The 72,089-nt window shown below is 42.7% G+C and overlaps 1 protein-coding gene across 1 annotated transcript; it reads right to left on the bottom strand.

Annotated features, from left to right (window-relative positions):
• Nucleotides 1–19,829: 19,829 nt before the first annotated feature.
• LOC104540333 (neurexin-3-like) lies at nt 19,830–70,308 on the bottom strand (the record flags this gene model as incomplete). The annotated part of the gene is made up of 4 exons (XM_010184118.1): nt 19,830–20,290; nt 25,313–25,751; nt 63,089–63,250; nt 70,007–70,308. Coding segments are annotated over 4 exons (1,364 nt in total), but the record flags the coding sequence as incomplete, so codon positions are not given.
• Between the last annotated feature and the right edge of the window lie 1,781 nt (nt 70,309–72,089).

Here is a 72,089-nt window from a genome sequence, read left to right as displayed (position 1 = left end):
ACCAGCATTGGAGGGGTGTAGAAATGCTACTGAGTTAAACCAGCTAAACAACTCCACTGATTTAATGGACATCTCAGTCATTCCAGAACCACAGTGCTTTCCTTTCAGTTACCTGTCATTTGCCTCATGATCTGGTGGCAAAGCTCCCCAAACACTTTGCTCAGTGACTCATACACACGCACGATTTATGGCCTTGCTATGTGCCAAAACAAGAGCAATCTAGCCCAAATGGGTCAGGATTCCCTTCTCCACTTCACTGAAACAATATCTAATAGAATCTATATTATTACTATTACTATTACTATTACTATTACTATTACTATTACTATTACTATTACTATTACTATTATTATTATTATTATTATTATTGACACGAATCAGGACTCTTAAGTTCTATTCAACAAGTCACTTTGGGATTTTCCTTTATTTGATCTGAAAGTAGGGAAGATGCGATTTACCTCTCTTTAACAGCACATTTTTAGATCCTTGCTTAAGAAAACATTACAAAACTAAAACCAATATATTAAAAGGAGGTTGCAAAACAAAAAAAATAAAATATAATCAACTCTTGTATTGAGGATATGATGCATCAGGCACAAACAATTTTGGAATCCACTTCTGACAGGTCATTGGAGTCTAACTCTAATATTAAAAGGAGGTTGCAAAACAAAAAAAAATAAAATATAATCAACTCTTGTATTGAGGATATGATGCATCAGGCACAAACAATTTTGGAATCCACTTCTGACAGGTCATTGGAGTCTAACTCTACACTATCAGCAAAGACAGCTCAATTTATTCCCCCTCTTAATATGAAAGCAAAGGCTAGTGAAAGCTGTCAGACTGACATGATGGAAGACAAATACCTAGGATACATACAGAAAGAATGCTTCCTTCATACATCTCTCTCTCCTTGCTATTATCTTAAACTAAGAGTCACTGAAGAATTTCAAAACTCACAGCTTACTACACGAGCCATCAATCCCCAGATCTCTGGAGAAGAGGGGTGTTAAGCTCTTCACTCACAGAAGCAGACACGCAGCCTCCCTTGCACAAAGAGCCAGGCACTTCTCTCTCTTTTCAATATAAAGTGATTCACAGGCTCTTAGGCTGGGCTCAGTCACGCTCCTGAGAGTTGCAAAACGACATCTGTATGGCACGCCATGCCCTGCTTTCTCCTAAGTGTTCCTGGAGGAGCTCCGAGGGTACAGGGGAAGCCCCAGGCGGTGGAAAAGCTGTGTGTATTCAGGTGTATCAAGGAAACTATACATTTCAGTTTATATTTCAAGTCTAATTGAAGAGAAAAAGAGTGTAAAGCGTTTCCCCGAAGGGGTGCCTGTAGGAATTTAGCAAGCCAAGCGAGCCGGCAGCTGCCGGGTGAGCGGAGCAGGCATTGGGATGCAGAGGCCATGGGCCACAGGGGCTGGCAGACTCCCTCAGGTACTTGGGGGGCACAGCCAGGAGCTGGAGGCAGCACTGCCCGAGGCCGTCAGATGGCGAAGGAGGCTGCAACCAACTTCTCCTAGCGCTAGAGCTGAGAAGTACTTGGTATGTGTGTTTTCAAGGGACAGCAGTGTGGCTCCTCCTGGAGCGGAAAAGAAAGCAGAGACACACAGCAAATCCCAGTCGTTTTCCTGCACAGCTTCACTGTTTTCAGTTCTCTCCGCTGCTCGCTGGGTAAAGTCCCATGTTTCTACCCCTGTCTACATGAGTGCTGGATCAACAAGTGCTGATTCAAGAGAAGCTGGTCCTAATTTACACCTGGAAAGGATTAAACACAGCCCTACACCACACCACAAAGAACATCCTGTTTTTTAAACTAGGCAGCTGACATACTCTCTGTCTGACCAACCAGGGAAAACAGTAAGTCTCCTAATAAGATGGCTTTCCTGTCCTCGATTCCTGTTATTTGATAGATTGCCCTCAGGTAATGCCTTTTGAACTGGTGTACTTTCACAGCAGACACAGGAGCCAGTTCATCCAGTGTCACCCTGCAAAGGCACAGCAGGGACACAACCCAATGCTCTGAACTACTGTTCCACCACCACCGGGCTGCTGTCCTCCCCTTTTCACATGATCCACCTGCTACCTCCTTGTTCTACTCTTCATCAGACAGGCCCTAAAAAAACTGTCAGAATATCAAACTGAAACCAAAATAACAAAGAGGCTGAAAGTTCCTTTGGAACATAATCCACAAGCCTAAAAATAACCTAAATCTGGAATAGAAAGGGGTCAGTTCTTGACACCACTGGAAACATAGATGGTAAGACTCTATAGATATAACACCTGTTTCTCTTTCAAATTCTGCAGATAAAGAAAGAATCAAAAGGGGAAGAATTGAGGCACAAGACAGTTTTTTAAGATTTCAATTAGCCTTTTATTTGGACTAGGATTTATTTACTGCAGAGTTAAGCATCTCTCACAGTTACAGATTCTCTATTTATATCCGCTAACTGTGCAAATTTCCTGGTTCCCTGATTCCAGACCAGCTGCTGGGCACAGCTGTGCTCCAACAAAGGCACCAAAACCAGCAGGGATTGCTGCAGGACTGTCATACTTCCCTGATTTCATCCGCATCTGGAAGTGGAAATCACAGTGCTTTTCTCACTCGATCCTGACACAGCTTAACAGAACACAACCAGTATAATTTAAAAACCCCACAATGATAGATGGCCAGTCTGAGAAGCTCCCAAAGCTTTTAAACATGGCACTAGCACTTCCTCCACCAGCTACAAGGTTGCCAACACAAAGAATACGGGAATATAGGTGCACAGTCACTTGCAAAACTCTCTGACAGAGCAGAGGACATCCTGTGAGCAATTAGACATGTGGAGAGATCAAGGCACAGAATTGCAAGCAATTTAGATTCTGGCAACGAAGGAGTTTGTGTTTAATGGAAAGAAGGGGATGCAAAAGCAGAACAACTACTGAAGTGCCTCATCAACACACTGCAGCTGTATGACCATCTACGATGCTATTTGGCATCTAAATCTTGAAGCAGGATTTAGAATGTGAATTCCATATTCATGGAGGCATCCAGCTCAAGGTTGCAGCAAGATCAGGGGTGCACCTAGGAGAGGTGACCCTGGCACACCCTCTACCTGGTGTGCACTACTGAACCCTGTCCCTGCTTCCCCCCAGGCACTGGCTGCTGGGAACAGCCCTTACCCAATGGCCTCTTCATATCATAGGCACATAACTTACGATTTGGGATTTTACTCTAAGAGCTGGTGAGCCCCTAAGCACTACAGGGCAGGTATTTACTGCTTTTATGCATCAGAATCTAATAGATTTGCCTAAGAACAACTAAAGTCTATGACAAAGCAGGATTGAATGCAAGTGAGCTAAATTGGCTGACTACCTTTTTGTTGCTGCTGTTGGATTGGGGTTTTATGCTGATGAGCAACACTTGGGATGACAGCTTGGCAGTCAGAAATGCTTCTGTCCTGTGCCACAGAGGTGAACAGTTAGCACTGACCTTATTTGCTTCTGCCCATACACTGCTGGAAAGCATGAGCCTTACACTGGGCTCTCCTTTACCAGCAACTCAGACAGATCTTGGACATGTGCTACACTTCCCCATGCTTCTCTTTCTCACACGGCTCTGTGTACACCTCTTCTAATTAAGATTTGAGTTTGGGATTTGAGATTTTCTGGCAACAGCTTTTTTCTACTGCATATTTGACAATACCTTCCTTAATGACATTCTTTCCTCATCTGGTACTGTAACATATGCTACATAATACTGTTTCAAATTTGCCTAAACATTGAGTTTGTTCCATAATTCTTTATTAAGATTCAGCAAAGAAGCTGAGGTATCAAAATGCTGTTATTTTTACACAATAAACTATTCTACCCTTCTTAATCCAGTAAGAGTTATTATAATAAGTAATTACATTAAGAATCAAACAAAATATACTTTGGGAATCAGTGTCTTGCATATTTTATAAATTTATTCACGTTGCCACTAATTGAGAAAACATAGTCAGTCATTAGCAGATTTAAAAAGAAAAATAGGTCCTTTGAAGTTGGAAGGCATTTCCAGGTTTTCATTATTCTGAGCCACAGATCCATACACACCAGAACCAGAAGAGCCAGCTCGATCAAGCAGCTCCTTTCCCTTCCTTCCCCCTTACAAAGCACATTTCATTAAAGCCCATCACAGCCTGGCCTCACTCTGCTGTTCTAGCTACCCTAATTTCCACTCTCTAACTGATGGGATTTCCATCCCTTCCCTGGTGTTCCTGTTACAGCAAAATAAAGCAAAAAAATACAGCTCATTACCAGAATGCTGTCTATGATATTCACCTTTTTTTTTTCCCTAATTTCGCCCAGTATTTCACAGTCAGTGTCCTGTGAACTTCCTTAAATAATTCCCCTTCCTTGAGAAGGCAGTCCTCCCATCAGCACGGATTCATCATCCTCCCCTCAGGTTACCATTTAACCGAGCAATGCATACTGAACTCTTCTAATCTTTCTCCGTAAGTCCTCCCTTCAGCCTCCTGATTATATTTCAACTCTTCTTTTTTTGGCCAATTTCCTTCCTATTGCTGGATTTCAGTCTAAGCTGTTTGACAGCAGCCTCTTTAATAAATAAACAATATTTATTTATCTATTTATTTTTTTAATAATAAATAGCCATGGAAGCTTGTCAAGGGAATACACTTTTTATACTCACATTTCTTAAATATACATTTCTACCCATGTGACTAGGAACACTTCTCACTAGCCTGCCTGTATCCAATGTCACTCCATTAGTACACAATTTAACCAGTGAGGAGTTGATATTCAGGCTTATTATCTTGGCAAAGGTCAATGGGTAAAACTATTTAAGGCTCCCTTCTTGTGTGCTCTGTAAATCTCACATCACTATTGAGTTAAACACATTCAGCCAATCACTGATACACCATACAGAATCTCATCATTTGTTTAGTGCTTCATAAAGGGCAATGAATAATTTTACCTTTTCAATGCCAAAGAAACTACAAAGTTTTTTTCCCCTTGAGTGGCTCAAGTACTACGGCATTTGATCTACAAAAGGTTGCTTGTATACCTCCAAAAAACCCCAGCACTGTGTCTCAACAACCACACAAGGATTGCATTAGCATTGCAAGTACAGAAAAGTAGCACAAGGCAGAAAGTCACTGCTATTTGAAAAGAAAATCTCTGACCTTTAAGGATTTTTAATAAACATTGCGGGTCTGGGCAATGCTGTCCTTTTGAGGATATAAACTCCAATTATTAATACACAAACCCAAAAGCTGCCCACATTTCTATACCAACGAAAAATAAAACACTATGTGTCAACCAGCAATAATAGGAAAATGAGTTAGATAACACAAAAATAAATACCAATCACTACAGTGGTCAGGTTTTCTACCTGTTCTTATGGCACGATGTCCATTAAGCTGAAAAAAAACTATGAAATGGAAGGTCAAAGATTAACAAAAATTAACATTTTGCTGGTCGTCAACATTTCCCATCCTAATATCTGAAGCTTGGAACGATTCATTATTTTTTTTCACCTTGCAGTCCATCTATGACTTAGGAAAGTCTCAAGTATCTGCGTTTTTTTGTAGCTGGGGAAGATGACTCGCAGAAAAATGACCCTGTCTGTAGTGATATAAGCCAGAAAGAGATTCCCAAGGCATCTCTATGTTGGATACTTTCATGAAGCACTGAATTAGTGATGGCCCATATATGTCAAGGCTTGTTTTTTGAGCAGCCCTCATAATATTTACTTATTAGCCCAGCAATGATGCTGACCGTACACGACACAACTGCCCGTGCTCCCGCAGTTCACCTGCAGGTGCTCGCACAGCTCATTCACCAGAGCAGCCAGGGGCCGGCCACTCTTGAGGAGCACACAGGACTTTGCACATGGTAACACAGGGTGCTCTGTGCCCAATGTATTGCAGCACACTTCCTGAACAGCACCTGTGATTTCCAAGCAATAGCATTTGTTGTGCTTTTACCCTGGTCCAGGGGAAATCACTGCGTCTTTCAGCTCTCCCTGTCAGATCACATTTCCTTAATGTTCATTTGTTCCTTAAGTTCTAGCTTCTACAACTTCAGTTTTTTCTTATAAGCACATCTTTACTAACCTCCCCCATACATCAGTTAGTTGGGGTCCCCTGGATTCTATCCAAGCACAGAGGGAATGAGAGTTGAGTGAGTGCATGCTGGATAAGAGAGGCTGACCCATGGGGAGCTGTAGGGTAATCAGCTTTTCATTACTGCATGGCTGAAAGGCCAAAGTGATTCATCAGCGCTCTTCTCAGTGGGAAAACTGGAGAGGAGGAGAAGATGAAGGAACTCAGGTTCTGATATGAATTATCTCTATCCTATCACAGTACATAAGCATTTATCTCTTGGAACTGCTAATCAAATATCCCAGGACTGCATCACCATGTCTGCAGAGATCCACAAGTATTATTTTAGAGACATCAGATAGCTTTCTCAAGGTGGAAAAAGTAGCTTAGTGACCTAAGAGTCTAATGACTAAATTATCTGATATCTTAGATTCAGATATTTAAATCCCAGTAAAGTAAATGCAACCCCCTCAGCCCAGGTCTGTGGCTAATTACTTTTGTAATCTTGAATCTTAATGTAGGTACCTTAATTGCTCTGTATCTCAGTTTCCCAAAGTGTAAAATGATAATGATAGCTATCTTTTTCTGAAAATACTCTGCATATATGCAAAAATTGCATTTATTTGCATAGGATTATCACTTTGCATCCTTACAAACAGTTTATTGGGGATTTATATAGCTTATTATGATAGCCCAAAGATAGGTATAGAAGTCTGCAACTTATTGGCTTTCTCCCAGCTATGACCTTGCCTGTTGATCCCTGTAAGTTTGAAGGCTTCCCCATGTGTTGTCCGTATGCATGGGCACAAAATTTCACACAATTCCCCACAGAAACATAAAATCACAGAATGGTTTAGGTTGGAAGGGACCTTAAAGCTCCCCCAGTCCACCCCCTGCCATGGGCAGGGACACCTCCATGAGCCCAGGTTGCCCAAAGCCCCATCCAGCCTGGCCTTGAACACTTCCAGAGACAGGACATCCACAACTTCCCTGGCTTCTACAGAGAGAGGGGTAATATTGTGAGATTTGGCAGGCCCCATATCACTATGGCAGAGAACAGCATAAAATTCATTGCTAATGTGCAAAGATGGTCACAACAGCAACGTCAGATGGGTTACAGCCTGAACACACGTGTCTCACCTCAGCACTGAGCATATTTCAAAACTGTAATGCCAGGACGCCCATATCTGCCCTCCCAGTTGAATCAGACTGGTCTTTACTGCCCTGAAACCCTCATAGGCAGCCTTCACCAAGGAGATGCTCAAGTGTGCAACCCAGGAGCAATGCTAAAGCAGGGAAAAACAATACCACCAAAACCAGCCACCCAGGCAGATGCTGAGTTACAGCTCTTGGCATGCACGATCTCCTCTGCGCCTAACAGAATATCTCTTTTCAAGGGATCCACATAGGTAAAGAAAACTATGGGTGACACAGTTTTAACAGGATTTAGTTGATCAGAATATTGATGGAGCACAGTGATGTAAGGGGTACAGGCCGGTGTCCCTCCCTAATCTAAGTGATGGGGTGCCTGGGAAGAACCAGCTTCCAGCAGGAAGGACATGACAGCTGATTCAAAGCTGCTTCTCCCACAAGACTTACAGAGCTGAGGGTATGAACTGTAGGCAACACACACGTATACACACACACAAAAGGGTAAACGACCAGCATTTTAACTTTCATGGCTTCTCTCAGGAAGAAAAAACAGTGTGAAAGAGAATAGATGGGCTTAGCAAATAGTCACCAGCCAGCAGGAAAAGACAAAAGACAAGAGAAATCACAGCAGTGTAAATCAACCTGGAGAGAAATGGCTAAATGAGGATGCTGATTGCTAATCTACATCCTGTCACTCTGACTTTATAAGCAGGTTAGCTCAAGAGGCCACGTCTGCAAAAGCAGCCCCATAAAAGCACTGTCTTCCCCACTCTCATCTGTATTCACAGCAGACCAGGTTTTCACTTTATAGCTGCAATGTTCTTGTTTCTTCTGCAGGCCCATTAGCACTGTGCACGTTGCACAGTCAATACCAATTCCAGTCTACACTTTTCTGCTTTTTTTATTTGGACACAAGTCCTTCTGTCTGCTGGATTCATTACTCTTCGACATGGCTATTTTCAGTATTCCTTTATGTTTTGATTTTTTTTTAAAACAGCCCAAATGCCTGACTTTAAATAAAAAATTAAAAGATAAAGCAAAACCAGTGAAGCATTTTTAAAAAGGCACGATAAATCATTTCTGTTTCTCTTCACTCTAATCCTTTTTGTTTTGCCTAATTGCTTTACCCGAAAAGGTTGCAGGCTATGAAATGACACAACAAAAAGATACCAGCCTTTTGTTTGACAAAGCTCTGTTCATTCCTTCCCTTGTCCTCCTTTCCCACATCCCAAGAAACCTTCCAGGATATTCCTTGCTCTTCTGCACCAGGCAGAAAAGCAAAATTTGACTGGACTGGAAGGGGAGGTGGCAGAGGAACCTGGCAGCCTTGGGGGAAGGGCAGACAAGCATGTGAACAAGATACAGAACTGTGATGTGGCCTCAGGAAAAAGAAGGGTGATAAACTGGGACAGGAGCAAATCTCCATCCGGCTGAACTCTGGATCATCATCTGTCATGGTTTAAGGCTGGGCTGGCCACTAAATCCTGGACAGATGCTCTCTATTAACCCCTCTACCCTCCCCAGAAGGGAAAAGAAAAGAGAAAAAGAAGACAGACAGACAGAAGGGTCCAAGATGGAAGGGTCGAGACCCTTGTGATCCCTGGGCTTTACACTGAGTGTGCTGCGTGTGGGATGCAATACCTGGTTGGGCAGGTTTGGGTCCGCTCTCTCCCCCCATAGGCGCAGACACAGCGGCCTTCAACATTATCACTCATAGCAGCATTGTCTGGAAAACCATGCTGCTGGTTTCAGCAAGTTCAGCACCTTCGAGGAGACTGAGCTGAAAAGTCAAATCAATAAACAGAAAATTAGTTCTGTTTAGCTCAAACCAGGACACCATCCCCTTCTCCAAGCTGCCTAATGGCAGCTCCTTTACATCCCAGCAGTGGTCCCAGCATCAGACTGGGACTGGTGAAAAGTGAACTGTCAGCTATCACCTGTGCCTTACTTCACCCACATCCTCAGCTGACCTGCCCTGTGCTCAACAAGAAGAAAAGCTGGAATTATTAAAAACGCAGCTTTGAGTTAAGCACTTCGGCTGCAGCGCTAAATCATCCTCTATAACACTTGACAGGGAGGGAAAGGTTAAAATTGAGTGCTGGTCAGTCCTCCAAGAGGACAGAACACACAAATGCAAATGCAGAATAAAGGGATCTGCACAAATCAGACATGAGGGCTGACCAGTGGAAATGGAGTAGCAGTACATTTGGGGATTTACATCAGAAAGCCAGACTGCAACAGAAGTGAACTTCAATGGGGAGGTGGTAACAAAATGGTGAAAACTTGGATGGTTCCATGACTGGGCACTGAAGCATTAGGCTTCCACATCCAGGAACCAGATCCTGTACACAGAGATAGGTGTAAGGACTCTACATCTTTTGAAATTTCTTCATTTGTCAGCAGTCGTTCCTTTGACCTCATTTTTCTCTTCAGTCACAAACATTCATGACAGAGAGATTTTCTTTAAAAAAACAACAAAACTGTAAAATATTTGAGAGGTTTCCTGTATTCTTGCTTCCTTCTCACTGTTTCACAAGCACACGCCTTTTGCCAACCACATGTTCAGGGGCAAATCTTGTCCTAACGTGGCCCATGACACACGCAGCACAAACTCCAGTTTGTTTTGCTCAGCTCAAAATCCCTCCCTCTGTTCCCTAAGCTGCCTCATGGCCCCTTCTGTCTTCAGCAATCCCACAAGCAATGGAGAAGAACTCAGAGCTATGGAGGAAGAGTTCCTCCTTTCCCCACTCCACCAAAGACCAGGCAGGTCAGGAAGACTGACCCACCTTCTAATCTCTAACAGAAATGCTCCTCCAAGAAATAAATAAGGCATACAAAGGACAGCTACTTTGTATATATTCCTCATTCTGAGCACAAGCCTAGGAGTCCCAGAGCTGTCAATCTAACGTGTTTTTCAGCTGAGGGCTGAATAGTCATTTTCCATTTTTACTCATTTAATGGAAGGTAGTGGATAAAGATTCACTATTTTAAATACCGTATTTTTCTCTTTTCTGCAGCTTGAAATGGTGCCTGTGGCTACTGAGGTAGTCAGGCTTAAAAAGTCTGATTCCACATGACTCCATTTGAATCCTAGACTCTGGTGCTTTGATACAACTTCCAAAAGTAATCCCCTCCAACCATCCCTGTCCCTTTGCTCCCTTTAGCAGTATCACAACATGAAGGATTACAATTTCTCCTTGTTTGGAAATAGAAAAATGCTAAGTTGCTCAGAAAAACACAAGATTCGGATGGTAGGAAACCCCCTATGCAAAGGGCCTGAGCTGACCACAAGAAGACTTTGCCTTACAAGCAGAATTTTGGAGGTCAGCAGCTGCAGGTCATAAAAAAAGGAAGAGTTATGAGACCAACAGCACTTACCATGAGGCTGCTTTTCTTGTACGCCCTCCCTGCTTCTGTATCTCTTCAGTGGGATGACTTTTGCATTAATTGGATGGATATCTCCTGAGTTTTAAGCTCTGCCTATCCACCTACTCACAATCTATAATCATCACAAAGCAAGAAGTCACCCTGAAAACTCATATTAAGATTTATCAGAATGTAGTTTCCCTCTTCTGCACCTTATCTCCCAATTTTAACCTCCTCATCCTCAATTACTCCAAAACCAATGAGGAAAGAAATAAAGATGATGAAAATTATCTTTCCTTTCTTAGGGGCTTTATCAGATTGACTGAGAGTGGTTTCCCTCTGGGGAGCCATACCTTGGAGTCTGGTACCTATTGGCAGGGGTATTCACCAGGACCACCCTGGGAGCTGTTCTGTGGATTAACTGCATATGAGAGAAGGCAGATAAACCAAGCAGATCTGAGTGAGCCAATATACACCACCAAGTAAGACCTTTGCATGCTTGTGGTGATGGCTGTGCTTTTGCCTATCTCTTCCATATCACATATTAGCCTCCTCCAATCAATCAAAGTGTCCAAGGGGTGACTGCCTATCTCCACATGGAAAGAGAGTCAATTAAGAGTCAATTAAGGGAGCATCATGAATGCCAAGGGTTTCCTCTCCCTCTGAGATGAATAGTGAAGAAGAAATGAGACAGAAAATGGACTGTGCCAGTGCCTGCCTTTCAGCCTGATGGCTTTGACTGGGCACAGCAGAGAGATAGAGAAAGTTAATTTCACAGATAACATCACCAAGGTCTGTATAGTAATTTTAAATATTGGAAATAATTTTTCATGACAAATGAAGCTATTTCATTCCGGCCACTTCCATCAAGATATTCCCATTAATTGTAGGGACAATTGCTAGTCTCAGCAGAAACACAAACCGGTCTGATTTGAGCGTGTGGAAAGGAAGAGGGTCATGAAGCCACAGGGAATGAGATCAGCCACTGAGCAATAAAAGGCTAAAAGATGTATTCACGTAGTCTGAAGTGACTCCTGCACCCAGTGTCACCAGCTCATCTCCAACCACCTGACAGATCACAACAGACGCGGTGCATACTCAAAGCAAGCAAGTCCATTCTGCACCATGTATGTGACATTGCCACAGTATGTCTTGCTGGGAGTTACCTGGGAAAGCCAGAACGAGAGGGTGAAAAAGTATTTCCTTTCTGCATGGTGACTTACCACTTCAGATGATCCAAACTCTGCCTTCTCCTGACACAGTGTGACTCAGGCAAAACTGCCCTGCTATGACAAGCTGTCCTTTAATCTCAGGGTTACTTGAACGACATTGTGCCTTGACTTACAGATGAGGTGTATTTTGTGGCTTGCATTAAGGAGAAGCCGTTGTTCTGAGCTGCCACGTATAAACCAGCAGATAAACAAATACGCCAGTCCAGTATTAGTCCTGTAGAATAGGCTTACACTAACAGAAGTATAAGATGCTAAAATGCATTAACCAAATGTTCTTACTCATCTCCCCACCAACATCTTTTTTTGTTGTTCAAGTGCTCTCTACAGGAGCTGACAGTAGCACAAAATCTAATACAGTTTTGGATAAACACATTTCTTGAACTGGGAGGACCTTGTGAAAGCTACGCTCAGCAATAAACAGCCAGAAACACAGACGTCTACAGAAAAACAGCAGAAATTATCTTCTTCTGTGGCATCATTTACCATATTCAGATGAGATAAATAGCACCTGGAGTACTAACATGCAGCAAGGCAGGCAGGAGTGGCCTTAAATATCAAGAGCATATGATGATGGAGACAGGATGAAGAAACAGGAAAGAACACGCGCATAAAAAGTCATACCCATGTCATTATAGGAGAGAGAATCGGTTGATTTTTATGCAGCCTCAGATTTTCCAGCTGCTCAGCAGATGCTGTTGGAGATTGTCACATCAATAAGACTCTTGGAAGTTAAAGTTCAACAGCATAAAGACCATGAAATGATCTTTTCCCAAAAAAGATGTAATCACCCTGACTGCAGAATTAACTGCACGCTCTTCTGTGCTGAGGATATCACAAAGGCACTACAAGGCAACAAATGCCATCACTTGTCCTGGAAACAACATACATTCAGAGTGGCTTTTGACTGAATATATACATCTATGGACAATAAAGTTATGAAGAGTGGAAATGTTCACAATATAAATCCACAGAAATAAGAGACTTTGAAACAGTTCATATTGTTTCTCTTCCCTTAGAAGTCCCACCTTGTCCTTGCTGGAGCCAGCACAACATCTCATGAGCATCTTGGGAATTGTTTGGAGCTAGGGAAGAAGTTACCTCATGGAAGGGAAGGAAAGGATGCAGAGATAAATACATAAAAAGCCTCATACAGTAGAATAATATAGCACTTAGGCAACCAAATAATAGCCTTCTACCCTGACACCCAGTCACTAGGGAGAGATAGGAGGGGGTAAGCACAGAAAGCCCAGGACAGCAGTTTGGGCCAGCTACACAAGGAACAGCCACAGTTGTTACAAATGGGTTGATGGTAAGTGAGAAAATGAACTTCTCCCACAAAGGCTCTCGGCAAAAGCTACCGCGCCTCAGACAACGTTCAATGGAGACTTCATTATAAAATTAGTGAGGAATACATTAAAATATGTGTGAAGGGAATGCATGAACTCTTCTTCCACATTCAGAAGGAATATTTTTTTCTGCAATTTGGAGGCATTTGAGGAGATTTTACAATAGGGACCTATCTGATACTAGTAAGTCAATGAACAAATGAGCTCTAGAACAGACCTTCTGATTTCTAATAACTTTCAATTTATCTCATGAAGTAACAAAAATTATTCTGACATTCTGACTTTCCTAAAGACTCTGAATATTCAAGATCCAGCAGAGATTAAAACATTAAAACACCGCAGCAAAGGCTTTTCTCCTAATATGTCCAGCACCCCTGGGAAATATCAGTTCTTTAAGAAAACCAATTCTCAGCAGTTATCTGGCATTACACTGCAGATACAGGAGGTCTGGACAGTCCAAAAAGCATCAACACATTGGAGGTTTCCTTTTTAAACAAACCTTCAAATATGTAACCATCAAACATCTTCAATAAAATAAAAAAGAAATCTATGCTCCTACCTTTGCTTGAGACAGCAAAGCATGCAGCACTTAAACCACGTACTAAATGATTCCATCGCATTTCTTATTGCCCGTAATTTTACAACATCTCCGTTTATGGCATGCATAATGGGCAGATGTGTGTTGTCATTACACCGTTCTTAGCAAACACTGCCATAAAGGTACTTGGCAGATAATAAAACGTTTAGCCCTGTGCTCAACACCAACATTGCCAACAGCAGGTACACTGCTGTTCACTAACTGCCGCAAAACAGAAAAATCCCCGTTTGCTCAGGGTGTTAATTGCCCATCTGTGAGCAAACCCAAACAGGAAGAGACCCTGGTTCCAGCCCCTCAGAGAAGAGCTGGAGTGGGATCACAGAATCACAGAAGCACAGAACGTTAGGGATTGGAAGGGACCTCAAAAGCTCATCCAGTCCAATCCCCCTGCCGGAGCAGGAACACCCAGATGAGGTTGCACAGGAAGGCGTCCAGGCGGGTTTTGAATGTCTCCAGAGAAGAAGACTCCACAACCTCTCTGGGCAGCCTGGTCCAGTGCTCTGTCACCCTCACTGAGAAGAAGTTTCTTCTCCAATTGAAGTAGAACCTCCGGTGTTCCAGTTTGTGTCCGTTACCCCTTGTCCTATCATTGTTTGTCACCGAGAAGAGCCTGGCTCCATCCTCGTGACACTCATCCTTTAAATATTTATAAACATGAATGAGGTCTCTCCTCAGTCTCCTCTTCTGCAAACTAAAGAGACCCAGCTCCCTCAGCCTTTCTGCATAAGGCAGATGCTCCACTCCCTTGATCATCTTTGTAGCCCTACGCTGGACTCTCTCCAGCAGTTCCCTCTCCTTCTTGAGGACATATCTCTGTCTCACTGCAATGAACACCGGGTGCAGGTCAGCACAAGGAAAGGACTGGAACAAGACTCCTTTCTTTCTTACCTGGAAAGGACTCAGGCTATGTCCAGTTCTGAGCAATTAACTTCAAAGGTTTGAAATCTAAACCTCGGTGTCTTTTATTTCAGTCTTAAATGGCCAGCAGTCTCACACCGACCTGCATTTCCTAATCCTATCAGTATATACCTCTTACTAAAAAACCTTCAGCCAAGGGAATTAAGTAGGAGAAAGCATTAAAAAGTGAGTGATCAAGCATATTTAATTTTCATTGGCTTAAAACAATCTGATTTATAGTTCTCTTTTGCTTTCCTTGCTGGACTTTTGCCCTCTGCAGTCCCTCCCACAGCATTGTGGTAGAAGGAAAGCAGAAGACCAGACCTCATGCCTTTTGAGCCCATGGCATTTTCACTGCAGCTACAGAAAATAGCTAATGTGATACAACACACATTCCCCCTCCTCCTGCTTGTTTAATGCCAGGGCTTTGGGGTTGTTTTCAGAGAACTCCACGGGTTGTGAGGAGGTACTTTGTTATCACAGAAAAACAATGCATCACCCTCCACCAGCCAGATCCCACCTCTTCAAGTGCAATGAACAGGGGGCTGCAGTGACCTGATGCTGCAACTGCTGTCAAATAGTAACAAATTAGAAACCAAAGGGTGCAGAAGACATTAAGTACCTAAAAAATGCTAAAGATCCTTCACAGTAGCTGTACGAACTCAGGCTTCCCACCCTCCTGTATGTACGTTTGCAACTCACCCTAATTTGTACTGGGTTCAGTGTGAGAATTCAGTTCATATGCAACAGGAGGAAATGTGCTACCCATTGCACTGGAGGATCCTTTTTGGCAGTTCTCCCAAAGCCTACCTAATGTCTGAGAGGACAGCATTTGGGAAGTACTCCTTGGCCTTTCTATTTGAAAACAACCAGCAAAAAGGCAGACCTGTTAAATCAAGTGCTCTAGAACACAAAGACTGCACTGAAGCTACTGTCCTCTGATGTTCCTATTCTTTCTAAAACCCAAGGATGCAAGAACGACTAAATATTACCAAGTTTTTTGCTTTTCTTTCTAATGCCTGACACACCACAACCCAAACCCATAACTGCCATCACAAATCCAACTTCACTGTGTCTGTCACTCATTTCAGAGAGACCAACAAAAATGCCTTTCAATTCAGGAGTCTTTCTGGCATGATTAAATCTATCTCTCCACCGTACATACTCTGATCAGATTTAATAGGAGTGCTGGAAAACTCGGGGAGCAGCGGAGGTGAGAAGATCATCACCTCATTACAAGGCACTCAGAGCTTCACTTGCTGGAAGATTTGTGTCCTATCTATTAGTTTCTTTTCTGTTTTATTCACTTTATGCCCCCACCCTAAACAAGACATCCTCTTCTTTGTCATTCTGGGAGCCTTGGCAGTTTGGCACTATCAATTCCTCTGCAGCACAGACAGTTACCTTCTGGAGTGCAGCAATACTGAATTATCAGACCACAGAATCAATATAAGGAGACAGTCAAATCAACAACTGGAGGCAAGTAGATCGCATTATTGCTTTGGATTTCTCCTGAGAAGCAACAGCCTCTCTTCACTGCCTGCACAGGGAACTCAGACAATTAGCACAGGTCCTCATGCCGCTTCCAAAGCCATCAGAGTCTTATTTCCTAGCTTGGTGGACAGCCACACCACTGTTTCCTTCCAACAGCTACAGTGGAATCTCCAAAGTTTCACAAACTCATCCAAATGCCGTTGTGTTTATAGCAGCTCCTTAATTTTAGCAGTGGATCGAAACAGTTCTTCTCACTTATGATTTCCAAGCTTGCCACACTGAGATAAACTGGGTTGTAGAGAAGCATTATGAAAAGATGACAGAGAATGGGAAGCTCCAGGATTTAAGAAAATAAATAACCAATGGGTGCATTACAAGGTCAGCATAGGCTCTTGTGTGAGGTATGAAATGGTGACCACATCCAGTTAATTGCCAGCCCTTGCTGCTGCCTTTGCTTAGCCTCACAGCCCGGCGTTGAGCACTTCTGGCCCATGGATCCCACTGCAATTTCATCTCCCCTCCCTTCTGTGTCACCTGCCATGGGCTAGAGAGCTGGAAAGAAACACAATCTCACTAGCAGATCAAATGAAATTAATGAAGACTGAAGAAAGTCTGGTTTAGGTGAAGCGCTTTGTCTTGGCCTTTCTGAGGATCAAATAGTGATGTCCCTTCACTCTAGTTTCTACCGTGAGGACCTGAATGCAAGTATTCCTGCCAGAAGTCTTCAGGATTTGTTCCCCAAGAATATTCTTTCCTAGCTCAATCAGGAAGAGCTGAGTACAGGAAAAAACCAGCTACCAAAAGAACCAGGGCAATCTACCAGCACTTCCAACTCCTTGCCATAATCCTCCTTGGGTGGGGACATCTTAGATATGAACAGGTCTTTGCCATGTCTCACCTCATCTCTTCTGTGCAATTTCAGTTATCCCAAGGAAGGACTACATTACTCTTAGATGCAATGATACTTCAAGAAAATACCTTTGCTTACATTGCTGCCAGTTCTGAATGACCTATTAGATACTGGAATTGTACAAATGAATTTGAGGCCTTGGCAGCAGTTCTCCTTTCTGTGCCCTATCGGACTACAGCCACAGCAAGCTTTCTCCATCTGCACAGAAGTACTGCGTGAGGAGATCATTGCAACCAAAGTCTATGTTGCATCCAGTGCAGCTTGCTGAACATACAAAGGTGTTAGTTCACTGACAGGACAAACTCCCACAGGCTTTAGATACAGGTGACGTACTGAATATCACATATCTGTATTGTTTCACCATGAATAAAAAGAATCCAAACCTCTATGACACAATCAATTTCCTTTTCAAGTCCCTCTTAGATATGCAACGGTCCTTCATATGGCAAAGTATAAAATGTATGCAAAATACAGCATTATAAATGTAGAAATGCTATACCTGGAAAGTGGGAGACAGACTTTACCATCAGTAACAAATGAATCATCCTCTTCTCTCCCTGGAGTTTGTCTTCTGTGACTTTAGTACCTTAACTAAATGTTAAGTATGTGCTTTGCTTTGTGATTTTCTCAAAGAAAAAGAGAAGAAAGAATGATTTTCTCAATAGCTAAAACAGACATAGAAGATTCTTTATTCTAGACTCCCCTGCCTCTTAACCTTAAATCTTGGGCTGCAAACCCCTTCCAGGAGTTACACTCCTCCCTTTTGACAGGGCAGAAGTCTAAGGACTGAATAGAGAGAGCCAGGCCATCTCAGGTAACAGATGACAGACTGTGAAAGTGGGTCAGTAGCTGTCTCTTATTAATAGAGTTCACTCACTCCTTCTTCATTCCTCCCCTTATGCACCAGCCTGGCAGCCCCCAGCCCTGTGGCAGCTCCCTAACCCCTGTGCACAAGTGCCACTGTGGCAAGGCAGCATCCCTCGCTTTGATTCCCTTCCCAGTCTCCAGCTCAACCTTTCTCCTTCCAGCAGCATTTGGAACAGGAGCCAGCTGAAGTCAGGACTGGCAATAACCCTTGGGTGTCAGACCATGAGAGTGAAAAATATCATTGCTAGCCTGCAATACTTTTGTTCACAGAGGGCATATATATCGTTGGGCACTAATGCAGACACCTGATATCAAGTAGTTGTATCAAAGCAGTATAAGCCTGCTATGCAACACCACAATAAGGGTTGTGGAGTCAAATACACTTCAATCGGCACAACTTTTTTCATGTATGCAGTCCCCAAATATTTATTCCCTGTGAGCTGCTTCTTGTCTGGCCTGAGATCCATAACTTGGTGATGCTCTGGTCAGTATTAATATGCATAGGAGAGATACATGTATGAATGCATGTCTACCAGCATGGAAACCTGAGGTGCTAATAAATATCAGAGTGTATTTAAGGTTAACAAAAACAATGACGTTGTCATTCAGGACAACATACAAGGTGCATGCAGAAACTTATTTTGCCTACAACTGGAAACCACAGACCCTTAACCGGTTTAGGCCCAGTGTCTGACAAAACGTGGCTTTCATGCCTGAGGTTCTGTGGCAACACAAGAAGTGGCTCACGTGGAATAAATTTTCGTGGACTGGATACATGAAAAAAGCCTGCCTAATATTGTATGCACAGTATCTAACTTTCTTGTTCTTTCTCATAAGCGGCATGGCACTATGATCAATATTTTAAAAAGCGTAGAGGGGACACTTAGTGGGAAAGGAGCTTTTCAAATATTCATGGCAGAAGCTCAAAAATATCCAAATTTCCAATTCTAAGACACACGCTATAACCATTAGGCTATGGTGCCAAGTAAGGTACTAGAAAGAAGGAGCAGAAAGCCCTAAGACTCTGCTGATGGGTTACAGTTAATTCTTGGGTGTACTGTGAGTGAAGTTCAGCCAGAATGCAGTGCTAATGGCCAAATATTAACAGAAGACTGGTTTCAACATAAGAAAATACCCTTTAGGGAGTATTTTCTTTTCTAAGCGATCTTAGCCCCATCTTTTAGAAACAAAATAAACCAAAACTCACCTACCTCATTCTGAAGGTGGCACCAGTACAATAAAGACAACAGCAATTAATGGAACCACCTCACATTTGAGAAATGTATAGCTCAGCTATTTCACATTAGTAAATTCCTTTCCATGGGGCCTAGAACATGTTGCCTGCCTGTACCAGCATTACTTGTGCCTCATATCTCCAATCAAATGTCTTTAAATCACCGGTCAGAATGAGTAAGAATAAGATGCAGAGAATCTCCCACCATCTCCTACAGATTTGCCTTATCAGAGGTGAATTTAGAGACATGTTGCTGTTAACACCATCGCATCAGCTGGCTTTACCCATAAACAGCCATCAGGGATATCCTACCATGCAAAAAAGAGGAAGGCAGAACTGGGATACATCATCTATCCCATGCAAGAAAAATCCCAATAACTCAAGTCCACACTTGGTACTGTTTCCAGTGATCTGAGACTCCTCACATGGAGCAGTATTTTCTGCCTTAGGAGACAAACCATACTCAAACAAACCTGAAAACAAGGACTTCAGAAGGCTTAGGGAGTGAAGTGGCAGAGGAAGAAGGTAAGCTCATGAAATGAAGGTGGAAAAGACTAAAAGGAAACCATCAGAGAAGAAAGCTTTCCCAGTGTGGAGACTGGAACTCAGCACTGGGAAGACCAGCAAGAGTGAGGAAAGTCTCATAGAAACACTGGATGTTGTTCTAGTTCTGCACACCTTGAGCTCTGTGTAACTGAGGTCAGGAAACTCCGCTTACCTCGCTCACAGGTCCTGCCCCAGTAGCCGGTGCCGGTGCAGTCACAGATGAAGCGGTTCCAGCCGTCCTTGCAGACCGCGTTGTTCTTGCACGGGTAGCTGTCGCACTGCTTGGTGCTGAGGCGGGAGCAGGAGGACTTCACCCCCGCTGCGTTCTGTGCCTCCGCCAGCTGCCGGATGTTCTTGCTTCGTCCATCGATGAACAAGTCTCGGATACAGCCGACGTAGCCGTAGTTCAGCATTGCTGTCCAGAGCTCTGTGGGAAGGATGAGTCCTGCCCGGTTCTCAGGCAGCCCACCCAGGTACATGTCGCCTTCAAGATCTAGGATCTCGCTCTCCCCGCTAGCGGTGAATGGGGTGCGTCTGCTGTTCACCGATATAGTACCTAAATAAGGAGGGTAAGGAGATATCAGTCAATACTTTCACTTACAGCCTCAGCCTAGTTCATTTCTTTTCCAATAATTGATTGAGGTTTAAGGTTCAGTGCAGGAGAATGAAGCACCCCTCCCAACTGCACTCCCAACAGAGTCAGTATCCCCCACACAGCTTCTCTCCTCTTGAATCACAGGCCATAAGTGCTTTCATGCAGTGACTAGATCATCATGTGTCTGTACCCAAACTTGCATTGTGAGGTCACGAGTATAACAATATGATGGCTAATAATAACAAGTGAAAACTTAGCATTATTCAGTGGTATTCATCCAGCAAAGCAAAGACTTACTGAGAACATACAGGAGTTTGATGATATCAGGGCTGGAGAGGAAAAAGATAAGTTAGAGAGAATTAATTCACACTACGTAGCTCTATAGAAAACACTTTATCATTACCTCCAAAGCTGGACCTGGATGATGGGACTAAATAGACCCTCATCAAGTTCGCAGATGACATCAAACTGGGGAGAATGGTTGATGCACTGGAGGAAGGACAGAGCTACCATTCAGAGAAACCTTTACAAGGTGGAGCAAAGGACTGATAGAAATGTTTGATGTTAAAAACGAACAATAAAGACAAAGTCCTACACCTGAGGCAGAATAACCTCATGTATAAGTACAGGCTGGATACCAACTGGGCTAAGGAGTGACTACAGAAAAGAATCTGGGGATATTGTGGACCACAACTTCAATATGAGTCAGCAGCGTGCACTTGCAGTGACAAGAGACAGTGATCGTGGTTGCAGCAACTCCATAGAAAGGACCATATTGCACCACGAGGGTGGACAAACATGGGAACGGGAACCTCAGAGAGGTTGTGGAATCATCATCCTTGAAGGTATTCACAACAAAACTGGACACCGTCCTGAAGAAAACCTGGATTTCAGCAGAGTTTGGTCTAGAAATCTCTAGAGGCCTGTTCCAAAACAAATTATTTTACGGTTTTACAAATAAAGTTAAGCATTCTAATTTCCACTTTACAAACAGGAAAACTGAGGTAGAGAAAGATACAGGTTACCTCTGAAGAACAGTTTTAATAATAACTGGAGTAATTTCCGTATGCTCCAAGCAAGATACAGGATTACTGCACTGAGGCCATTCCTATACATTTCAAGACATTATCTGAATACATAAAATAATCAGAAGATATAACACAGAAATATAATCAGAACTCATGAAACAGGTGCAGAGAAGGAAAGTGACTTGTTTAAGGTCAGAAAGTGCACCCAAAGAAGAACAGGGAACATCAAGCAGGTCCCACATCCCAAAGCAGCATCCTCTTCAGAAGAGCACTCAGCAGCTTTTGTGATAGGGACATCTGTCCACTGGGCACTCAGCTAAATCAGTAACTCACTGTCCCTAGCTATAAATCATTGCATCCAGTTGCCTTGTCATTAAGATAGTTTGTCTTCAGAGACCACTATCCAAGCTTTAAGATTAATTCCAAGTCATTGCATTATTATCAGACACGCCTATGATAAGGTGGGAGAGTTTAGATAACAGAGCTAGCTCTGTTTTGTGTCTCTGGGAAAGTACAGTCGTGTACGCGTGCTCTATCTTCAGCTGTAATAGGTGTTGTCTTAGAGAACAGCACGCATGACACGGAGACAAGGTATTTCATGTGTGCGATGTTCAGTAGTAATTTAGGAATAATGTCAGAGGCAGCAGAGTGGCAGAAGCAACAAAGGCGTTACAAATTAAAGGCTCAAAGAGAAGCGTGGTTATTTGATGAATCATTTTGTAAAAACAAGCTGCAGCAGCACAGACATTTCCCCTTTTACAAAGTAAGAAAAGAGGAGACGTGACAATACACCTACAGTCGTACAGGCAGCCTGTCACGGAGCCACAGGATCGCAGTCCCACAGCCAGCATCTCTGCTGCTACTCCTCAAATGCAGCATGTGGAGTGCACATTACTGAAAAGACTAGAAAAATCCAAAATACTGGAGGGCTGAGCTCCAGACAGCTGCTACTACGGAGAAAACAGCCACCACTGCAAAGGCCACAAAGGTAAAGAAACTCCCCAAAAGAGAAGAAATACTAGATACCAAGGAGCAAAACCTGGAGAAAGAGCATGAGATGATGAAAGAAAATAGGCTAGAGAGCAGCCTACTCTTTCTGCCAGCGTTTTGTACCCTGCAACTATTCCTGTAGGGAAATGGCACTGGCTTGGATGCATAGCACTTCTAAGATCAAGCTGCTGAGATGGGAAATTCTGAGTTGCTCAATGAAGAAACAGTTACATGAGCTGACATGTCATCATTGGTTTGGATTTTTTTCTCTTATCTCTTTTTTTAGGTAGACTCAATCCCATCTTGAAAAATGAGAAGTATCTAAGTGTCTCCTTTCCAATCCCTTAGGCACTTTGTGCAGGACTAAAGAACACACAGACCAAAAACCCCCAGTTACTGAGGGCAAAGCTGGTGCACTGATGAAGACGTAGACCAAATCCTTCAGTAAGATTTTTAGTGTCTGAGTGGGTGGGAGAACATGTGCGTTTTGTAGCCAATAACCAGCCAAAAACATTGCCTTGTGTAATGTTCCCCAGCTAGAAAGTGTGGCAGGTTTTGTGGACCCTTTGTAGGAGCTTTCCCTGAGGACAGAGAGGTTACAAGACACAAGGTGTCCATGCCCACACTGTCAGCTTCTGGCAGAGTACAGAGAAAAACAGCTTTTGTTGCTCTGGCAGCCAAAACAGACCAAAGCATACACAAAACCTAAGGGAACAGAGGTGCCAGAGGTTATTTGAGCTCCACTGCCATGCTTCCCCAGCATTTACACTCCTGCCTTTGTGGGTATTTGGAAATTTAGGCTATTTTAGTAAGCTCAGCAGACCCTGAAGTTTTAGACTGTTTCAGAAATGGGAAGAAGGGAAGAGATGACACCTAATAAAGGCCTGGCTGCTTTAGTAATGAAAATCAGAACCTCTAGGTCACTAGCTCATTAAACCCAAATGGTTATTTTGTGGCCTACATTAAGTAAGTTCATTATTTCAGTTTAGTTTCTAGATGACAGGCATCCACATTTTAAAAAAAAAAATATATATATTCAAGGTGTAAGCATTCTCCGGTTTACATGTGAAAAAAAGCCAAGGACTAAACAAGAAGGAATCCTGAACTTGCTTCTCACACTGACCAAAAGTACAACTAGGTAAGACTGGTTAATGCTTTAGTGCTTCACAGTAAAGGTACAGTGTGAAGAAATCAATGCCCGTATCCTGGTTATCTGGGGAGACATCAGTCACTAGGAACCATTAACACAGCACTTGTCAGCAGAAAATGAAATATTTTTTTTAAAAAAGGAAAAAAAGAAAGGAAAGGAAAAAAAAGAGAGAAGACAAGAACATACAAATCTCTTCACTCTTTTTTAGCAAAGTGCTTTTAATTCAATATCTGCTATCTCTGATCAGTGTTCAGGCCATTCCAAACCTCCCTGCTGAGCGACAAACAAGTGAGTCCTGCAGTCTCATCCACCACACAGCAATGCTGCCTGACACAGCCTCCGAGGAGGCTCTCAGGAGTCCCTCTTCTTGGGTTTTCTCAAACTTTCTTAGCAGAGAGCTTCGTGTCATTTCTGCTTCACCTCCTCCTGCAGCTGCCTCTTCAGGGACCAGGCAGTCCTCAAGTGAGCAAGCAAAACTGAAGGCAGTACTGAATACGACTAATTGAGTTTATCCTTGGAAGTTAATTAAATTTGAGCGATTCTAAAGAAATCAAAGCTCCATTTATTTATTAATGGCTTCCTTTATAAAATGTTATAAAATCGATGTCTTTAGGAGATAGCAATATATAACCACACATATTAAGTCCTAGCAGAGCACCATACAAAGAAACTCCTCACTCAAAGAAAAACTTGCTTCAGGCAAAGACCTATTCAATCAGCAAGGCTTTGCATGGTATCTAAATGTCAGCTCTTTTCAAAACTCGAGGGAAGTAAATTCTAGTGCTACATTCTCTCTACCGAGGGCATTCTGCACTTGGAAACAGTACTGGGGATCTAACGCTATCATCTGGAGATCACCAGACAAACCCCAAATCCATTTGCAAATGCAAGCAAAATTCTCTTTGAAGGCACATACAGCCAGGCTTTGAGCTCCCACCAGTTCAGGAGAAATTCAAGTATAATCGTTCCCATATTCTGAAGATGAAGTTACAGTGTTTGATTATTTTGTTTCCTTACACAACTTCAGAGTAGATCGTGAGTATGTTACCTCCAGCACTAGAAATAAACAAAATACATCCTGGTAATTGCGTGGTAGGTATATTTAAACTAAAACATGTTTTTGAAAATGAGAAGCTGCAAGGAAAAAAGGAATATCCACTGAATGCTGACTCAGTTATTTAGACCAGAATTTGGCATCCAAGCTGAGAGTACAGAAATCTAACTGAAAACTGAAAGATGCTAACAGAAATAGATGATGAAAATGTTGATTTGTCACCATAATATTGTCACTGGTTGTACCCATTCATTATATTTTCCTCACCACAAAATCAGAAATCCCTGTTCTTTATAAAGACACAAGATCCAGGAGAAAATTATATTACATCAAAACAAGAAGGGCTCATTTGGTGTCTACTAAGTTTCTTTTTGAACAGAAACCCAAAGCAGATCAGTGAGAGTTTCTCAAACCAAGAATGAAATAATAATGGTTCTGAAGAACCTTAAACCTTACCGTGGCCTACTAAGAAGTTAGCACTACAGTTAAGTACGCAATTGCAAAGGTAGGTCCAGAATATCTGACAATTGTGAATAAAATGTTAATAGACTGCCTCTGCAATGTGCTATTTGGAGTTCACACTAAACATTTAATGAAAACCTGGCCATTCACATCTTTACTTTGCTGGATAAATGTCACTGGAGTAACACTAAGTTTTGTAAGATGACTTGTGTCTAGCATTTGAAGGTTCTGAAAGCCAATACACACCCTAGATCTAGATACGAATGATATATCCACTTAAGAATAAGCCCTCACTCTACCTGATCTTCCATCTCGTTGAATATCCACATGATACCACTCTCCATCATTGGCCTTCTTCTGGGTAGCCTTGACTTTAATGGTCCCAGAGCCCATGTCCAGCAGCAAGTAGAGGTTCCCATCTAGAAGCTCAACTGCAAAGAAGTCTACCTTTGTATTTTTCTGGCTCCTGACATCTTTCCTCTCTTGAGGCTTGCCGTGGGTGAAAAGGATCAGTCCATTGGGTTCAGTGGTTCGGAAATCAAACGAGATGGAGCCCATCCTTTTGGTATTCCATTTAGGCAGACTAATATAGGCCTCAGGTGTCTCAAAGCTGATGGGATCCAGCGTAGCCACATTCTCACATACGAATTTAACTTCCCCGTAGATCTTCATCTTAGTATCACCAATTCGTGCCAAGCGAGACAGCTCCAGACGAATGTCGTTATTCTTATAAACAACCTGCCAGACATGAGAAAAAATATCATACATCATTCCTGCATACAATACAAATACCCCAATTACTTTCAGCCATGGGAGATAAACTTCTCCCAAAAGGCAGTGAGGAGCAGAAAAGGAGACTATGAAAGAGTCTGACGTGATGACAGAGGGAGAGAGCAGAACCAGGAGTGTGTATAGAAATGACAGCAACGGGTACTCTGCGATGACTGTAGATCAGATAAGCAGGCAGAAGAGAACATTCAACTTAAGGACAGCGAGAACAATTAACTCTACCACAGGCCTGCTCTGCTGTAAAAGCCTTTGTACATAAAATACAGTGTGTGTTTGGTAGCATGCTGTTATATTTGCATAAATCCCATGCAAAATACATCACAAAATGTAACCTCCACGTCCGTCTCTGCTAGCCACAGCAGGGAACTCTGTACCACCACTGTCATTTCTCTATTATTCCTATAAGCCCACTTAACTAGTAGGAGAGAGAGGCAAACAAATGCTAAGCAAGTTGCTGTGAACTGCTGGTGATTGCCCTGCAGCTCCCGAAAATCTACAAGAAAAAAAATAACCAAGACTTAAACTTTCTTTGACCAACAAATCTTAAAGCACTACAGGCACAAACTTGTTATGGAGATAATTGCATAGCTTAATCTCCCTTCAAAATACCTAAGTTCTCTGTGTTAACATACAAAAGCCTGCATCTGTTCAGTGCCTGGACTCTGACACTCTCTGGATTATAAGGACCAGGACTCTGGAGTCTGTGTGGTGCTACATGGATGGAAATCAGCCAAGAGAAGGTCCCAACCAGGCAAGCACTCCTGAGCAAGGAGTCTGGACTTGCTGCCCTTCTCTTTCTCACAGATACACAATTAATTCCTTGCAAAGAGGACTCCTCTCTGCCCCGTGCCATTCACACAGAGGCAGCGACTGCAGAAGGCAGAGAGCAGCAATGTTCACAAACTGTATGTTCTTTCAACTCCCTTCCACACCTCCTAAACCCAGAATTGGCACAGAGAGCCAGCAAAAGCATTTCTGCTCCTAGCACAATTTTGATTGAATTCATGCTTTGTGACACTACCGAAGACTCTGATTTCTTCTAAGGAGTTATTATTTTAAAATACTTTGTGTCTATTACATATGGCATCTACACGCGCACACAGACATTTGATTCCTGCTTTGAAAATGCTAGTAGGATGAACTGTCAGCAATTTGCTATGAAAAGAGAAGGGAAAGGAGATATGCATTGTTATTTCTACAAATAGGACAGGAAAGTCAGAGAAATTAATCTGCAGTAAATATTAAATGGCAAAAGATGAAGAGAATGAAGGATAAGCTTCTAAAGTAGGTGACCTCAGGATGAAAAATAAATTAAATCACAATTTAACATATTTGTAGCAAGCAAAGAATTTCCAGCTTTTGCTAAGCATTAAAGGAGAATTTCCCCAGTGAAGCCAGCACAGCATCAGATCTTCCTCTTACAAATGCATCATCAGAGTGAAAGGAGAATCCAAACGTTAATTCCCATTTAGAGCCATGGCACAAAGCTGCAGTTCCTCCCAGCAGAGGACAGCATTGACCCACAATAGCTCATTTTGCTCCAGTTCCCAATAAAGCGCTCTGCCCTCGCACAGACTTCAAAAACATCAATGCTATTAATAACTGCAACAGGAATAAAATATATTTTCAATTTGTGGGACTGTAGTAGTTTCATTCTACGGATTAACCATGTCAAATGCTCTCACTAGACAGACCATACACCTCCGCCCAGTGACTCAGCAGGGCCATGCATGGCAGCCTCCCTCCCTTGCCAGACAACGAGGTGCACCTCAGTCAAAGGCAGAGAGGAGCCGCAGCCACATCCCTGTCCAGGAAAGGTAAGAAGCATGAGATGTACTCAATGTGCATGTACTCTGTACATCTGGACTGCCTAGGACTTCTGCACGTACTCTGTGTGTGCAGCAAGTCCAATGCTTTCCATAAGCACTACTGAGCAGTCCCAACTCTGCACCCAAAGGAAACAGAGGAGCCAAAGGTACAAAGGAAAATAAATAAAGCAATTAAGAGTATTGAGCAGGATGCTGTATGAGTATAACCTGAAAAGGCCAGGGCTCTTCTATTTGGAGAAGACAGAGAAAGAATATGATTGAAGTTCACAGAAGATGGAGGAAAAGGTGAATGTAGAACTGCTCTTTGTCAAATCCATTAATAATAGAACTAGAAACACTCATTGAAACTTGTAGGATATCAGTTTAAAATGGATTTCCAGAAGAACTTATTTACACAGAGGTCAGTGAACTTCTGGAACTTGCTGCCACAGGAGGCTGTGGAGGCAGAGAGCAGGCTCCAAAAGAACCAGAAAGATAAATGGTTAACAGGTTAACAAACTTATATTAAAGGGAAAAGGAAGGGATGGACCTTCTAACAATCCTAATCCAATAGCAGTGGATGCTGTGGGACTACAAGGCAAATGTGCCACCGATAGTAGCCATACTCACCTGCTTTCCCTGAGTAACACTTGCAACTGCCACTAATGGAGGCAGAATACTGGGTAAATGGACTAACGGCTTTTCAGGCCTACTAGGGCTTTTCTTCCTTTTTTTTTAAGGAATCTATGTGTATAGTAGATTGGGCACAGCATACTCCTTGTCCTGCTGCAGGGGCAGCCTAGGAAAGAGGTTGTAGCAAGATGGGTATCAGTCTCTTTTCCGAAGTAACAAGCAATAGGACGAGAGGAAACAGCCTGAAGTTGCACCAGAGGAGGGAGGTTTAGATTGGATATTAGGAAATATTTCTTCACTGAAAGGGTTATCAAGCATTGAAACAGGCTGCTCAGTTTGAGTCACCATCCCTGGAGGTACTTAAAAGACATGTAGATGTGGCACATAGGGACACAGCTTAGAGGCGGATTTGGCAGTGTTAGGTTTATGGTTGGACTCGATGATTTTAAGGGTCTTTTCCAACCTAAACAACTCTAAGATTCTATAATTGGTAACAGGTTCCCATGGACAGCGTTCTTCTGACAGCACTTACACATGGGACTCCCCAGCTGGTGTAACTTCAGTGCAACGCTGCCTTTTTGGTTTTACCCCAGTACGGAGCTGCTTTGGTGGGCACAAGAATGTCAGGTCTGCGTGAACTGTGACTTTAATGATCCTAACATTGAACTGCCCTTATAAGACACTACTAACAGCTGCTCAAACCAACTCTCAGCTAAATTGCCTCATGAAAATCTTGACCCAGTCTCTGCAGAGGAGCAGAAAGGTAGCAGAATACCCCACATCTGATTGATGGCTAATGCTGGGTTGTGTCTAGCTATGACTCAACGATTTGCTGTCAGCAGCCTCTGCAGGTTGTTGGTGGAAGGAATATGTTCACATACACATAAGCAGCTTCCAACTCTCAGCTGAGCCGCACACGTTACACCTCCCCTTCTCATGTATTTCATACTTGAGTAACAATTCCCATTTCTTCTGGGGAAACACAGATGGTCTGCTTCTGGGTTTATTTGGGGTTTGCTGTAGATTGCCTTGTATTTCATTAGTCATACCAGTAGCACACCTGGAGACATAGAAGACTTTCAAAGGATCTAGAGAAAATTATATGGAGTTAGTTCCAACCCAGAAAGTCACTGACAACGGTGGATCTGGGAGCAAGTTTGGAAGAAGGGACAACAAAGCAAGCACAAAGGAAGAACTGGGCAAGAGAGGAGAAGGGGTGTTGAATAGATACAAGAGTTATGAGAGCTCTGACTTCAATCTTTTCATAGAAACAGATCCACCCTGATCTGAATCTCTCTTACTGAAATGTTTGCTGTTCTACACTATTTTCTTTAAAGACCAATCAACAAAAAAACCCCCAACACAACAATGTAGCTTGGGAAATTTTAAAAACACCTGTGTTGAAGGAAAAAGGGAAGCCTGTTTGCACGACTGACTTGAGGTATCGTTGACAGCCACATTTGGACCTCAAGATCTTGATATATAATTAGGTACAACCAGAACTCTCAGAACTGTAAACAGAAGAATATAAACAATCTTTGTACATAAAACAAGGTGAATCCTCAGCAGGACTAGAGAGACAACAGCATCTCTGGCTTGGGTATGAAACACTGCCTTACAGCTTCCCGTATCTGCAGCTCAACTGTTAAATCAAAGGTTCGAGAATGAGAAAAGGGAATGTAATTAAAGGACTGAAATGCATGTACCGTAGTGAAAAACATTCAAATTCAATCTGTTTAACAGGTAGGGGTTAAAGGGTGATTCGATTACAATCTATGAGTACCTGTGCAGAAAATGGAATATGGCAATAGAGGGCTCTTCAATCCATGTGACAAAGGAATAATGGGATCCGGGGGCTAGAAATTGAAGTTAGAGAAATTCACATTTTAAAATATTATGACTTATTTTTACATGAGGGTAATTTGCTATTGAAATAATTTACTACAGGTTACGGTGTGTTCTCTGCTACTGGCAAACTTTAAATTAAAATAGTATCTTGTTTTCTCTGAAAGACATAGCGAGACAGGAATTAATTATATAGCAAATCAGTCTAGATTATCATAATGGCTCTTTCTGGCCTTATAACCTACAAATCTTTGTGTTTTCATGAAATAAACAGATGCTTCAGTGCAGTTTTTGAGGACAGATAAAACACATTCTTCCCCAAATTTAAAACTGCCTGGTAAAGGATAAGGCAGTTGTGTCAGTTCTGGTCTGACTTGCCACCAGTGCTTTCACTGAAGCTTTTTTATATGTTTGCAGCCTACCATTAAAAAGGAAGGCAAGTAAAAAGCCTAGGACAAGCGACTTGATCCTGTAGTTCTAAATATATGAGCTTCAAGAAACATTTTCTTAGGAAGTCACCTGCTGCAAGCCAGAGGAGGAATATTTCACTGAGAAAGCTGTCTGCCACTGTGTAACTTATCATCTACTTGATACTTCCTACCTCTTATTCTCACTTCACCAGCAATCTCTGGTCTTCAGGGCTTTTCAGGATATAGCAAAATACTGATTGAAACCCACAGCTCTGCCTCCAAATGAGGCCACGATTGACTCAGAGAGCTGACCCTCACTAGGACACAGCCTTCTAGTGCCACTCTGGGACATGGCCTCTGCAACAACGTACAAACACAGCAATGAAAGTAGTGCCCATGATTCTGTTCATTTTTATCAGATGGCTTTCTGAATAAAGCAAATCTTGCCTGTTTAAACAGAGACCAGCTTTATTTCACCCAATTTCTGGTATCTGTACCAGAGAGGGTCACGATGCCTGAGAGAGCCAAGATGATTCCTGGTAGGGACACACACACACCCCCCTACTTTAGTTATCTCTGAAAGGAAGGTAGAAAAGAGAAAGAGGAAGAAAATGACTAGCAAAAGCTACACACAGAGAATCTGAAAAGTAACCTTTATATTTCCAATCTTAATATCCAAAAATGAAAGTAGAAGAATGACAGAAGTGTTCTTTCCTTTTCCATGAGGACTGCTTCTGAATACGCTTTAACAGAGGAATATTTTGACTGCTCAATCTGTCTGTCTTTAATGAACTGGACCAGTATAGATGGATGGTCAGGGATGGGGTAGTCCAGATACACACAGCCTCTGAGAATCAGCAGTAGAATTCCATAACATCTGAGACATTTGGGGGGATAACAAGATATACAGTAAATTAGGTTTCCTTTAAATCTGCTGAGAAGGAAGAGTTTGTTTTAAGCTGAGCTAAAGCAAATTTGCAATCGAGTTTTGAGCTTTCTCAAAAACGGCAACTTTGCAATTCTGAAGCATTCAAGGAATTTCTCAAGCTAAACTTATAAGCAGCTTCACTCATGGGTTAATAAGAGCTCTAATCAGATGCTTCTCACAATGATGAAAAGCGCGTCTCTGCAATCAAGTGAAGATGCAGATAGAGAGGCAGCAACAAAAGTGAAGAAAAATGATGTGCTAGACCTGGCCAGTAGCCAATATAAAAATTCCTCTCCAAGCTGGTGCTATTAAGCAGGAAACGTGGGTTTTGGTGCAGGCTGGTCATAGGCAAGGTCCAAATGGGGAATGGCCATTGATAGCCTAGAGAGTTAGAACATGACCATCACGAAATGGGGCAACAACCCAAAGGCTGCCTAAGTTCAGCTAACGAGGAAGAGCACCTCTGCAGCTCAGCCAAGTCGTTCACCTACTGCACCCTGTGCATCACCAATTGCTTCTTTCTATCACAGGCTGCCCCCCTTCACCACCCCCCTATATCACTTCTCAGGATGGTTAACTGTGAGATGCTCAGTCTAGAGCCTTTCTAACACTTCCTTAAAAGCACCTGCAACACACAAGATAAGTTTCTGCAGCTTAATAAATTACAGCTTATCAGCTGGTTTACCAGAACTGTGTGTTTCTGGCCTCCCCCGACCAGCAAGTAGAAACAAACACATCAGCTAACACTTTACTTCGTGTCTGGGACAGACTGTGTATGCACCAATGCAGGTAACTAAAGCTGCTATACTTATTTAAAGAGCTGCATGTGGACTGTGCATACCTGATCTAAACATATTTGATGGTTCACTGGGATAACAACTGTATTCAGGTAATAAACATAAACAGAACATATTCCTCATTCATAATAACATAAACATTTAACCCCCATTCACCACGCTGAAGGAGTTAATTTACCTGTCATGAAAAACAGTGCATTGAACATTGATGATAAGTAACTGAAACCAAACAAATAAGACTCAAGTGTGATTTGCGCTATGTTGGCTAAAGTAATGCAATGCTACATTTCATCTGAATGATGTTTAACAAAGAACATGTGTTTACCCAGCTAAAAATAGGAATATAGTAAGTACAATACTCAAACAGTAAGGCAGCGGTATTTCAAGCTTCCCTACATATTATTTCCACTTTCTAAATCAATTACAGGTTCTGAATAACTTTACGTTTTGTAGAAAACTCCAGAAGAGAAAAGAGATTGATTTAGTTTCAGACAAATTATAGAAAGATACTAAGAAGCACTCCCTGAAGCAGGATATAAAGAAAGAGAAAGAAAAGGAATTCAAGGTGCTAGTAAAATAGGACTGAAAAAGGCAGAGGGGAATTTCTTCAGCTGCTTTAGTGAGAACACAGTAAAAATATCTTTTCAGGAAGAGGCTTTTGCTTAAAAATAACATTTTGTTAACAGATACTGAGAACAGAGGCTCCAGTACTTCACTGCGGTCAATACTGTCCTTTAAGCCAAAAAATAAGCCCCTACTTTTTACAAGAATTTAGGACACCAGTGACTGTTCACAGTTACTGCAGAGTTAACGCCAACCCAGATAATACGCAGGGTATCCCAGAGCAAGCTGGAACAGATCAAGGCTGAACAAGGTCCATCTTGCTGCCTTATCTTTTACCAAGATAAAGAGCAAACATTTCTCTCTATGCCTTTTTGGAATAGATCTAAGATCTAAGATCTAATAGATCTAAGATTTTTTGCCTTGCAATCCAAGAAATACCACACAAATGAGAGAGATTTAAAACCTGTAAGGAAAGCAGAAAAAAAAATGGCTTTAGGGGTGGAAAAAAGTTTCTTTACAGGTATTTATTGAAGTTCTTATATATGTCTAGCGCTGCACAACATGCTTTTGCATATACTGAGCCTGCTGCTTCTTGAGTTAGCTATTAAGACTGCTAATTGAATAAAACAAATGCTCTACAGCCTTACTTATTCTTGGTGTTTCACTGCAGCACTCAAATGACAGAAAAGCAGGGCTGTGAAGTGACCTACTGCTTGGATTCCTTTCTGTTAATAGGTAGCAATGAGGACAGGATCTATTTTATCATGTGGGGAGATTTCTGCATCCTCCATGCTGGGATACACTGACTGCGAATTCATTTGGTCTACTGCTGAGGAAAATCTTGATTTCAAAGGGAACAGCAGACTCCACAATTCCACCTTGAGATAAACACAACTGGAATATTAGAAATTACTATAAATTATTAGAAATACATTCATTTGGGGTAAAAAGGCACTGCTGCTTTGCAGTGAGGTGTCAAGTCATCTTCTTTCCTTGTTACAGAGACTTCAAGTTCTAGCATGAGTGAAGAAAGGGATCACAGGACAGAAGCTATACTTAATATTCTTAAAATATTACCTTTCTGTGGACTTCCTAAGCCATGCTGAGAAAGCCATTACACCCTAAATATTTTCAAAAATATACTCCCTATATTGTGGTGGCTAACTTGATGTGGTGGAATTGGTTTTGCAGAAGTGCTCCATTCGATTTCAACTTCACTGCTAAAGCCAAAAGAAATGCTCTGAGAAATTAGATTTCAGAGTCTGTTCTTAAAATCCAGCTGACCCTTGTTAATATTTAAGTGAAAAAGTAACCGATTGATATTTGAAAGTAGTAGAGCTTCACCTCTGTGTCATGGCAAAGCATTTAAGGCATTTCAGTGTGGATTCAGGCGCACAGATTTGAATTTCCCCTCTCCTTCATGTTCTATTCAACCTCCATTTGGCCTAGTAACAGAGTAACAGAGAAGAATAAAAGCTGCAGGACAGGGAAGCCATGAGAGCCAGATAGGATGCTCCTTGTGTCACATGCACCCCTCATGCTAGCCCTGAAAAGCTACTTGGACCTTAGACATGTCTCTGGATATAGGAAGGGCATAGAGGAGATATGTCAGTATTTTACAAATAAGCATGAATATGTAATACTGATGAAATTCTGTGTTCTACGTTGACCCTGTATAGCAAGAGCCACAAAAAGACAGCAGAATTCAACGCTTAATAACTACACGTAGAAAATAATTCATTGGGTAGATCCAATGAAGCATCCTGGAATATTTTAGATATAGGAGGACGCAGCACAGCACTCTGCTGGAGAGCACATACAGATTGGAGAATAGCACTTCAAGAAAGCAGTGTGACTATTAGAAAGAGTCCTGAGGAGAGAAACAAGAATACCCAGAGGTCTAGAAAATAGAAGAAAGATTGAAAGTATTGCTTCTTTTTAACACGAAGAAAAGAAAACTGCAAGGAGACATTATAGCAGTGTTCAAATACAAAAGGGTTTCTATAAAGCAGAAAGGAACAATCTGTTCTTTGTATCTATGCTGAAAAGGACAAGAAATCATAGGCAAAAATTACAGCAAGGAAGTGTTTGAATTGATGTTAAGAAAAGCTTTTTTTAATTTAAGAACGGTGAAGCACTGGAAGAGATTGCCTGACAAGCAACCATCACTGGAGACCTTTAACTACAGGTTAAACACAGCACTGTCAAGACTCACACAGGTGTCATTGATTTGTCTTTGGACAGTGGAAGTGGAAAGGGCCAAATAACCCCTCAAGGTCCATTCCAGTTTTATTTTATAGGACTCTGCATCTGGGGGTGAGGGAGGCGAGATAGGGCAAATTATTATGTAGCTAAAGAGTTTCCTAGTTTTCAATGCACAGAAAGGAAGAATAAATCTTATATTAACACAGTTTATATATCCCAAATGTGAAGAGTTTAAGCTTACAAATGAACTTCCTAGCCAATGAAGGTTTGACAGCTTTTTTAGAGTTAAAAAAGAGAAGAAAAAAGAAGTTATCATCACAGAAGCTTCTTTACCAGCATGCAGTTGTTGACTTCAATTACATTCAGTTTTGTATTGAGCTTATATAGACATTCACCAGTTACAGAATGCTCTGCTCCTCCCAAATGCATTCTGAAATCTCAGATTTGTCTAGCTAGCACAAGCTAAATCTGTCTAGCTTCGTTCAGTGATGAGTATGTGAGGAAATGATTACTGTCAAGTGTCTTAAGGATTTCATCTGAAAAGCAGAGAGGAATTATTTTAGGATGGCCCCATTGATCATTTAAGGCTTGAACCTTATTACACAAGACACTGAAAACTGTATCAATGACTTAGCAAATAAACACTGCACTTGGTGATTTCTTTGTATTTCAAATCCACCTAAGATTGTACAAGTACAAAAGACCTATCTCAGAAAACAGATCTGTTTAGTATGGCTGGGTGAATGTTTCCATAGGGATGGTTTTCTCACAGATAATTCCATTTTCCTAACGGAGAATTAGCAATGAATTGCTTCACTTCAAGCTGTTGCAACCCAAAATGGCATGTTTAATTTCATCAAACTTAACAGAAAAGCTTTTGAATGAACTTACCATAACATAAAACTGCATTTTCCAGGCACTGCATTTATTTTCAACAGTGAGCCCCACTTTTACCTCTGGTCTGCACTCCCTAGGGAAATACTTTCACATGATTTAATGTCAGTGTCTCACCTGACATCACAAGTCACACAGTGTCCCTCAGAGGTCCGCATTGGGACCAGTATTATTTAACATCTTTGTCAGGGACATAAACAGTGGGATTGGGTGCACCCTGAGCAAGTTTGCAGATGACACTAAGCTGGGTGGTGTGGCCAATACTCTAGAAAGAAGGGATGTCACCTGGAGTAACCTGGACAGGCTGGAGAGGTGGACCCATGCAAACCTCACGAAGTTCAACAAGGCCAAGTACAAGGTCCTGCACCTGGGTAGGGGCAATCTCAAACATGGATACAGGCTGGGGGATGAAGGGCTTGAGAGCAGCCCTGCAGAGGAGGACTTGTGGGTATTGGTGGTTGGAAAATTGAATATGGGCTATCAATGTGTGCTCGCAGACGAGAAAGCCAATTGCATCCTGGGCTGCATCAAAAGAAGCAGAGCCAGCAGGTCAAGGGAGGTGATTCTGCCCCTCTGCTCTGCTCTGGTGAGACCCCACCTGGAGTACTGTGTCCAGTTCTAGGGCCTCCAACATAAGAAGGACATGGAGCTGTTGGAACGGGTCCAGAGGAGGCCACAAAGATGATCAGGGGCTGGAGCACCTCTCCTGTGAAGACAGGCTGAGAGAGTTGGGGCTGTTCAGCCTGGAGAAGAGAAGGCTCCAGGGACACCTTATAGCGACCTTCCAGTACTTAAAGGAGGCCTACAGGAAAGACAGGAGGGGACTTTTCATCACAGACTGTAGTGACAGGGCAAGGGGTAATGGTTTTAAACTGAAAGAGGGTAAATTTAAATTAGAATTTACGAAGAAATTCTTTATTATGAGCTGTAACTGGGCTTGAGCTGGTGCCAGCCTAGCCCAGACGGGTCCGCACCGGGGCTGCGGTGATCAGGGCCATGGGCAAGAGAGTGCAGGCCATGCACTGCGCCCTTCTTAAATACATCAAATTGCAGAGGTACTAATTGGCTTGGCCTTGGTCAGAGGTGGGTACAAAATTGGAGCCACAAGGGAGCTTCTAGCAGCTTCTTACAGGGCTATCTCCATAGCCCTTCCCCACTGCCAAAAAAAGTCCAAAACCCCTCACAGAAAACCCAATACACCATGTTGGATGGTGCTTTGAGCAATCTGGTCTAGTGCAGGTGTTCCTGCCCATGGCAGGGGCCTCAGAACTAGAAGATCTTTGAGGTGCCTTCCAACCCAAACCATTCTGTGATTCTATGGCTGGTTTTGCCACAGAGCAGCTTAACCAAATACTCTTGCTACTATGGGAGAATAGGACACAAGGGTCTTACAGTACAGTTACTACAGGGAACTGCACTGGATAGGAAAACAGAGTGCTCGTAAACTGGCTCCAAAGTATTTGGGGTCAGCTCAGCAGTTAATATGAAACAATTTGATTCAGAGAATAACAGAATGTTACATATGAATTCAATTATGAAGTTTTGGGCTATTTCCATTTGAAAGAAAAAAAAAATCTTACTAGCAGCAATAAAAACAAATGTGGACTGGAGGAATTTCCTTTGGGACAGAAACTTCATTTCACTCAGTTTTTCATTTCAGTGATAAAATGGGTTTTAATGAGAACACTAAAGTTTTCTGTGAAAATACCGAGTAGATATTGCTCACAAGTACGCAGTTTTTCCCCCACTACCTATCTTCTCTAGCCAATATGCCTTGAGTCTGCTTCACAGGAATATCCCTGGCAGGTACAAGAAGGTAGTTCAGCCTCCATATGCCAGCCAAGTATTAATCTCACTGCCTAGGCTTCTACTGTGTTAGGCAAATTATGTCAACCACAGTGGCGTTGTCTGTGGTTTTGTCACTTGTCCAGCAAAAAACAAACCAAAACCATTTGTCATTACATATGGGAGAGCACATGCTTAAAAGTGAGCGCTGCTCAAACAATGATACAATTAGGGCAACAGATTATTTGGCAGATTTAGTATTGTGTAGACTCAGTCCACAAACGTGGTGTCACTGTAGCAGGAGGCTGTCGCTGTTCGTAGCAGAAGGACAGCAACTGCTGGTGCTGCATCCCAGCACACGTCTCCTTCCCTCAGCCTTAGCACAGAGGTCACGGGGGAAATGGTATCTCCTCCTGTCTGCAGAGACAGGCGAAATAAGAGGCAGGCCTTCAGCTTAGCCTCTCCTCCTGCGAGGGAGCAAAGACACTCCAGGAGTGCTGAAGAAGTGCCATCGGCAGGATGGCACTATCCCACCACTGACACCGTCTGGCAGATTACCAGCACAGTGTACTGCATAGGACTGGGGAGGAGGAGGGCCTCTCTCCATACATCTAGACTGAATTACTATGGGGTTTTTAACTATTCTTTTAGATTCTCTCTTGCTGTCCTCTCTAAAAACCTGCCAGCTCAGGCATCTCTCCAGGATCTCTTTGCTCACCTCTGTTGAAATCCAAGGCATGGAACAAAGTTCAAACCCTCCATAGGTATGGTTTCCCCAAACACTCATCTGCCCTGGGCCTTATGTTGTGTGAAAATGAGATGATGAGCTAAATATTTGCTGGAGTGGGCAGGGAATATAATTAATTCCCTACCTACAAGTGACATTGAGAGAAAAATACCATCATTGTATAACCCCACCTTGATACCAGCAAAAGAACTAGAAGCAATTTTACATCCTTCTCTCACATGTAACTAAAACCTCTCTCAGTTGTGACCTCCAGCTCTACAGCTTCCAGCACTGACAAAAGGAAGAGGCGGGGGAAATAATAACAAATAAAAACACTACATTCTATTAGGAATTGAGTCCCAGTTACCATGACGCCAAAAAACCTGGTCTATATATTCCTCCAGAAGCCACCCAACTGAACCAGCCACAGCTTTAGTCCACAGTGAACACTGTCTGCAACCAGTAAAGGGAGGCTGTGAATGGGACAGCTTCCCCTCGCCTGGCCTCTGCAGCAATCCTCATTGACAAAACTGCTTTCCTAGCCCATACCCACTTTCCAGGCTTATTGAGGAATTGTATTAAAACAGGGCAGAGATCTCAGTGGCCCTGCCAGAGCCAGCAGTAAAACTTCACCCCCATCACCCGCTTTGAACTGGAAGCTGCACAGAGCAGATGTCCAGCTGCTCCCCTGGGATAAGATGAGAGGGGTAGGTGGTCAGCACAGCCAGAACGCTGCTGCTGCAGTGTGAGAGCATTAAGAAAAGCGCACAAAAGGAAAAAGAAGCAAAAGCAAAAAAAAATGGTGTCATTTTCCAGCAGAAGCACTGAGATGAGAAGCAGAAATGGGAGACAGATGAGGGCCTAAGCACCCCATTCAGCAGTAGATTACATTTCCGTCTCAAAGCAGGTGGGGTGCTGCAATCAGGAGCAGCGAGGGCTCTTCGGCAAGGAGAGAGGTCAGGGCTGGAGTCAGCACTGAGCACCAGATGAGAGGCAGCTGATGAGCTGGTCCCAGGCACCCAGCACACTGGGCCTGATTCTGCAAAATGCAGAGAGCTCTCAATACCATTTCGCCTCTTCAGTGGGTCTATCACTGTCTATTTTTTTCCTTTCTAAAATAAAAAGAAAATGAAGGTGGAGGGGGGCAGGCTTCTCCTCAAAAAGAGCTGAAAAAGGTACATCTCTCTGTTGTAGAAACATTTGATATAAGAGATTCCTACAGGGTGTTTTAAGTTACTCAGTGAACATCAGTTTCTACATATTAATTCATTGCATTGTCTATGACCATCTCCTCCATTAAAGGCCACTGTCCTCATTTTACAGAGAGAGAAAGTGAAGCAGAAGGAACCGAATGTTCTTGGAGAATTCATAAAGCAGGTCAATAGGTGGTCAGAAAGAAAGTCTCGTCTTCCTAATTACTACCCAGTGCCTAAGGAATAGCTGGAGGAAATGTCTTGGTGACACAGATCAGCGTAAACAATCTACTGACCTCTTTCAGCTTTGAAATTCAATAATCTAAATTTGAAATGGCAATAAACTTTTCCCTCAGTTTGTTTACTTTTCCTACAGTGCCATTTTAATGCATCCAGGCACAGGGTTCCCATCTCCTCTGTGTGGAGCTTGGTTTCACATGTAAGGGAGACTGATCTCACATCTATGAAAGCTTACTCGACACAAGCCTAATCTACAATATTATCTTACACTTTCTGTTTTGCTCAGTACTACCCTGGTTCTGAATTTTTTAAGCAGATGTACAGAGCTTACACTGTTCAAACACTAGCAAGCAGAAACCAGAATCTGCCGTAGTAATTGTTTGGCCAAAATTCACCATTTAAATCCTTTAATCCTTTCTGGTCAACAGGACTGCCCATCCACTTTCCTTGTTCCAGTCCCAACAACCTTTCTATGCCTTTACTGAGCACTAAGACATTGCTGTGGCAGCAGCAGTCCCAGCACACGGTGAACTTCCATTTCTGGGGTTACCTTCCTTGCAGGAGGGGTATGGGAAAGGGGCCCTGCTCTTCTTATTACCAAGATCACCTTGACCAGAATGATAGAAATGATGGTTTCATCTATGTGGCACTCTTAAAGAACCAAGCGTTTCTCCTCTATAGCAGTTGTATTCTCCTTGCATAGAGCAAGCACTGTCGAAAATCACAAAATACATGGACATCAGTTAGCCATTCTTTCTGTAATATACCAAGAAAGCTTGACTCTGTGGTACAATGTCCTCTGAAGAAAAAAGTAAGGGAATAAGAGGAAAAGGCTGACACAGACACAAAAAGTCCTGGAAGCAAGGGCCCAAGTATTTCTCAGTGCAGGGCTGGATGCTGATTCTGGACATGTAATCAACTTACATGCTATACTCGTTTACCGATATGTGCCCGTGTATATTTGTATTTCCATAAAAATATAAATGCACTGTGTACATATGCATAAGAAGGCATATGTATTTACATACTCACATAGAGATTTGAACAGTGGATCTCTGCATTGGTACCTACTAAGGGCACATATATGGGTTTATACATATCTGTATGCATGCTACTGTATGTACATATGCATGTACACATGCACTCATCTCTCCTCCTGTGATTCTTAGGCAATGCACATGTTTTTCTAGGACAGTGAACTGAAGTGTATTTATGATTAGCACCAGAAGAATGCACACCCTCTGCATGTGGATTCCCACATAGAATCACAGAGTGGTTTGGGTTGGAAGGGACCTTAAAGCTCACCCAGTCCAATCCCTGCCATGGGCAGTGACACCTCCACCAGACCAGGTTGCCCAAAGCCCCATCCCCGCGGCCCCAGGGAGGGGGCATCCACTGATTTCAGTTCAGAAGATGTAACTAACTTTGCTGTACATGACACTGGATGAAGTGCCAAATGGGGCTTAGCAGGAGCAAAGCGTGCTCCTTCATGCATTTCTTTTTCTATCACCTCAGCACGGCCAAACCTGAAAGGAGCACAGACAAGGGAAGAAGCAAAGACGACGACAACAGGGGTTTCTAAGGGGAGTATTTCTAATGTAAGCTACCCTGGGTTGGGCATGTTCTTACCTAGAGTCCTGTTCCAAGTCCAAATAACTCAATGTCAGCTCTGATACCCAAATCAAATCAACAACCGTATAGAAAGACCAGTGGTAGAATATAAAGAGGCAGATGCTCAATAGTACAGTGCTAGAGAATTTATGTTCAGCCCACAACGCAGCCCAGCAGCACTGGGTACTGCCATTCCCAGGCAGGAATTTTTCAGTTTGGCTTGGGTCCTTCATACACAAGGCACTCAGAAAGAGAGGATTAGTGATGATGATTAGTGCACACTGAAAGTGCTGCTGTTTTCTATACTGTACTATGCTATTTTCTTCCTCTCTCTTGCCCTAAAGCACTGCACTTTGAAAGGACTGCATTTTTCAGCTACCCAACACTTCCCCGTTTTGCCTTGGGAGCAATATAAATAGTAACCAAAAGAGGCAAATTATTTCCCTAACTCCTCAGTCACTCTGTCAGTAGGGTCTGTATGGTTTTATAATACAATTCCTTTGCCCTTGAAAGTGCAAGTATCTCATACTCTTCTGGCATCCACAAGCCTAACACGTCTCGCTGCAATCCCACCATTTACATGCCAGTCTATCAACAGGTATTTTAGTAATAAATAGGGTAACAAAGGGTAAGAATTATTTTCCAAGAGCTTCCAAAAGGAAAGATGAGTTGCAGACATCTACTCAAGATCCCATTAGTCCCTTGCAAAGCTGCAGAGAAGCTGCTAGTTCTGAACTGCTGTTTCTATACTGTGCTACCAGCTAGGTCTGTCCTCCCTAGGCTAACATGCATCTTAAAGGCAGCTTCTTGCCACATTCTTCATTGCTTGTGTAAAATGCTTGTATTATACCCCAGAAAATTAAACACCTAAATTAGCTTGAAGCAAGAGAAGAAACCCCCGTGCATTAATCACACCCTGCAAAGTTTGCCTGTGTGTTTCACTAAGATATATAAGAGGTATAGTCACTGCCTTAAAAAGTTTCATTTTTCCAGGTTGAACATAAAATCTATGCCAGTAATGGAACATTACAATGTAAGGATAATCCTGTACCACTTTCCAAAAAACTTTGGGCTGAAGGTTCATCCCAACATCCTAGGGATCATGAAAAAACTAAGGGCAATAAGAGGAAATATGCAAACAGACAATTTGCTTTAAGCTTTGCTTCTGATTTTATGGAAGAAGTTTTACTAATAAAGATTTCCAGGTGCTAAAGAGCAATAGACTGAGGCAGTACACTGGGGAAACGAACACTGCCCAAAGTTTCGGTCCCAGCATTGCTGAATTACAACCACTGAGCAACTTCCAGATCCTGGAAAGCAGTCTAAGGTGGATCCACATAAGGTGGATTCTGGAAAAGGACCAGAAAACATCTAAAATTCAGTTTACTTATCACCTTGACATGCATATCATAATACGTATTGAGACACAGTCTCATTTCAGTTCAGCCTAGTGCTAGATGGTAGATTTAGGATCAAAGACCGTAAGTAACTCACACAATGGGAACCGTATCTAAGCCTTGCAAAGAGTGACTATGAAAAGAGCGCGTGTGTCTTGGTGCATAACCAATTGAACATGAAATGCCTTTGTAAAACAGTTCCTAAGAGGGCTAATGTAATTCTTCAGTGTCTCAGTAGGAAACTAGCAAGAAAGTACAGAGAAAAGGCGCTGACGAGGTATACAGTATTAGTGAAACCATTCAATAATAATGTGGCCTGTTATCTCGTCTATGCTTCTAAAAAGATGTTAAAAAAGTTCAAAGATCACAGAAAAGTACTACAGTGATTTCAAGTCTCAAAGTCTTATACTATGCTAGGTAACCTATCCAATGAATTGCATCTCTTGCACCCTAAGGTAGGTTACAGCTGCTCCAAATCTATGTGCTAGAGGAATCTGCATGGGGAGAAGCTCTCTGACAGGGAAAGTCTGCTTTAATTTAGGAGAAAAAAGCATAATCATATATGGTGGCCAGCCAAATAACAACTATTCACTCTGGAAGTAATGTGCAATGTTTCCTAGTGATCCAATTAACCAATGAAGCCTTTAAATCCTGATCGGGTACATTAGTAAGTAAAAATGGATTTGATACAGAAGTCCATCAAAACCCCAAGAAGGCAATGGTTTGTTTAAAAGGTTCAGCTTATAAAATTTATGAAGTACTCAACAAATATTTTTTCTCTGTCAGATATAAATACATGAAGAACGTAAGTACTTATATCACAAGAGGATGACAAAGTATTTTGCAATCCATGAGAACAAAAGAGGATGTGGATCAGCTACCAGGAATAAATATGCTTTATTTTTAATTTCACAGACCTGGGTCACTTGCTCCAAAGTCTTAAAACAGCTGAATGAGGAGACTTCTGATCCACTGAGGTTTATTTTTAATCTTGGAATAACAGAAAGATAACAGAAGAATAAAAGAGTGATAACGTGTGAATGTTTTAAAAAGCCAAACAGGACAAGATGTATAACTGGAGAAAAGTTTAGCCTGCAGGAAACATCCCCCCTGGAGGAAATAGCACAAAAGCTTCTATGTAAAGTGCTTAATAAAAACATTAAAGGATAGGAACACAATGCTTAATATCATTAGACCCTCCTGTGTAACAAGACTTCGTGTCAAATAAACCTGATATCATTTGAATGACAGTGGTAAAGGCACAGATGAAACATTTTTGAGGCATTTGACTGAACACCAGAAAACAGCTCTGCCTAAATTAACAGCACACAAGAACTAAACAGGGCATAATATTAGATAGATAGATAGTCCTCAGCTGACAAATCTCACGAAGCAGTTGTCAGTGGGGTGTCATTACTGAAAAGAAGCATTTCTATTGCACCATAAGGGTCTATATTTGGTACAAAAGTATTAAACATTTTAGCAGTTATCTAGAAGTAAATATAAAAAGCACTGAAGCTAACACCTGAAGGTAACACCAAATTCAGCAGAGCACTAAAGATAGAGCAGTCCTTCAAAGTGATGCATAGAGCATGGAAGTCCAGGCTCTTTCCATCCAAACAAGATTTAAAACACTTGAATACTAAAACATAACAGCTTATGAACATGGAAGACAGGCCATGAACTACAGAACCAGGGAAGGGAAGCCATGAGGAGCTGCACTTTGCAAAGCAGTGACTTTGAAAACGATTTAGGAAACACCAGAGGAGAAGCTGTGAGCTTTCAGTGAAGCACTATGGCCAAAAGGGCCAGCTCAGTCTCAGAATACACGACTAGGGCAAGCAACAAAAGGAACGGGATGTTACTTCTGCAAGTCGCATTTATGCACTTAAACCCTAGGTATAACTCTAATGTCTATATTTTCTTAAAGACTCTAAAAAATCGCGAAGAGTACATAAAGCTGCTTCAACATGATTTGAAAACTAGAATAAACGCCTTACAGTAAAAGACAAGGGACTCCATCTGTTCATTTCTTTCAGAAGACAGATAAAGAAGAGACTTGATTATAGTGAATAAGGGAAAAACAACGGATTTCTGAAGCATCTGTGTTCCAGTTGAACACTGCATCACGAGAATCAACATTTGGGAGCTATTGTCAGACAAACTCCAAACGGATAAAAAGATCTAATTTCCTTTTAGAGCAGGGGTAATTAAATATCACAACAGCTTAAGGAAAGCAATAGATTGTATTTTAATGCCTTCAAATTAAGGCTGGTTAAAACACAACTCCTCAAAAGAGACCCAAAATTAACAGATAATGTGGGGAAAGTATGAGAAACTGAGGTCTGATGTTTCTTGTTGATGAACACTCTGAAACTACTCATAAGTGGGGAGAATTAGACAGTCAATGGAAGGCTGAGCTAGCTGGGTATGCTGGTTCTTTCAGTATCAAAACCTGATGAGTTTTTGTAACCTTTACCTGCCGTGAATCACTCGGATGACTCAGGACAGAAGAATGCAGATTCATTTTGAGTAGCAGGCATTGGTTTTCTACTGAGCGGAGCAACAGATCAGGAGTTATGGCTCCCGGTTTCTATTCCTTATCCTGCCATTTGTCTGTTGGACAACTTTCGACCATTTTTCTCATGATCTCTTACTGGAGGAAGTCAGTAATTAATTAACTAAATGGACCTAATACACCTCATTCTCCAAATAATAATTTTATGCTTTTTAGTTGCTTTTTATTTTTTTTCTTTTAAGTCTCCAGTACCCAAAATGCAAAGAAACCAAGTTTCAAGAACAAGCCTTACTTGTCCTTAAGACATCCTCAGTGGCAGCAAACTGAACACAGAAAATGACCAGCACAGCCCCATGGCAAACGGCTTTTTGTAGAAACACTTCCGAGTTAATGCACTGAAGGGAACAACGACACCCCTGGCAGGAGCAGATGGACAAGGTGACCCTTTACCATTTCTAGTATCTATGATTCTCTGCAGTTTGTCCCAGTAGGGCAGTCTCTCTTCATCCCTTTTTTACACAGCCCCAGTCCACCTTTTTTGAGGCAGTAAAAAGAAAACCACTCCTTCTTTTTTAAGTCTCCTGTAAAAGACAGCCCCACGTGGATTCAGCACTCCGAAAAAGGACCCAGTTGGGCAGTTATAAACTTTCCTAACAGTTATTTCAGCAGTTACAGACACAGAGAAAGAAATACATGAACATTAGCCCTGGATGGAAGGATTCCCAAGCCCAAGTAAAAGCCTGGGAGCTCTCTTTCTGCTCCTAATGCAGCCCATACCAACCTGGAGAGATTTTCCTACTGGAAATGAATCTCCCTCCAAGCCTTTGCAGAATTCCCAATTCCAGTCATGGAACAGTCACTCAGTAATGAAAGGCCTTTGCAACACAGCTCGGAGACCATTTTACAGCTCTGCTTGTTAATATCCTCATTTTGGATCAGTTGCTTCTGGGGCCTTAATAATTACAAATGGTGAAAGAAGCCAACCTATCTTGCATTTGTCTGCAAACATCTCGGATTCATCCAACCCTCCTCATTGCCCTTTTCATTTAAAGCATCTTCCTCAAAGGTAGCCTGCCTGGCACACACACATGAACACTTGTTTTCTTTCACATGGGCATCATTAGGGAACATTACTTTGCTCTGCAATACTTGCAATGAGGAGGTTGTGTGTATCATGGCCTCTGATGGGTTGCAGCACATCGCAGTTAATACAAGGCAAAACAAATGGACTTTCTACTTCAAAATACGACAGGGAGTCTAGAAATGGTGTGGCCTCACCAGGAAATATTTAAACATAAAATCTTCCATATGACATTGGATCAGCATCCTATATCTGAAAAACACCTCCTAAAATATCCAGGCAAGTCTAACAGAGCAGCTGTGTAACGATACTCCCCTAAAACCATTTCACAGACCACCGGTTTGAGGCTGGGAAAGTCTGCATGCAGAAGCTGATAACTTTGTACTTTATACACCATCAAGCATTTTTCTTCTGTGAGTTTTTCCAGTCACAATAACATTTCACAGCAAGGATTTCCATGACTTAATTGCTGTCATATTTCTTCTTGTTTGCTCTGAAGCTTGCCCTGCCTTTGTCATTTGATGCCACTTATTCCCTCTATTTGAAAAGCAACTGAATGACAGCTCCCTTTGATCACTTTCCACATCAGACGTGATTTTGTGTCCCACTAGCACATCCTTTCTCAGTCAATTCTGTAATGAAGAGCCATGGTCTGTTTGGCCATTCCTTGTATAGAAGGCTCTCTCCTGACCTTTGATGATTTTTGTGGCCCTTCTCCCCTTTCTGAGAGTGAAAGGACTGAATGACAGTGTCCAGTGTGGTTTTATTTAATGACATGATTATATTTTTTGTATTGTTCTCTATTTCCTTCTTAATAATTCCTAACAAGAGATCTATTCATATGTCCAATATTGACCACCAAGCAAGTATTTTCAGATAATTCTTTACTAAAACATCAAAATCAACTCAAAGTCCATTACTGCATATGGAAAATTATTTTCCCACCCAATATATATACCTGAATTTGTATTCATGTACATTTAATTTAATCTGCTGTTTCTTTGCCCAGTCACTCATCAGTACGAGGTCATCCTCAGCAGTTCTGCAGACAATCCTCACCTGAATACTGTCACATTCTCGACAAAATATATGCCTTCTCCATCCACATCCCTTTCCTTTTATAATTCCACTACTGCTTTTTCAGACTTCAATATGGATCCCAGAGGTCTTCTCCACTGGGGCCTTCCCATGGGAAAACTGCCAGTTAAGTCCCACATTTTGTTTCTTACCTTCCAACCAGTTCTTCCTCTGTGCGGGGACCTCCTTTCTTTGCCCATTGTGTTTTGAGGTTTTTGTTTTTAATTCTTGAAGAGCCTTTTGGTAAGACACCTCACTGCAAGATTTTCCAAAGACCTTCAAAAGGGAGGCTACATTTATCAAAACTCTCTTGCCTACACTCATACTGAAGCCTTCAACAAATCTAAGGAAGCTCCTGGTTGCCATAGCTAAAATACAGTGCCAATACCAGTCGCAAGTCCTTGGCACCACCATCAAGCTCATCTGCTGCACTTCTTACCAACAGGTGTCCTCAAAACCAAGTCTTTTCCATAAGCTCCCACTGCAAAACCAAAGGGGACACCAACACTTATTTGCCCTCCTCTGCTGGATGCACTGGCAAATCCAGCCTCCAGGAGAAATGGGGAAGCAGAGCTGGAATCCAGTTTTTAAAAACCTGTATGGAAACCAGCTGTGGTTCAAAACAGACCCAGAACTCCTACGAAGGGACAGAACAAGTTATTTAGAAAACACACTTGATGCCAAATCTGCCACTTGAATTATTAATGTGTAACGTATAGACTTTATGTGAAGCTCACAGTGAGACAGAAGTTATTAACCTAATAAGTTACATGCATAATTAATTTCTCCTGTGATACATGATTTGTGAAACTCCAACAACATGTGTCACAGAGGTTGTAAACAGGAGAACTAGCCTGAAGCCAGAAGAGCTAAGCATATGTTAATTAAGAGAACACAGTAAAAATACATATTGAGAAAAAAGTGGAGAAGAGGAGAAAGAATTGACAATGCTGAGTTTCTATGTGATGTCCTAGTGTGCAGTCATGAATAATAGGAAGCAAGCTTAGACAAGGAGGCACACCAAGCTTGAGAAAAGAAAAACGGAGACATTCAGTATTCTTATTATCTCAGATGAAGGCAACTTCAGGGCAAATCAGTCCTGGAATATAAGCCAGGGGAATGGAGGAAAGTGCTCAGCTGACAGCTTGCCTGGTTGGTTGAATTCTGAAGCTGCTGTGGAAGAACTCACTCTTCAATATGAGAGCAGCATGTAGTTTTCTTGAGCTTTGCTTTGTAACTGGTTTTAATATTGCAATTGTTTAATCATTACCTGGGTAGAACAAATGAACTTGACATCCCCAGTAAGAGCTTCTACTTGAGAGGGATGACAAAGGCAGCAGTCTTGTCCTTCATGGTTTGTCAAACTCTTGAGAAAGCTTTCCCTTGTGCTACGGGTGGTTTTCTTTACAGTTCCTTACACCTTTGAGATGGGTGATGTGACAGCCCCCACTCTGGGCACAAACCTCCTCTGGGAGGCTATAACCAGCATCCATCCCATTTTGTCAGTGGCCATAAAGAGTTATAGGGCAGCTGGAACTGTGATCACATCATCAGTACCAGGAGGACAGATTTCACCCTAGCATCTCAACTGATCTTCTCAAAAAAAAATGCAGTTTTGAAGATGGACTAAAAACAAGTAAGATTTTGAACAGATTTTCTTTTCTAATCAACTGATTTGTTGGGAAGATGTCCTAGCATTGTCAAAGCTGAAGCCTAAACTGAAACCTGCATCTGAGGTCTGAGAGAGAACTGGCACCTACATAAACCGAAATAGCCATCTCTTCTCCTACGCACTCAGAAAACATCCATACTGAGCTGATATCAGCTAAAAGCTTTAAAATACCAAGCCCTTCAGGATCTGCTGCACTTTTAAGTAAGCAGTTGAAAATGCAAGTGAAACCCTTTGCACCCTCATTTTGCTGCCCATGCGAGAATCTTCAATGTGCCCTTCAATGTGGCCAAGAAGGCCAACGCCATCCTGGGGTGGATGAGAAGGGGTGGTTGTAGGGCAGAGAGGTTCTCCTGCCCCTCTGCTCTGCCCTGCTCACACCACAGCTGCAATCTTGTGTCCAGTGCTGGGCCCTCAGCTCAAGAAGGACAGGAACTGCTTGAAAGAGTCCAGCAGAGCCACAAAGATGCTGGAGGGAGTGGAGCATCTCCTGCTGAGGAGCGGCTGAGGGAGCTGGGGCTCTTGAGCTTGGAGCAGAGGAGACTGAGGGGTGACCTCATTCCTTGGGATCAATTTGGAAAGGGCAGTGTCAGGAGGAAGGAGCCAGGCTCTGCTCTGGGATGTCCAATGCCAGGACAAGGGGCAATGGTCCCAAGCTGGAGCGCAGGAGGTTCAAGCTGAAGAGAAGGAAAAGCTTTGTGAGTGTGAGGGTTATGGAGCATGGCCCAGGCTGCCCAGAGAGGTTGTGGAGTCTCCTTCTCTGCAGACACCCAAAGCCCTGGCCGTGTTCCTGTGTGACTGCTCTGGTGATCCTGCTGTGGCAGGGGTTGCACTGGGGGAGCTTTCCAGGTCCCTTCCAACTCCTCACATTCTGTGATATTCTGTGAATCTTCCCAGAAGTACAAAAGCCAAACACTGTGACAAAGGTTGTCATCACAGCCTGGTCTGGGCTGTTCCAGAGGTTTGTCCAACCCAGCTGTCAAGATGAAAACAACTGCGCTGCCCTCCTGCCATTTCCCAGCAATGTTTTAGTCACCTCAAGTGTTCTGAATTCCACTTCGACGCCCAGATCTTTTCTCCGACAAACATTCAGAAATCATCAGCATATTTATCTTCACAATTGTTCAAGGCTTGAAACCCACTGGAGCACTTCATAACCAAAACCAAACTGGAAAATGAATACTGGCAGGCATCTGAGAAGTAGGATCAGAGTGGGATGGGCCCGTTCAGCCTTCTAAAAATCATCAGCTTCATTTCTGTTGCTGCTACTGCCTGATGATGGCAAGTGCATCCAAAATCAGACTGTCCGCCTACCTCCTGCCCCAATCAAGGGAACATCTTGCCTCTGGCTGGCATCTCCCTGCATTCAGCTGTAGTAAAAGAGGGAAATCTCAAGGACAACCAATCCAGCCAGGATGTTCTGCCAAGGTTGCTGTTCCTAGCTGAGGAAATGGTCCTCTCCATTTTCCTCAGCTAGAAAGAGGGATAGAAAATACCCCCCTCCCTACATTATCCTAAAGCCCGCAGGTGCCAGCAATCCAAATAAAAGTAGAGCAATTAACAGAATTAACACAGCTTTAAATAGCTTGGCTCACCAGATGCAGACTCCTAGCAGGGTTCTATAAAATGTAAAGTTATTACAGATAAAACCATTAATCATCTGTTCAGACACTTGTTCTAGATGCAAAACCCATTCCACTTAAAACGGCTAATAATCAGAAAGAAAGGCACAGATTTAACAGGGATGATTATGCCATTCTTAAGGCCCATTTCTAAACGACATTTTTCATCTCTTCCACCTTTCCCAAACCTCTACTTGGGTTCCCTCTGCTTGCTAACAGTGATACAGTAAGAAAGCTTTGTTGGCATCACTCACAGCTACCTCTCGGGGTGCTAGAACTGAGACACCACCTCTCAGTCACTTCCACTCTGGCCAGAGGAGCTTGGTGACTTGCAAACACACATCACTGCTTTCCTGGATGCAGATGGTACTGCTCAGTTGTGTGTCATCAGCTCCACACAGTTCACAGATAAATAATGCTCTTCCTCAAGTGCTAAAATCTGTGCTTATGAAGTAGGAGCATTTCAGTTTTCTTCCTTCTGGTGTATTGGGTTTGTGTGACAAGGTTTTGGTAGCAGGGGGCGACAGGGGTGGCTTCTGTGAGAAGACACCAGAAGCTGCCCCCATGTCAGACAGAGCTGGCTCAAGACAGCTCCAAAACGGACTCCACTGCTGACCAAGGTCAAGTCAATGGTGGTAGAGCCTCTTTGATAACATATTTAAGAATGGGAAAAGTTGCTGTGCAACAGCAGTTGGAGCTAGAGGGAGGAGTGAGAATATGTGAGAGAAACAACTCTGCAGACACCAAGGTCAGTGAAGAAGGAGTGGAGGAAGTGCTCCAGGTGTGAGAGCAGAGATTCCCCTGTGGAGAACATCACACTGGAGCAGGTGGATGCTCAAATTAGGCTGTGTCCCTGTGGAAAGCCCACGCTGGAGGAGGCTCCTGGCAGGACCTGTGGAAAGACAGGCCTATGCTGCAGCAGATTTGGTGGCAGGACCTGTGACCCCATGGGGGACCCATGCTGGAGCAGTCTGTTCCTGAAGGACTGCATCACATGGAAGGGAACCACACTGGAGCAAGGGAAGAGTGTGAGGAGTCCTCCCCCTGAGAGGGAAGAAGCAGCAGAAATAACATGTGATGAACCGACCAGAATCCCATTTCCAGACCCCCTGCACCACTGGAAGGGAGGAGGTAGAGAAAACAGGGAGTAAAGTTAAGCCTAGGAAGAAGGGAGGAGTGAATGAATCCTTCATCATTGCTGAATGACCTCTCCTTGTCCTTATCTTGACCCGCAAGCCTTTCATTATATTTTCTCTCCCCTGTCCAGCTGAGGAGGCGGAGGGTTAGGGACCTGGCATCCAGCAAGGGTCAACCCACATCTGGCAATGTGAAGTCACCAGTAGCTACAGTACAAACACAGCAATCCTCCTGAAGTTCCCCTAACTTGACCTGTTAAACATTCATCTCATTGTGCTACTACATTTTACGTCTGCCTGGCTACAAGAAGCAGGGGCAGGGGGGCAGATCCTAACTCAACTTTGAGTTCTGATATTACCATTTCTTAAACCTCCACTTATGGAACAGTAGCTCCAAGTATAAAACCCTGTGATAAGCAGTTCAGAGCTTAAATTGCATCTTTCCATACACCTACATTATGCCCACTGAATTGCTTAGAGATCTAGATAAATCCACTGTTAATTCTGAACTAAATGAATTCTCCCTGAGCAGTTTGAAGGGAACAGAGAGAAGAAACAATCCCAAAATGTAGATATTCAGTACAACAGACATCAACATGAGCAGAGCAAAGCCAGAGAGCAGCAATGACAAAGAATTAGAACAGAAGGAAAATCAGATACAATTCGAAATCTGGCCATATCATATCAAGCCCATTGCCTTTTCCATGCAGCTCAAAGTAACAGATGCTACCCATTAGTTGCCTGCCTCCTCCTGTCCTACTCACACTTGACAGCTCGCTGGCTCACTGCTACAGAGGAGTGGTGGAACTGGGAGGAGTTGTCCAGCCCACCCGCTCAACATTCAAATCTCATCATCCTTCCTTGCCTCCCTCATTGGCAGCTCAGCAGCTTGGCTTTTTGCGGTGGATAGCAGCAGCTCAGTCTTGCTCACAATATGTGCACACTTCACAGCACCAGCCTAGCCTTCAGGGTCAGGCAAGAGGATTATATAGTGGTTGCTGCTCCCAAAGAGATGACGCTTGTCAAACAAGATATAAGCTACTACAGCCAGAAAATCTCCTCTAATTAGAGCTCTAAAAGTCTGGATCCAGCCCTTGCACACCACGATTGAATGACCACAACCTACCTTGAAAGCACAGCTAGAGTATGATATTCACTGCCGGGCACCTCCGTATTTGAAGATTGCAATGAAAGTAAAATACTAAGAGAAGAATAAACAACTAATGAGAAGGTTGTGGATTTGCTAATGGTCCCCAAAGCCAGACTGAAATGGGCTTAAGTTAGAAGTTCTAGCCTCAAACCCAGTGGTGCCTGTTCCCGCTGTTAAAGGTAACTTCAAAAGAAGCATAACTAGTTTCATCAAAAGAAAGTGCATTGGGGGACACAGTTATATAGGGAGCAGAGTCCTTTCAATTCCTGAGCTTCGAGCAAGTATTCAAATAGTGAAGGAAAGGTGCTTCTCTCATTATTATTACAGCTATGCCAAGAGTCAGAGGGCATATCAAAGCACTGGAAAATGCATTAAGGTTTGTATGCACCATGCTATTAACCCTCTGCCTGCCAAGCTATCGAACCCTACATGCCAAAAAAGCACACTCTCACTTCACCTTCCCTGGTGATGAGCATCCCGCTCACTCCTAGGCTGAAAGTGCCTATCTTATACACATGTCCATAAACAGCACAGTTTTGCAACTTCTCATAATTTTCAGCTGACTTTGGTTTATGAATATTAGCATACAGCAGGTACTGGCTCTCCAAAACTAGTCTTGTTGGTATTTCTATCTGCCAGTATAAAATTGATCCTTAATCTCTTTAATGCACCATAAGGAGTGACAAATAAAAGTGTCTCTCCAATTTTTTGCCTGAGTATTCACCTGCACCAAGAGTTTATTAAGTTCACTGAACTACTGCTGTGGTTCAACCTGGCAGGCAGCTAAACACCACTCAGCTGCTCACTCATTCCCCCAACCCGCAGCTAAACACCACACAGCTGCTCGCTCATTCCCCCAACCTCAGTGGGAAGGGACAGAATCGAGAAAAAGTAAAACTCGTGGGTTGAGATAAAGACAGTTTAATAGAACAGAAAAGGAAGAAAATAGTGATCTACACGAGAAGGTGGCTGCCCCCAGTGAGGCCGTGACTCCATGGGAAGTTGCAGTCTGTGGGAAGGACTGCACCCCATGGAAGGAAAGTCCACACTGGAGCAGTCTGTGATGAAACTGCAGCTGTGGGCAAACTGTGGAGAAGTTGGTGGAGGACTGCCTCCTGTGGGAGGGATGCCATGTGAAAGCAGAGGAAGAGTGGGAGGAATCCTCCCTACCCCTGAAGAGGAAGGAGCAGCAGAAACTGCATGGGATGAACGGACTGCAACCCCCATTCCCATCCCCATGTGCTGCTGGGAGGGAGGTGGGAGGTAAGGGAACTGGGAACAAAGCTGAACTCAGGAAGAAGGGAGGAGTGGAGGAAGGCATTGACTTCAAGATCTGGTTGTATCTCTCTCTATTCTACTGTGATGTTACTGGTAACAAATTAAATTGTTTGGTTTTCTCCCCACGTTAAGTCTGTCTTTTGCCCATGACTGTAAGTGGAGAGTGAACCCTCCCTGTCCTTTGTCTCTGCTCACAAACTCTTTGTTACATTTTCTTCTCCTCATCCAGGGGGAAGTAGTGAGCAAGCAGCGTTGTGGTGCTCAGTTGCCCACTGGACTCTAACCATGACAGCCTATAAACACTCCTATTTTCTGAACAGCACATGGCACATCCCTTGCAGGTACAGGAGCTCAGCAGGAGTTGGGTTCATTCAGAAAAGCCCGCTCCTGATGGTCCTGCCACAAAGCAAGCACGGATGGCTGCAGCACCAGGATGAAGTGAACACCAACCTCTGCTGCTGGTTTCCTCCCTGGGTGCCTGCTCCAGTGACAGCTGGAGAGAGTCAGACTGGGTTAGACCACATCTTGTTCTGGCTCTGTGGATTCTCTTTATCTTATGAGCATGGTGGCAGCACACAGTTCAAACAGCCCTGCAAAAAGATGCTTCTTACACCTCCTGCATAGGAAGTTTCAGTATCTGTATTTGCTCATCAATGCTTGCTTAAAAATGTATGCTCAAACTACATATGTACTTTATTAATCAGACTTTGGCCATTTGGGTTTACTTTTGTAAACTTTCTAAGAGCGCGTTAGCTTCAGGAGTTCAATGTCACTGAACCATTGATATGTGAATTATCTATTAGATTAATCCCCCAACACAGGGGCTGACCTAGAACACCTGCAACCCGCTGGCTGACTACAGATAAGGACTCCAAAGAACAAGAGACCGTATTGTCATAAATGTGATCTTAACTAGAACCTGTATTTGTTTGATTTGTGGACAGAGCTATGAAAAAAAACCAACAACAAAACAGTTTCTACATCTAGGTTCATTACTGCTGTAGGATTCTAAAGCCTTTGCTATGTAAATTTCATTAAAGAAAAAGATTGTAGGAGCCTAGTGATTGTTTCAGTACACAGATGATAAAATAAAACCTCCTCTACCTCTCTGTTCAAAACTTCAGCTCCTGTCTTTGGATCTCCCATGTTTTAAGTGCAAAGTAATTCTAGCACTTCGTTTTTGTACTTAAATACCTTCACTAAGGACTAATTTCATGAGATAATTTCAAATTGTTTTCCTCCTTAACAGGAATACTTTCCATGGACATATGGGCAGGTGTTGAGTACATTTTCTATGGACAGGTCATTAGTACGTTACTCTTCCATTTGAGGTCAGAAACATCTGATGAATGAGATCAATCAATAATTGAGTTTAGCTTACATTCTTTTGCAACAAATCATCATCCAATATCACTATGCCAGCAAAACTCTTGCTGTGGATGCAATTAAGCCAAGCTGACAAAGTCCTTTTCTGTGTCATGCATGAGGCAAGGCAATAATGCCAGCAGAAACCTTTCTTCTGTAGGGTAGGCAAGGGCTAAGTAATAAAAGGAAAAGAGGCTTTGAATAACTCCCTAGCTAAAGCAAAGCTGCAGTGCTGCCAGCACGCTACTGTACAAGACTACTGATTTTAGTTCCTGTGGGCCAGGCCATTAATCCTTACTAAAAATGTGAGAACACGAGAAAGTGAAATATTAACCTCTGGAACGTGCAGAGCAACAGGTACTTCATTAAAGAGCCTCCTCCCAAATCCAGTAACAGTTTAAGATCATTTCCCATTCTGGTCAGGCATGGAAGAAATCTCATAAGATACACAGAATCCCAGCATGTCAGGAGTTGGAAGGGACCTGGAAAGCTCCCCCAGTCCAATCCCTGCCACAGCAGGATCACCAGAGCAGTCACACAGGAACACGGCCAGGGCTTTGGGTGTCTGCAAAGAAGGAGACTCCACAACCTCTCTGGGCAGCCTGTTACTGCACTTATGAGGGAGTTCCTAATATCTGAGACTGAAGTCCAACAGAAACAGCACAAAAATGCAGAGAAATGCCCATCAGACCTTACTCCCATTCAAAAATGAGCTGCAACACCATCTGTTTGCTCAGGACTGATCTTCATTTGAATAGTCCCCAGCCTCAGCCTCAAACCTACTTAGGTTGCTTGAGAGTAGGGTCTGTTCTGGATTTTTCCTTCATTTCCTCACCTGAGCTGATTCTTAAGAGAAAGTAGGGAGGCATTTCATGCCCTTCAGCAACAAGTTCGATTGGCAAGTTAAGATATGCTTTTGACATAACCTATATATGCCCAGTGCAATCTTTCGAAGCTTGTTTTTCACGCCTGTCCCCTTCTCAGTTTGACAGGAATGTATAAAGAAATCAAGGACAAAAGAAGAAGAAATTGGTAAATGTTACTGGTAAAGAAGAACATTCCTCAGAGAAACAAGGCTGCAGTAATTCCAGGAACATTTCGTATTCCCCAGCAAGCACAGTCACTTGTGACTCTTACACCATACTGAAGACATAGGCCCTTCCAGCCAGGAGGGTGCAAAGAGCAACAAAAGGAGATGGAGCAATAGGTAGGATGTCTCTCTTTTATCCTATATGATGCTGACAAAGTCACATCACATCTGTGCCTCAGCTGCAGCATTTGAAGGGAGAGGATAATGACATTTACTCCCTTTGGTACTGTTTTTTAGCTGTCGATTTGAAAGAAGCCAAAATCTGAGGCTGCTTTGAAAATGCCACCTACTGAACTCTTCAGACGAAGGATCCTATGAGCTAATAATATTAATCATTATGAATTACACTTTTAGTACAAGTATTTACTAAGTACAGAGTCACAGTGCATCAAACTGTACCATTGGCTTTTCTGGGTGAGATCCTTGCTATTCACAAGAATCACAGTTTAGAAAAAAAACATAAGACACTACATAAATATACTCCAAAACTCAGGATGTGAATTTCTCACGTGTTCAAGGCCACATTGGATGGGGCTTTGAGCAACCTGGTCTGGTGGGAGGCATCTGTATCCATGGCAGAGGTTGGACTGGATGAGCTTTAAGGTCCCTTCCAACCCAAACCATTCCCTGTTTCTATGACACTCTCCATCTGCATCACAGAAGCTCACGCCTGACCTCAGACAGACTGATCCAAATGCAACAGAGGAGCTGGAGCAGCAGTGCCAGACCAACATGTGGGGGCAATCAATGCCATTCATGTGGTAACTTCCCCTACAGAGCATCACCAAAATTCCTCACTGTGGATTCCTCACTCTCCCCTTATGCATTTCGGGAGCTCTGTTAAATTGTGGCTCTGGAAGAGGATCTTGGGCATCCAAATGCTTTTGGGCTATCTGGTCTCCCCGTTAGGGAGGAGCTCTTAACAACTGCAGCTTCCTCCATCTGCCCATCTTCCCACTCGGGCTGTTTTTCTTTGCCTCTATGTTTTACACCTTCTTCTCTCTGCACCTTCAGCCTCCTCCCATGTGACACTCCAACCAGAAAAACCGATCCCCAAACAGAAATCACATCACCATTAACATTACACATGCAAATAGGCCTGAAAAAGACCTGGCTTACAGATAGCATCCAAGATGTATATACAGCAACTGGACACACTCATAAACCATTTGGAAATCTGGCTCCTAGCAGTTAAATTGCAGATAGAAATGATCTAAGCTTTCACAGCTTTCTCCCATCACGGCCAGATGGTGCCTGACCCCTGCAATTATTTCTGCCATATTCTGCCCATATGCAAACCTCACTGCTTCCATCAAGCTGCTAGTACCAATCAACATTTTTCAGAACTGAGGTTTTAATAAAGCACTGATGGAAAAATGTGTAGAATTCATAAATTCTCTCATGCATGTCCATTCTCTTGGGACCATCTTAGGCTTTTCTAAAGCACCTCCATCTGTACCATCTAAGTGCTGTTCCAAGTAAATCAAATCCAAATGGCTGGCTCCCTAATACAGCCTAGGAAATAATCAGATTCCCTCCCTTCCCTAGTGATCAGAGATTGAAATCCAGTTTTCCCCTCTTTGCCTACACTGAAACTTCCCACCCAGCCACTGTCCAGCTCCAACTCTGATTACTGAAACCTCCTCCCCAGGAGTCTCCAGTACACGCAAAACATACCTGTCTGTCATTGCATTTCTTGTCCTACCTCCTTTCTGACCATATGGGTGCCTCTAGAAACCATTACACAGAATCACAGAATATGAGGAGTTGGCAGGGCCCTGGAAAGCTCCCCCAGTGCAACCCCTGCCACAGCAGGATCACCAGAGCAGTCACACAGGAACACGGCCAGGGCTTTGGGTGTCTCCAGACAAGGAGACTCCACAACCTCTCTGAGCAGCCTGGGCCATGCTCTCTTTTTCCTTTTCCACCACTGCTTCTCACTGTTTATCCATTCACTGACTCTTAAAGCACTGATACTCCTTCCCTGACACCCATTAGAAACCATTACTGCCCATTTGGCTCAGATTTAGTTCTGTACCTCCTCCTATGCCATCTCTGTATCTGGTTTCCTCCATGATACAAAATACACCAGCTTCCCCTCAGAATTCTCTAGAACAATTTATCTTAAGACTGAAGGTCCAGAAAGCCTTAGATTTTATGCAAATACAATGCAACGTCCACGTTTGATGTCTGTGTGCTGCCCTATTTGCATATTCTGCCTTTTAAAATTTTCGTGAAAAAAGTTACTTCTTTTTTCTGATCTTGCTCCCTCACTGCGGTGTCGGGTACACTGCAACACTGCCAGGATGGCTACAGAGAAATGTAAAATAAACAGTGCTACCAGACACTGGGACATCTTTCATTCTGATGAAAATGGGTAAAAAAAACCAACCCAAAATCCACATTCTGCACTTGGATTTATGATTTAGGTATATTACTGCTAGCACTGTAGTGGAATCTCTTCAATCAGAACCTGTAGCCACAAGGAAAAGAAGAGGCAGGAGGATGTGTTCTGTGGTGAAAAGAGGAAATACTGGCTCAGATAATTCAAAGAAAACACTGTTACCTTCACCACAGCTTATTTAGATCCTGCAGCAGAGCAGCTTTGTTCCTTGCCAGGAACACACTCTCACACCCTCCAATCCCTCCTCGTCAAGGCTTGGACTTTGACCACGTGAAGTGTCGACCCTGCCAGAGCCATCCCTCCTCCTACCACCAACCCCCGTGGGGGGAAGAAGTCCTTCCCAGCTGCAGAGCAGCAGAGAGGGTCATTAGGCACCCTGCCCCACCGCACTCCAGCACCTGCATGTGATCTCAGAGGAAGCAGGGAGGCAAAGCTTCGCTCAAGGATCCCTCAGTGCCTACACAAGTGGTTTGGTTGCTGTACTGTGAGGCTGACACAGTCCAAACGAAATAACAGGAATTACAGGGTGAAAGTGGCAAGTTTCATTCCAAAGCCTGTATCAATCCCTTTGTCCTCCCAGAAAAGCAAGACACCCCTAAGAGAAGTTTTTAGCAAACGCAAAGGAGTTGGAATAGTCCATCCTGCTTTAACATCTTCAAGGGATCACTACTACAGGGCTTGGCAGGATGCTCTTCACCATTGCAAACAGCAGTGCAATCCACTTGGGATGTGCTATGTCTCTGGGAACAGATGATTACATAGCTAGGACTTCAGCAGTGAAAAAGAGCATTGCTCTACCAGAAAGCACAAACTGAAAGGAATAATATTTGCTATTATGGTCTATCTGCCCATTTCTCCGACTTCCTTAGCTTAGTATATTTTCCTGAAAAGCTCAGGCTACTCCAGTACTGGCTGATGAGAGGCTAAGCATCCTTCTTGGCCACAGAGAGAAATTTTAAAACAATCTGTAGAGATATATTTATGAAATAGATGGCCATGAAATGCAGAAGAGCCAACTGAATCTCCGGAATCAGAAATGTTATAGGCACACAAGCACCGTGCTAACCCAGTTCTGTCTCTTCAAGGATCAAAGGTGGCTGCCCCAGGAGGTCACACTGATCCCCACAGGCATTCGAGCTTTCTCGAGCCAGCTCCATTTCTTTCATACCCTGCTGCATTGCACTGCACAGATACACCCTGGCATTTCAGAAGTAAACAAAGAAAACGTTCAAAAGAACCATCCCCTAATTCTGGGTGGATGTCAGGTTGATCCTGCTACCTTTGCCATCAGTGTTCTCATCCCTAGCAAAGAAAAGAAGAGAAAAAACAATCCTGGGAGGAATTTCCAGGGCAAACTATTCTCTGCTCAACTGATCCAGAGCTGCACTTAATGAAAGCACTGCCTGCTTTGATGTCTGAGAATAACTCACTACATTTACAACTTCTCAACCTATGCAGGCTGTCTATTCTGGTCCCTGCCCCATGCAGCCGTCAGCGTTACAGCTGCACTTCTGGGTTCTGTCAGGGTTCTGACAGCAATCTAAGGCTGCTCTTTCTTCATTAACTGCAGCTCCCCATCACCTCCACTTGCCCAAACCAGAACCAAGGAAAAGCACAATGCTCAACTTCCTTATGCTTCCTCATGATACCTTTAGTAACTCTTCCTCCAGCCTAAGGGGTCTGGAGGAATGATGGACTGGACGTGTAAAGTGCTAATCAATAACAAGGCTTTCCTTTTGAAATATTGCATTTTCTCCATTTATCCCATTTCCAGCTGCCTCCCCCTGACAACCCTGCACTAATGTTTGGTGGAGAGCATATACTGAATTCCTCCTCAGAGCCCAGGCAATGTGTAGTTTGGGCACATTTTCACAGCAGCTGAAAGCACTACAAGGCCACTACTAAGAGCAGGTTGCTACTATGCAGACTATAGGTGGAACCCAGGCAGCACCAGCCTGCCTCTCAGTCTAGACAGCTGCTCTTACACATCTCCTGCCACTGCCTGGTCAAGTTAAGATTACAAAGCACATTCTGATTATCTGTTTTCTTCTCCTTCCTCTCATTCTTAAGTGGTGGTTTTTTCTTCTCACAGAGCATTAGGAGCCTGGGACAGCTACGTAAGCGGCTCGTAGCACATTGTGCAAGCTAACAGAATACAAATGATTATATAAATAATAAAGCTGCTGAAGATTTTCTTGTCACCGCTTTCTCTGCTCCATTGGCTTGACTTAAAGCACACACAAAAATGGCCTCTGCTAAGTGTTATGTTCATAGCATCCATAAATAAAATTAAGATCCTGATTTAAGGAGACACTAAGAAGCTGTATCTTCTCTTGATTCCAATCCAGCTGGGATGCTCAGTGCCTATGAAAATCAGGCCCAAGGCTCTATAGATGAAAACAGAAGGATCTGATGTCTGTATGACAGTTTCTATTCAGCAGGGCAGTTTTATTTCCTGTATAAGATACTCACATACTGCATACTGCACACATATGTGCATCCCCTTAACTAATCCAGAGATCAGGCAGGAGAGCAGCTCCAGACTCTGACAGCCATCGCTCACATCAAAGGAGTGGCACATAACTTACAACCAAGGTTGGAAGAGCCAAGCATCTGTAGCTTGGTAACTTGTCAGGCATTTACAGCTGCAGAACAACACCAAGTTCAGCGTTGCTGTGTCCATGACTGCTGTATGAAAACCCAGCTCTGCCTTCCCTCTGATTTCAAATGTTCACACGAACGGGATATTATGACAACCTTCCTGGCTGCAAATAAAATTAAACCCATCAAGTCACAACCTGTGAAAAACAGTATTAGTACAGAACCACAACACTGGGGAGGAAACTCTTGCAAGAAACTCTTATTCCAGGCTAGCTAGGAAGTCAACTGACAGAAAACTTAAGGTTGCTTTCAGTAAGCTTTCTATAACATATTTTGGTGGTGTCAGCATCTACATCATCATTTATGACAGTGATCATCACAAATTCTATTAGAAGAGTTGGGAAAGAAGACAAAAGCTGACTGCAGAGCCTAACACCCAAACCACTGCACCAACTTTCTGATTTGGGCTGAAGCTTCAACTTGTTTTTTAAGTGATTTTTCTTTCAAGGAACACTGGTCTATTATTCTGGTTCCTGCCTCTAACCAGGCAGTCCAATCTCTGTTATCCACATGTGGATTTTCTCGAAGTTATGGATTAACTATGTGACAGAGCAGGAAAACAAGCAGGAGATAACATGGCTGTGGAAACCAGCCAGCTATTCCTGACCAATGCAGCAGTGCTCGCCTACGTGGGCTTGCCAATGTCGTGTGCTCCAAGTCCACACACTTTATTATTGCCACATTCTTCGCATTTAATTTATGCATATATTTTATGCCACCCTCAACTTTCATTTTTCCAGTTTATTCTTCCTCTGTATCTTCCTGGTAAATTGACAATCACCAGGTGAAATCCAGCACCTTAGAAAAGAGCCTAAATATGATTCCAATGATGGTTTCTTTCACCCAAAAATGCTGCTTAGTAATCAAAAGCCATTTATCTTTTTTTAAATGGCTATTGCCTCAGTGCTTAGGAGATGGTAATGCTTCCCTCTGAACAGCTAACAGCCTACAGAAGGCACCTCTCCCACTGCCATGGGCAGGTTTTCTGTAATCCAAGCACTAATGGTCTGATTCTGACCATGAGCTTGTGATTTCTTCTGTCTGTCCGAATGACCAGTTTATCCTTACAGAGCCGTTGCAGCATCAGTGTAAAATTCAGCATCAGGAAAAGACATCGAGTGTGTAATAAAAGGCAGGAAAGAGCAATGACTTTGAGAAACCGAAAGCACAGAAACAAGAAGCAATTTGAAGCAGTTACCTCTTTGAGGCAGCCCATGAAGTTGTTGCTCACTGGAGAGCCAGGTAAATCGGCAGTACTGGGGCTCCCTCCCACGTAAAAGAAGTCATCCGAGCCCAGCATGGTGTAGTCCTCTTGTGTGTAGCCCGTGGTGGTAAGGATGCCATCCACAGAGATTGTCACCTGTTCGAGGGACAGAACGGACAAAGAAAATCCCAGCAATGACCTTACAATCCTGAGCAGCACAGGTGACCTCCCCTATATTTTTATGTCAGTTTTATTAAGGATTTTGTTGAGATTTGGTATGGTTTGTGGTTTTTTTAGTTCAGCCAAGCTCCATTTTCTGGTCTGCTTCACCCACAATTGAAATGCTCCAGCATCTGCTTGTCCCCTCTCTGGTGTACCAGCACTGTCAGGCTGACCCCTGCGGTCTACCCATTCAGATGCTTTCCATCTATTCAGGCCAGAAAATGGAACTGTCCTTGAAAGAGATTTCTCACATTAGCTGATTTTATGATTAATTAGTCTTTATTTTAATGATTACAGTTAGTTATGGTTGTTAGTAAAAAAAAAAAAACCACTAATGAAGACGAGGTTGGTATTTTGTATTTTTCATGTTTCTTTTGCTCACGGCACACTGACGGTCATGCATTCGGGGAGGGCGGGGGGGGATCTCACTTTCAATACATTATGGATGTGCATGCCATGTACCTAGGGAGACACACACCCACCACCCCAAAAAAAAAAAAGGATATTACAAACTCATAAGCAAAAGATGAATCGGAAATAAATCAAAAGAAACTAAATCAAACTAAATCAACCACACGGCAACAGGTGTGAGAGAAAGAGAGATGAGAAAGAAAGGAAACATGAAGCGTGCACACACTGCACTTTGACACGTCATGCCAATATATCTGGAGCCCAGAAAGATGACAGGAGAAAAGAGAGAAGAGAGAGGAGAAGGAGAGAGAGAAAACTATTTCACACGTGCATGCAATCAAAAATAAAAATACCAAACAAACCCCATGGTGACAAAAAAAACTCAAAACCAAACAGAAATGTCCCCAGAAACTCTAACCCCGAACACATGGAAGGTGAAGGGGGACAGAAGGAGGGCGAGGAGCAAGTGAATTCGATGTGTTTTTGCTTAGATGTTGTTAGTGGTTTGAAGGGAAGATGGAGGAAAAGAGATCGAGGCCAGGAGGAGACGGGCGAGTCACCAGACGTGGACATGCCATGCAGAGTGTGTACTGAAACAAACAACCGGCTGAGCTCCTGTTGGCCACGGCAGGTAGAGGTCAGAGAGAAAGTGAGAGAGAGCAGGGCAGAGAGAGGAGGAGGAGAGAGGGAAGGGGTGAAAATCAGGAGAAAGAGGACAACTCTGGCCAGTTTGCCTGTAATAGCCGTTGCCACAACAAAAGGATGAGAGAAAAAGAGAGCCTTGACCACCACGGACTAGAGGCCCTGCAATGGTTCTGATCTAGAAACCTTCGGAGTAAAAATAATTAAAAAAAAAACAAAGCAAAAAACCAAAAGGGGAAAAAACAAAAGCAAAATGGAAACCAAAGCAAAAGAGAGAAAGCTAAATTTGAAAGCAAGGGGGAAAAAACCCAACAATTTATCACTGGAATGGAAAAGAACTCAACAGGGAGGTGAAGAAAGCAATGAAAGAAAAGTCCAAACCCCATTTCCAGAAGAGTTGTTAGTTGCTTTTGTTGCTCATTTTTCCATTAAAAAAAGAAAAAATAAATAAAAATGCGTTTTCGATGAAATTAAAATAAAGGAAGAAGTATAAAGGAGGGGGGAAAAAGAGGGGGTAGGGGGAGGAAAAGGCAGGTAACACACGGCAAACCCAAAAAAAGAGACAATAAGAATGATATCTACCAGACAATGTAGTTTGTTTACCATAGCGTGTCCAATGCCTGAGTGCTTTGCGGAAAAGGGGGAAGAAAGGAAATTAAAAAATCGTGAACAGAACGATTGTTAATTAAAATAACTAAAAGCAAAGATGAGTCGTTAGGGTGTTAGTACATTAGTTGGTTAGTAAAAATGACACATTGCATGAATGGTCTAGTGTTAGTCTCTCAAAAAAAGGCGTGGGGCGCCTGACACACACAAAGTGAGAAAGAGGACAATATGACTGGGACTCTATGGGGAACCATGCCATCTGGACTGTAAAGAAGAAGGGTGCTGCCTAGTCTTCCCACCCTGGTATTAGTCATTAACTGTGCAACCCTCATATACATTATCCAGGACTGAAGCAAAGTTAAAACAGTGCAATACTTACTCTTCAAATGCCCATCAAGGTGCATCCCCCAGATAAGAACCTTACCCTCAGAGATGTACACGCACAGTACGCGGCTCGCCCCTTCAGCACAAACCCAAGCATGACTCCCTTCTTCCACCCACCACCATCTCTATATTCCTGCTCCTCTTCCAAGCCTCACTATACCCTCAAATATTGCAGAGCAGCACAAGCAGGCCAATATTTCCTTTGGCTGGAGGATGCAGATGAAGATGAGTCCAAGACTCTGAGTCTTCCTTCCGAGTTTCCCAATCTGCAAGTTTCTTTACAGCAGGTGAGTTTGTGACTTTCAGGAGAAGCCCACAAAAATGCCTGTGCTTGGCTATTTGCCTGTAGCTCACTAATGTCATCTGAGACTACAGGAGCTGAACCTCTCCCGCTGTAGGGAGAAATGTGTTGAGGAATTGTGTAGGAAGAACTGTGTTGCTTGCATCAAGGTTGAAGACAGAAGATTGACAAGATTTAGTGTCTCTCCTGTTATACTGCATCTATATTATAGAGGAGCTAGGAGAATTCACCAGTCACTTCACTTAGTTGGGTTTAGCAGAGCTTTGGAGACGTTTTGTTAATCCCTCTCAACATGCCAACTGTTCAAACCTACACGTTATTTCTTGTTTAATTCGTAGCAGCTGGGGAACTCAAGATCCTTATGGCAGATTTTGCATGGTGACTAGCTTCAGTGCTAATAGTGAAGTGCGGCCCATGCAGGCTCCACGTCCTTGCTCCAGGGTGACTGAAGATGGCAAGAACTACCTTAAATTACACTAAAAAGATCTACGCTGCCTCATGTAAAAACGATCTGCTTGCAAATTCCAGAGTTGTGCACTGGCTAAGGAAATAAGTTTATGAAAACTTTATGGCATTGAGCATAATGTGCCAGATCTATTTTAACTGTCTATGGGAATAAAACAATAATATTCTATACTTGGCTATAAACAGCACAAACTCCTCTGAATTCTTCACCAAGGAAGTCTCGCTCTCAGTGATGCGTTGTGTTAGTAAATCCATTTTTGCAAACAAGGAAACTGGGGAGAAGAGCACGCTAAAATGAGACCAAGTGTCAGCAGCAGATCTGAGGACAGACACGTGAAGTCTGACCTTCAGTCTCCTCTGCTCCTCCTACCAGACCACGCTGCCCCAGACGTGCTCTGAAAGCCCTGGTAAAATACAGCCATGATCCTATTTGTAGTCAAGGTTTCTCACAAGGCAAAAAGGGTTTAGTTTTAACTGAAATAATAAGATAAATAAACAAGGAGATTTGCTTTGACATTAGCAATCACTACTCAAGGGAATCTGTCTGTTCACTTTGTCTCTAAGGAGATTAACTGCTGCGATAGTCATTCGATCTCAAAAAATGCAGCACTTAGTACTCTTCTAGCTTAGCTACGAAACATTTAACAACTGCAGAAAGTACTGGGCAGAAGTCCAGCTATTTAGAATTTTGCTCTAATTCTAGGAACAGCCAAAAAAGTTGCACAGAACCTCCTTCTCCTACCCCAAAAAGAGCAGAGGAAGAGGCACGATGACATCGGGAAGCTCCTGATAGCCCATTTACCTGGAGCTGTTGATGGTTTGTTGGGTGGATTTTTAATTTTTTAGGGTGTTTTTTTTGAGGAAACATGGGCACGGCTGGAAACAAGGCTTACTAGTGACCTATACTATGCTGCGAGTTTACAGGTTAATTTATGTCAGAAAAGATGCAGAACAGGTAATTTCTTACATAAAAAAATTATTTTGAATGCAATAAAGGACAAAACGTAAAGTTTTATAAATTATACACAATCTTTGTCCTTTATTACATCTTACATATGAAGATATCAAAGAACTTCACAGGTTCATAGCTTGTATGAAAAATGGTTGAGTAGGAGACATAAGCTGCTGGAAGCTGCTGTCTGAATGGAGAAAAACAAAAACTCCTCCACTTTATTTAGGATGGTGTCCTTATTTGGTCTTCTTGTTAAATGAAAGATTTATAAGGTCACGATATAGACTGACCATTATCAGTTATGTCCTGAAAAATCTCCATTGCAGGTATTAATTAGTTATCAGCCATTCAACTTTTCAAACTCTTTATCCTGAAGAGGTTTAAGGCTTCTTTATCCTTAGTAATATCAACTAAAAGTAAGAATGCACAAGACTTGCCAGGAAGGCTGCAGCGTGTAAGGTTTTTCCTTATTGAAAACTGTGGTTAAACTTAACAATAATTTTTGGATGCCAACTTTCAGGACGAGCAGGATTGTATCAGTTTCAATTTCTGGGCAGTTTTAGATTCTGGGTCAATGTCCTAATTTTGAGACCTAACACGATCAGAAGTTAAAGTGAAAGCATGCAGGGAAAAGATGACTCAAAAAAAAAATCCAGTCTTGTTGATATTTATTGGTTGAACTGCATTCTGGCATGCCTGTTTATAGAATTGGACCTCAAATCACCTCTTTAATTTGATTTTAAGACCGGCCTTTCTTTGGAAAGAGCACAGCCATCTCATTAAAACATCCTCTTTCTTGCCCAGTCACGTTGGACTCTTTAAGAATTAAAGAAAACATCCATAGTGAACAGATCGGGAGGATTCCAAAGTTGTGGTGCTGCTTAAGTGGCAAGGGGCTCACCTGCTTTCTAATAACTGCCAAAACACTGTCCTGCTCTAATCAAAGACAGGGGCACAGACACATTTCCATTTAACCGTGGACCCAGAAAATAAACAAATCGCTAGCTGAAAGATGAGTAAAAGAAAGGGAGAGCTTCCTGTCCCCCTGTGACCCTTCCTCACTTTCTGCTGCTTCACAATACAAACAAATCCTGGCACAAAGCAAGGATGTGTTTTGCTTCAGGCACATTTTCCCATTGAGAAACAATTTCTGGTGAAAATAAAAAGTATGATTAACTAAGATGACCAGTAAGCTATAGTGAGATATTCAGAGACCAGCCATTCTGAGACCATCTAAAAATAAAAAACCGCATCAAATAAAGCCGTATGTTCTGACCTTTCCAGACTGAAAAACCTCAACCACTTGGTGCACCTCCCTCTACTGAACTGATGGGAACATCTGAATGAAATAGGATCAGTAAGACCCATCCGCTGCACAAGAAATCAAATTTTCATCTGCATATAAACTAGTGAAAACAGACTCGTGTTGCCGTATGTAAGAACCCTGCAGTCTTGTGGAAGTTTGAGGACAGATTCGTCGTCAAAGATCCAGACAACCTGAGCAGGTGGAAATACAGGAATTCACATGGGAAAAACAAGTAAATATCTTCAGTCTCAAACCCGAATATTTAAAAGAAAGATGTTAAATCCCATATCTGCTAACTAATGGAGACTGTTGCTGATCCCTGTCACCAATCATCCTACACTCACACTTTCTCTTAGCTCCTGTAAAATCTTACCACAAAAGCTGTTCTCTCAGCAAATGACATTGTACAAACTTAAATAAAACTATTGAGGACTGTGTTAATATTGACATTAATAAGCAAATAAACAGATCATACTTTTTTCACAAACTGATTTTAAAATCTTAGTTTAAAAGCTATTTCTGGTGCCTCTACCAATCAGATAGACACCAAATAGCTCCTATTCACAGGGTAAACCTCATTTATCATGCAGCAGATGGGCCTTAGTGACTTGATATATTCACCAGCTTTCAGAGCAAGGTTATTTAATTTTATCTTATCTATTTACGTCTGAATTTATATTTCATGAGGAATGCTTCAGGTTTTTAAGACTAACCTACTACCACATACGTCACCTGATAGAGTTGTCTGCTTAGAAAAGCAGCACGCAGATGTGCAAAATTACAGTGGTAAAATCAGAAAAACTTTTCCAAAGTGGAATTGTAGGGTGCTGGATAGATCTGGGTTTGCTTGGCTTTTTTGATCCTTCCACTTTTCCAGTCCTCCCAGCCAACAGAAGAGTCTCATAGGCAGAGACACAAGAAATAAAGTAGAATCTCATTATAGAAAGAAAGGGAGGGGGGAAATAAAAAAGAAGAAAAGAAGAACAGAGAATCAAGAAGACTCAGAAAGACTCCAGCCAATTAATTCCAAAGCTATAAAGTTAAAGTAATTACACATGTACCCACCAGCCTGCATACCTGCACACTCACATGCACGCACAAAAGAAAAAGAAAAGGAAAAACAAAAGACTTCCAAAATTAGAATTATGACATCATGGCAATGGTTAAATAATTATCAAAACTGAAAGAAAAAAGGAGAGAGGTGTAGAGCATTGGCTGTTGGAAAAAGACTCTGTTCCCACAGTAATTAAATGCAACGAGAATATTACTGATAAGATTGAATCATAATTAAGGAAATAATAAAATAAAATTAAAAAAAACGGAGAACGGAAAAAGAGAAAAGGAAAAGGGAGATGAAAGTAAAGTTATGTCACAATTTTTGTTATTAAATCAAACTGGGAAAAACCAGAAAATTAATAGAGTGGAAATGAAGATATCGCAAGAGGGATCGATTCCCATCAGCTACTGTTTTTTCACTGTCCTTTAGATGCAGAGATCCAGAAAAGGCGGAGAAACTCTTGCACTTCCACTGAGCTTCCTCATTTCTCCATTACTCTCCCACCTGCCCACCTCAATAAAACAGAACCACATTTTTCCCCGGTATTTTCTCCCCTTCACCATTACCTGCCGCAGGTTGCGTGTCACCTTAACGTCGTGCCACGCGTTGTCATTGAACTTGCCATTGACTGGCTCCACAATGGCCTCGAAGGCCCCAGACCCCAGGTTAATGACCAACGAGACCGCACCGTCTTTCAGGGCCAGGTTGACGTAATCGGCCGACTTGCCGGTGTGCAGGATGAGCCCGTTGCGTTGCCACGTCTTGAAGGAGAGGGTGATCTCATCGCTGCTGCTCTGGATGGGGTTCTGGGACAGGTCATAGCAAAGGTATTCGGAGCCACGGAAAGTGGCCATGTTCTCATCTCGTGCTGGAACAAAAGGGAAGCAGAAGAAGGATTCAGCAGTCAGCCAAGAAGAGATTTAAGATCATCATGAAATCTCTGTTACTGCTCTGTACGCCTATATATCATGGCATGCTAATGACTGTACAGCTCCTTTTGTAGCAAGGCTATCAAGAGATTTAATGGTTGGGTCCTCCACATAGAAGAATTTCAGCGCTGTGTGTTCAGTTTCACTGCGGCACTGTCACCATAGGGACCATTCAAAAGTATGTGGTACAGCCTAGAAAAAGTACATTTAAAGACACTGCTATAAGACACTTCACATCCTTTTTGGGAGAGCAATGGAAAAATCCTACTATTCATAACACCATTGCATATGCATTGTTCCAAAACAAACCAACATTTCCCAAAGATTAGTATTTAGATTCACCACTAATTTCACCTGAACTTACCCTAGCCCATCTGCCAGGCAATCTACGACAGGCATCAGAATATAATCCTGATAGCTGCCCCTTTCTTCCAACTGAACGAGGGACCAAGCAGACAAGAGAACCACATGAAGTGTCCTATAGTTTCCTTCTCTGAGAGCAGGAGGGAAGCCCACATAAAACAATTTGTCCACAGCCATAATTAATGATGTTGCTGCTAAACACATCTCAGAACATTGCCCGTTTGACCACCTTATCCAGAAAATCCGTACAAGACAAGCATACCCTTTTCATACAGCAAAGATAAATATTGGGGAATTATTCACAGTGTGTGACATGAAACATTTCCTCACTAAGGAAAAAAAAAAATCTCAATTCTATACAGTGGGAAAAGCCATTGAACTCACTTCTTAGCAACTGGAGGTAGCATTTGAATATCATAAAAACTCAGCTTGCAGGAGGGCTCTCTGTAGCCCAATCCTACCAGTGCAATCTGAGGGAAAATGGTACTTACAATGGAGTCTACACAGTTCCCCCCACTCCATATCGTGGCACCTTTCTGACTCCCAGCTGTGAAAGTGAGTCTGAGCATGAACAACTAAATGGTACAAGCTATCACTGCTTACAATCCGCTGCATAAGGCAAGTGCTGGTGCTATTGCCACTGACATTAATAGCCTTTTTCTGCTTCGTTTTGTCTCGTTTAGTAATCCTAATACAGATTAGCTAGAATTTGTTAGTACAAGTCTGAAAGGGAAAATACTTGTTGTCATAGCTGTTCTTGAAAAATAACTACGTGGTGAAATCTGTGCCCTCACAGCATGAAACAGCGGTGACAAAACAGCGCAGTGTTGCAACAGGAACATACATCATCCTCAAGTGATAGGTCTGCTTTAAGCAGAGACTTTTGCAGTCTCAATTAAAGGTATCACAGAATGAACTGATTAAAAAATCTGGGCACTTTGTAGGCAGCAGTAATGTGTGCTTGTACTTATGTGAGCATACTGTGTGTCCACACGCCCCTGCGAGCAAACAGTAAGACAAATAACTCCATGCAGCAGTACAGGTTGGGAGCCAACTGCCTCAAAATCAGTTTTACAGAAAAAGACCTGGGGGTCCCCGTGGACAGGCTGAGCATGAGTCAGCATTGCCTGCCCTTTCAGCAAAGGGCAGCTGCATCCCCAGCTGCATTGGCAAGAACGCAGCCAGCAGGCCAAGGGAAGCTGTTCTTCCCCTAATAGACACTTGAGAGGTCACAGCTGGAGCACTCTGAACAGTACTGAGCTCCCCTCTATAAACATGACCTCAACATACTAGAGCAAGCCCAGCAAAGAGCTACTGCAGTGCTCAAGGTGCTGGAGCAGGTTCCAGTATAAATTGG

This window comes from Mesitornis unicolor, unplaced genomic scaffold (assembly GCF_000695765.1).
Source record: "Mesitornis unicolor isolate BGI_N332 unplaced genomic scaffold, ASM69576v1 scaffold7605, whole genome shotgun sequence".
Taxonomy (NCBI): domain Eukaryota; kingdom Metazoa; phylum Chordata; class Aves; order Mesitornithiformes; family Mesitornithidae; genus Mesitornis; species Mesitornis unicolor.
Note: the sequence above shows the minus strand (reverse complement) of the source record. Positions and strands in the feature narration are given on the sequence as shown.